Source organism: Triticum urartu, chromosome 3A (genome assembly GCF_056163025.1).
Source record: "Triticum urartu cultivar PI428250 chromosome 3A, HENAU_Tu73, whole genome shotgun sequence".
NCBI classification, from domain to species: Eukaryota; Viridiplantae; Streptophyta; class Magnoliopsida; order Poales; family Poaceae; genus Triticum; species Triticum urartu.
Genome location: NC_141875.1, coordinates 98,766,671 through 98,838,759, shown reverse-complemented (window position 1 = coordinate 98,838,759; position 72,089 = coordinate 98,766,671). Strand labels below are relative to the sequence as shown.

Here is a 72,089-nt window from a genome sequence, read left to right as displayed (position 1 = left end):
ACGGCCAAAATCAATTGTGATGCCGCTTTTGAAGCTGTAACTGGAGAGAACGCAGCTGGCGTGATTGCTAGGGACCACAGAGGACTGGTATTTCTTTCAGTCTGCAAAAAGCTGCCGGTCTGTAGCAGTGTAGAAGAGGCAGAAGCTAGAGCTGCCCTGGTCGGGCTCATGACAATGAGCAAATATTATAATGGGGAGGTGGTGCTCGAGATGGACATGAAGGAAATATGCCCTAGAGGCAATAATAAAGTTATTATTTATTTCCTTATATCATGGTAAAAGTTTATTATTCATGCTAGAATTGTATTAACCGGAAACATAATACATGTGTGAATACATAGACAAACAGAGTGTCACTAGTATGCCTCTACTTGACTAGCTCGTTAATCAAAGATGGTTATGTTTCCTAACCATGGACAAAGAGTTGTTATTTGATTAACGAGATCACATCATTAGTTGAATGATCTGATTGACATGACCCATTCCATTAGCTTAGCACCCGATCATTTAGTATGTTGCTATTGCTTTCTTCATGACTTATACATGTTCCTATGACTATGAGATTATGCAACTCCCGTTTTCCAGAGGAACACTTTGTGAGCTACCAAACGTCACAACGTAACTGAGTGATTATAAAGGAGCTCTACAGGTGTCTCCAAAGGTACATGTTGGGTTGGCGTATTTCGAGATTAGGATTTGTCACTCCGATTGTCGGAGAGGTATCTCTGGGCCCTCTCGGTAATGCACATCACTTAAGCCTTGCAAGCATTGCAACTAATGAGTTATTTGTGGGATGATGTATTACAGAACGAGTAAAGAGACTTGCTGGTAACGAGATTGAACTAGGTATAGGATACCGACGATTGAATCTCGGGCAAGTAACATACCGATGACAAAGGGAACAACGTATGTTGTTATGCGGTTTGACCGATAAAAGATCTTCGTAGAATATGTAGGAACCAATATGGGCATCCACGTCCCGCTATTGGTTATTGACCGGAGACGTGTCTCGGTCATGTCTACATTGTTCTCGAACCCGTAGGGTCCGCACGCTTAAGGTTTCGATGACAGTTATATTATGAGTTTATGCGTTTTGATGTACCGAAGGTTGTTCGGAGTCCCGGATGTGATCACGGACATGACGAGGAGTCTCGAAATGGTCGAGACATAAAGATTGATATATTGGAAGCCTATGTTTGGATATCGGAAGTGTTCCGGGTGAAATCGGGATTTTACCGGATTACCGGGAGGTTACCGGAACCCCCCCCCCCCCCCCGGGAGGTATATGGGCCTTAGTGGGCCTTAGTGGAAGAGAGGAGAGGTGGCCAGAGGTGGGCCGCGCGCCCCTCCCCCCTTGGTCCGAATAGGACAAGGAGAGGGGGCCGGCCCCCCTTCCTCCTCTCTCTCCTCTTCCCCCCCCCCTCCGCGAATCCTATTCCAACTAGGAAAGGGGGGAGTCCTACTCCCGAAGGGAGTAGGACTCCTCCTGGTGTGCCCTATGATGGCCGGCCTGCCCCCCTCCCTTGAGCCTTTATATACGGAGGCAGGGGCACCCCTAGACACACAAGTTGATCCACATGATCATATTCTTAGCCGTGTGCGGTGCCCCCTTCCACCATAGTCCTCGATAATATTGTAGCGGTGCTTAGGCGAAGCCCTGCGACAGTAGCCACGCCGTCGTGCTGACGGAACTCTTCCCCGACACTTTGCTGGATCAGAGTCCGGGGATCGTCATTGAGCTGAACGTGTGCTAGAACTCGGAGGTGCCGTAGTTTCGGTGCTTGATCGGTCGGGCCGTGAAGACGTACGACTACATCAACCAAATTAACGCTTCCGTTGTCGATCTACAAGGGTACATAGATCACACTCTCCCCCTCTCATTGCTATGCATCACCATGATCTTGCGTGTGCGTAGGAATTTTTTTGAAATTACTACGAAACCCAACAGTGGCATCCGAGCCTAGGTTTTATATGTTGATGTTATATGCACGAGTAGAACACAAGTGAGTTGTGGGCGATATAAGTCATACTGCTTACCAGCATGTCATACTTTGGTTCGACGGTATTGTTGGACGAAGCGGCCCAGACCGACATTACGCGTACGCTTACGCGAGACCGGTTCTCCCGACGTGCTTTGCACATAGGTGGCTTGCGGGTGACAGTTTCTCCAACTTTAGTTGAACCGAGTGTGGCTACGCCCGATCCATGTGAAGGTTAAAACAACACCAACTTGACAAACTATCGTTGTGGTTTTGATGCGTAGGTAAGATTGGTTCTTGCTTAAGCCCGTAGCAGCCACGTAAAACATGCAACAACAAAGTAGAGGACGTCTAACTTGTTTTTGCAGGGCATGTTGTGATGTGATATGGTCAAGACATGATGCTAAATTTTATTTTATGAGATGATCATGTTTTGTAACCGAGTTATCGGCAACTGGCAGGAGCCATATGGTTGTCGCTTTATTGTATGCAATGCAATCACACTGTAATGCTTTACTTTATCACTAAGCGGTAGCGATAGTCATGGAAGCATAAGATTGGCGAGACGACAACGATGCTACGATGGAGATCAAGGTGTCGCGCCGGTGACGATGGTGATCATGACGGTGCTTCGGAGATGGAGATCACAAGCACAAGATGATGATGGCCATATCATATCACTTATATTGATTGCATGTGATGTTTATCTTTTATGCATCTTATCTTACTTTGATTGACGGTAGCATTATAAGATGATCTCTCACTAAATTATCAAGAAGTGTTCTCCCTGAGTATGCACCGTTGCGAAAGTTCTACGTGCTGAGACACCACGTGACGATCGGGTGTGATAGGCTCTACGTTCAAATACAACGGGTGCAAAACAGTTGCACACGCGGAATACTCAGGTTATACTTGACGAGCCAAGCATATACAGATATGGCCTCGGAACACGGAGACCAAAAGGTCGAGCGTGAATCATATAGTAGATATAATCAACATAGTGATGTTCACCAATGAAACTACTCCATCTCACGTGATGATCGGACATGGTTTAGTTGATTTGGATCACGTAATCACTTAGAGAATTAGAGGGATGTCTATCTAAGTGCGAGTTCTTTAAGTAATATGATTAATTGAACCTAAATTTATCATGAACTTAGCACCTCATAGTATCTTGCTTGTTTATGTATGATTGTAGATAAATGGCCGTGCTGTTGTTCCGTTGAATTTTAATGTGTTCCTTGAGAAAGCAAAGTTGAAAGATGATGGTAGCAATTACACGGACTGGGTCCATAACTTGAGGATATCCTCATTGCTGCACAGAAGAATTACGTCCTGGAAGCACCGCTGGGTGCCAGGCCTGCTGCTGGAGCAACACCAGATGTTGTGAACGTCTGGCAGAGCAAAGCTGATGACTACTCGATAGTTCAGTGTGCCATGCATTACGGCTTAGAACCGGGACTTCAACGACGTTTTGAACGTCATGGAGCATATGAGATGTTCCAGGAGTTGAAGTTAATATTTCAAGAAAATGCCCGGATTGAGAGATATGAAGTCTCCAATAAGTTATATAGCTGCAAGATGGAGGAGAACAGTTCTGTCAGTGAGCATATACTCAAAATGCCTGGGTATAATAATCACTTGATTCAATTGGGAGTTAATCTTCCAGATGATTGCGTCATTGACAGAATTCTTCAATCACTGCCACCTAGCTACAAGAGCTTCGTGATGAACTATAATATGCAAGGGATGAATAAGACTATTCCCGAGCTCTTCGCAATGCTGAAAGCTGCGGAGGTAGAAATCAAGAAGGAGCATCAAGTGTTGATGTTCAACAAGAAAACTAGTTTCAAGAAAAAGGGCAAAGGGAAGAAGAAGGGGAACTTCAAAAAGAACATCAAGCAAGTTGCTGCTCAAGAGAAGAAACCCAAACCTGGACCTAAGCCTGAAACTGAGTGCTTCTACTGCAAGCAGACTGGTCACCGGAAGCGGAACTGCCCCGAGTATTTGGCGGATAAAAATACCGTGCCTTCTGGGTAAGATGACAAAAACACCGTTCTCCGATACTATGGAGAGAGCAACAGATTTGTTGGAAATCATACATACAGATGTATGTGGTCCAATGAATGTTGAGGCTCGTGGCGGATATCGTTATTTTCTCACCTTCACAGATGACTTAAGCAGATATGGGTATATCTACTTAATGAAACATAAGTCTGAAACGTTTGAAAAGTTCAGAGAATTTCAGAGTGAAGTTGAAAATCATCGTAACAAGAAAATAAAGTTTCTACGATCTGATCGTGGAGGAGAATATTTGAGTTATGAGTTTGGTGTACATTTGAAACAATGCGGAATAGTTTCGCAACTCACGCCACCCGGAACACCATAGCGTAATGGTGTGTCCGAACGTCGTAATCGTACTTTACTAGATATGGTGCGATCTATAATGTCTCTTACTAATTTACCGCTATCATTTTGGGGATACGCTCTAGAGACGGCCGCATTCACGTTAAATAGGGCACCATCAAAATCCGTTGAGACGACGCCTTATGAACTGTGGTTTGGCAAGAAACCAAAGTTGTCGTTTCTGAAAGTTTGGGGCTGCGATGCTTATGTGAAAAAGCTTCAACCTGATAAGCTCGAACCCAAATCAGAGAAATGTGTCTTCATAGGATATCCAAAGGAGACTATTGGATACACCTTCTATCACAGATCCGAAGGCAAGACTTTTGTTGCTAAGTTCGGAAACTTTCTGGAGAAGGAGTTTCTCTCGAAAGAAGTGAGTGGGAGGAAAGTAGAACTTGACGAGGTAACTGTACCTGCTCCCTTATTGGAAAGTAGTACATCACAGAAACCTGTTTCTGAGACACCTACACCAATTAGTGAGGAAGCTAATGATAATGATCATGAAACTTCAGAACAAGATACTACTGAACCTCGTAGATCAACCAGAGTGAGATCTGCGCCAGAGTGGTACGGTAATCCAGTTCTGGAAGTCATGCTACTAGATCATGATGAACCTACGAACTATGAAGAAGCGATGGTGAGCCCAGATTCCGCAAAATGGTTTGAAGCCATGAAATCTGAGATGGGATCCATGTATGAGAACAAAGTGTGGACTTTGGTTGACTTGCCCAAAGATCGGCAAGCAATTGAGAATAAATGGATCTTCAAGAAGAAGACTGACGCCGACGGTAATATTACTGTCTACAAAGCTTGACTTGTCGCAAAAGGGCTTCGGCAAGTTCAAGGGGTTGACTACGATGAGACCTTCTCACCCGTAGCGATGCTTAAGTCTGTCCGAATCATGTTAGCAATTGCCGCATTTTATGATTATGAAATTTGGCAGATGGATGTCAAAACTGCATTCCTGAATGGATTGCTGGAAGAAGAGTTGTATATGATGCAACCAGAAGGTTTGGTCGATCCAAAGGGAGCTAACAAAGTGTGCAAGCTCCAATGATCCATTTATGGACTGGTGCAAGCCTCTCGGAGTTGGAATAAACGCTTTGATGGTGTGATCAAAGCATTTGGTTTTATACAGACTTTTGGAGAAGCCTGTATTTACGGTACCTGAAAAGGTCAAGAACATCCTGAAGTACCTGAAGAGGACTAAGGATATGTTTCTCGAATATGGAGGTGACAAAGAGCTCATCGTAAACGGTTACGTTGATGCAAGCTTTGACACTGATCTGGACGATTCTAAAACGCAAACCGGATACGTGTTTACATTAAACGGTGGAGCTGTCAGTTGGTGCAGTTCTAAACAGAGCGTCGTGGCAGGATCTACGTGTGAAGTGGAATACATAGCTGCTTCGGAAGCAGCGAATGAAGGAGTCTGGATGAACGAGTTCATATCTGATCTAGGTGTCATACCTAGTGCATCGGGTCCAATGAAAATCTTTTGTGACAATACTGGTGCAATTGCCTTGGCGAAGGAATCCAGATTTCACAAGAGAACCAAGCACATCAAGAGACGCTTCAATTCCATCCGGGATCTAGTCCAGGTGGGAGACATAGAAATTTGCAAGATACATACGGATCTGAATGTTGCAGACCCGTTGACTAAGCCTCTTCCACGAGCAAAACATGATCAGCACCAAGGCTTCTAGATTATTGACTCTAGTGCAAGTGGGAGACTGAAGGAAATATGCCCTAGAGGCAATAATAAAGTTATTATTTATTTCCTTATATCATGATAAAAGTTTATTATTCATGCTAGAATTGTATTAACCGGAAACATAATACATGTGTGAATACATAGACAAACAGAGTGTCACTAGAATGCCTCTACTTGACTAGCTCGTTAATCAAAGATGGTTATGTTTCCTAACCATGGACAAAGAGTTGTTATTTGATTAACGAGATCACATCATTAGTTGAATGATCTGATTGACATGACCCATTCCATTAGCTTAGCACCCGATCGTTTAGTATGTTGCTATTGCTTTCTTCATGACTTATACATGTTCCTATGACTATGAGATTATGCAACTCCCGTTTGCCAGAGGAAGACTTTGTGTGCTACCAAATGTCACAACGTAACTTGGTGATTATAAAGGAGCTCTACAGGTGTCTCCAAAGGTACATGTTGGGTTGGCGTATTTCGAGAATAGGATTTGTCACTCCGATTCTCGGAGAGGTATCTCTGGGCCCTCTCGGTAATGCACATCACTTAAGCCTTGCAAGCATTGCAACTAATGAGTTATTTGCGGGATGATGTATTACAGAACGAGTAAAGAGACTTGCTGGTAACGAGATTGAACTAGGTATAGGATACCGACGATCGAATCTCGGGCAAGTAACATACCGATGACAAAGGGAACAACGTATGTTGTTATGCGGTCTGACCGATAAAAGATCTTCGTAGAATATGTAGGAACCAATATGGGCATCCAGGTCCCGCTATTGGTTATTGACCGGAGACGTGTCTCGGTCATGTCTACATTGTTCTCGAACCCGTAGGGTCTGCACGCTTAAGGTTTCGATGACAGTTTTATTATGAGTTTATGCGTTTTGATGTACCGAAGGTTGTTCGAAGTCCCGGATGTGATCACGGACATGACGAGGAGTCTCGAAATGGTCGAGACATAAAGATTGATATATTGGAAGCCTATGTTTGGATATCGGAAGTGTTCCGGGTGAAATCGGGATTTTACCGGATTACCGGGAGGTTACCGGAACCCCCCCGGGAGGTATATGGGCCTTAGTGGGCCTTAGTGGAAGAGAGGAGAGGTGGACAGAGGTGGGCCGCGCGCCCCTCCCCCCTTGGTCCGAATAGGACAAGGAGAGGGGGCCGGCCCCCCTTCCTCCTCTCTCTCCTCTTCCCCCCTCCCCCCCATCCGCGAATCCTATTCCAACTAGGAAAGGGGGGAGTCCTACTCCCGGAGGGAGTAGGACTCCTCCTGGCGCGCCCTATGATGGCCGGCCGGCCCCCCTCCCTTGAGCCTTTATATACGGAGGCAGGGGCACCCCTAGACACACAAGTTGATCCACGTGATCATATTCTTAGCCGTGTGCGGTGCCCCCTTCCACCATAGTCCTCGATAATATTGTAGCGGTGCTTAGGCGGTGCCCCCTTCCGGGGATTGTCATCGAGCTGAACGTGTGCTAGAACTCGGAGGTGCCGTAGTTTCGGTGCTTGATCGGTCGGGCCGTGAAGACGTACGACTACATCAACCAAATTAACGCTTCCGTTGTCGATCTACAAGGGTACGTAGATCACACTCTCCCCCTCTCGTTGCTATGCATCACCATGATCTTGCGTGTGCGTAGGAAATTGTTTGAAATTACTACGAAACCCAACAGGACAATCAAAATGTCATTGCTGAATTAAACTCAAAGCTTCCGCCCCGCTCGGACCGCTATGGACTCATCATGGACATAAAAGATGTGTTGAAGAGATTTGCCACTTACAGAATCCAGTATGTGAAGAGGAAGTGTAATGATCTGGCGCATGGTTTGGCGGCTCTAACCAGGAGTACAGGCGACCAACTGGTGATTGCAGATGTTCCGCAGAGTCTTCGATCCCTGATGTTGGCCGAATTAAGTGCTCCTTCTGAGTAGTCTGTACTACTCTGATCTCAAAAAAAAGCCTGTGTGTCTGAATTTGACTCAAACTTGTGCACCTACGGGGAAAGATGGTGGTCTGAGGAAAAACCCTTGTGTGGTTATGTCTGAAAGTGTGTTACAAAACCCGTTACCTGATATTGGCGGGGGAGTTGATGCTACCAAAATGAAACTCGTCGAGGCTGCTGCTACAGTTTAAAAGGCCAAGGACAAAGCTGCTTCTGACGAGGCAGCAAGAAGAAGGAGCGACAGGAACAAGAAAAAAGATGAAGGACAAACTATGGATAAAGCTACGGAGATGGCTAGAAAGAAAAACCTCGAGATAACCCCAGGTGATACCACGGTACCTACTGTTTTAAATACTGTACCTAGCTTTATTTCCCATATTACTAGTTCTATTGATGTTAGCTTAGGTAGGAGTCCTGAGGAAATAGAGCGATCTATTTCTATGATTAAGGAATTAGAAAAGTCTAGAAGTGATCTATTTACTGCCAAATTAAGGAAAGAGGATAGAAAAGATAATGATACTGAGTCAAAACTGGATAGTTTTGACCCTGATGCTATTAAGAATTTAGCTTCTGATTCTGATTCTGGTTCTGATTCCGAAGAGGATGAGGATCTAAGAGAGGAAATATTGATGTTATCTTCTCTGTTTAAACCTAAAAGAAAGGTTTGCACTGGTGCGTTCAGTGTTAAACCAAAGGTTCGCTGTAGTGTTGGTAATGATACCTGATTATATATACAGTTTTTTATGGCTGGTATTTTTTGGAATGCTAGAGGATTAGGGGAACCTGAAAAGAGAAGATTTCTTGCAGAAACTATCTCGAAGCATAAGCTAGAATTTGTTTGTATTCAAGAAACAAAAAAGCGCGCATTCGCTGACCCGTGGCTGGCTGGGGTTAGCGGTCGTTTCACCTTTATTTGGCTTTGGCAGCCATCTGTTGGTGCTTCGGGTGGCTTGCTTATGGGGGTTAGAGAAGATTTATTTGAAGTAGATACTTGTGTAGCTAGTAAATACTTGACTAGGATGACTCTTATGGATAAGAGGACGGGTTTCAAATGGAATCTGGTCAATGTCTATGGAGCTGCTCACTCCAGAGACAAAGAAGATTTCTTGATTGATTTTGTGCATATGCTTGGGTGTAATGATCATCCTTTTTTTGTTGGCGGTGATTTTAATATCATTAGGAGGAGCAAGGATAGGAACAAGGCCAAGAAGCTTCCTAAATGGTCTTTTTTTAATTCTATTATTGAGCATTGGGGCCTGAAGGAGCTTGAGCTTTCTGGGCGAAATTTTACTTGGTCGAATAACCAGATTGATCCCCTTTTTGTTAAGTTGGATAGGATCTTAGTTAGCCCCGCTTGGGAGTTAAAATTTCCACTAGTTACTGTCAGGACACTGGTTAGAGGTGTCTCTGACCATGCAGCCTTGCTTATGCATAACGGGGTTAAAACCCTTACAGCTAGTAAACCTTTTTGTTTTGAATTATGTTGGTTTACCAGAGATGATCTTGCTACTGTAGTTAATAAATTTTGGCATTCTAATGTGAATGGAAAGGATAATTTGGCCATTTGGATGCAGAAAATGAGGAATTTGAGAAGATGCCTGAAAGGATGGAATCTCAATGTGGAGGGGGCTTATAGGAAAAAGAGAAACACTCTAAGTTCTCAACTAGATGATCTTGATAGGAGATGTGAGCTAACTGGGTTATCAGTAGCTAACTATGAACTTAGAAAAGACCTTCAGTGTAGTCTGAATAAGATTTTGAGAGAGGAGGAAATCAAATGGTATCAACGCTCTAAAGAGAGAGATCTCAGGGAAGGGAATAACATCACTAGATATTTTATGATTAAGGCGAGCGGTAGGAAAAGAAAGAACAAGATCTTTCGTTTTGTGCAAGATGGGGTTATTATCCAGGACGATAAGGAGCTATTGGACTATGCTACCAAGTTCTATAAAGAGCCTTTTGGTCATGTAGACCTTTTACCTATCTCTCTAAATATTCTCGTTCCTACTTGTTTAGATATTAAAGATAAGAAAATGTTGACTGCTAGATTCTCCTTGGAAGAGATCAAGCTTGATGCCTTCTCTATGAAACGTAATCGAGCGGCTCGCCCCGATGGAATGCCCGTTAAATTTTACCAAGTATTTTGGGATTTAATTTGTTCCGATATACTTCAGCTGTTTAATGATTTTTTTGATGGCAAATTGGACCTCTCTAGGCTAAATTATGGTGTTGTTACATTGATTGCCAAAGGCCAGGGGGGCTGATAAGATTCAGATGTATAGACCTATCTGTATGCTTAATGTTCCTTTTAAGATTTTTACCAAGGTTTTGAACACTAGAGCTATGTTAGTTGCTGACAAGATAGTGTCTAAGATCCAAACAGCGTTTATTAAAGGGCGTTATTTGTTGGATAATGTAGTAATGTTGCATGAGACCATGCACTATCTTCATAGAAACAAGCTCTGTGGTGTGCTTTTTAAAGTCGATTTTGAGAAAGCTTACGATAAAATTAATTGGGACTTTATGCTTTCTGTGTTAGAAATGAAAGGGTTCCCTGAAAAGTTTATTCAGTGGACCAAGTCAACCATTGTTGATGGGAAAGTCGCTATTACTTTAAATGAGATGTTGGGTAACTATTTTACTACTAGAAAAGGTCTAAGGCAGGGGGATCCCTTCTCCCCCTTGCTGTTTAATATAGCTGCTGATGTCCTGGTGACCCTGGTTGGAAGGGCTCAGGAGCAAGGGTTTATAAAAGGTCTAGCCCCTCAGATTTATGAAGGTGGCCTTTCTGTTTTACAATATGCTGACGACACGATTTTTTGTTTTGAGGGCGACTTGGAAGGAGCTAGGAATCTTAAAATCATTCTTTGTGTCTTTGAGCACTTGATTGGTCTAAAAATTATTATTTTTTAAAAGCGAGGTTTACTGCTTCGGTGAGGCAGAAGTAAGACAGAAGAAATATGCTCAGATCTTTACTTGCACAATTGGAACCTTTCCTTTTCGCTACCTAGGTATGCCTCTACACTATAAGAAACTTAGTAATAGCGATTGGAAACCTGCTGAGGAGAAATGTGAGAAGAAAGCAGCTACCTGGCAAGGGAGCTTGCTTCCTTTGGGAGAGAGACTCATTCTTACTGAGACTTGCTTGAGTAGTGTTCCTAGTCACATGCTTTCCTTCTTTAGATTGCCTAAAGGTGTGCGTAAACGCTTTGATTTTTTCCAAGCTCGTTTGATTTGGCAAGAAAGGGAGGGAGTGCGGAAGTACCACCTGGTCAACTGGAATGATGTGTGCCAACCTAGGGACCAGGGAGGACTGGGGGTTACTAATCTAGATGTTAAAAATGTTGGTCTTCTTTGTAAGTGGCTCTGGAGACTAGAAAATGAGGAGGGGGACTGGCAGGAGTTGATTAGAGCAAAGTATCTGAAGAAGAAAACTTTGACTCAATGTGAATCATCTCCTAACAACCCCCACTTCTGGAATGGCTTAATAGAAGTTAAGAATATTTTCTATAGCTGTTGTCAGAGAATTGTGGGGGATGGACGTAAAACTAGATTTTGGGAAGATGCGTGGATAAAGGATACTCCTCTTTGTTTGATTTTTCCTCATCTTTATAATCTAACCTTTTGCAAACATGTTACTGTTGCGAAAATATTTACCTTGGAGTTTAATTGTATTAGGTTCAGAAGATGTTTACATGGGGAGACTCTTGATATGTGGAATAAGTTACTTGATATGTGTGGTCAGGTGATTTTGTCGGATAAGCCTGACAAAGTTAAATGGTTACTTACAAACTCCGATAGCTTTTCTGTTAAATCTCGGTATCACTATCTTATAGCTAGACAAGTTGTTTTCCCTTTTAAAAAACTATGGAGGATGAAGATGCCTCTTAAAGTTAAGGCATTCTCTTGGTTAGTAATCAAAAATAGGATTCTGACCAAGGACAATCTGAGTAAAAAAGGCTGGAAAGGTGCTAAGTTTTGTGAATTTTGTGACTGTGAAGAGTGTGAACCATTTATTTTTCACTTGTTCCTTAGCTAAGTTCCTGTGGAATATTGTGGGATGTGCTCTAGGGAGCCAGAGAGCTCCAATATGTTTTTTCGACCTATGCCAGAATTGGCTGTCTAGCTATACTGGCAAAGATAGGGTAGTTGTTTTATTGGGTACTGCTGCTCTCTTGTGGTCTATATGGAAAACAAGGAACAAATCCTGTTTTCAAAGTGTTATGCCTAGACATCCTACTGACATTATCTTTCTTGTTTGTTCCCTACTTGACTCATGGAAAAAATTGCAGAAAAGAGGGGTGCAAAGCATGCTTCATCAGGTGTCTAGGCGTATCGTGAGGGTGACTCATGATATCTTCAGAGGAGGGCATGGTTTGGTGCCGCATGTGAGAAGGATTTTGTGAAGCTAGCCGCTGGAAATGCTTGCTGGCTTCAAAGCATTTATGTTAATTTGGTTATCGTCCTTTAGTCTGTTGATACCTTTATAGCTAGCGTAGCACTAGGCCCTTCCATGGTTAGTTTTGGGCAGATTGAAGCATCCTGATGTGGTGATATATATCAGTGGTGTGATGATTAGGCTGGATAGGCTGGAGCATCCTGGTGTGGCTTCTAGATCAATGATGTAATGTTGGTTTGATGCCTTGTAAACAACTCCATTTTCATAATGAAAATGGGGGCCGTGTGGCCCCTTCGATCGAAAAAAACTACCTCATGGATCTTCCGACATTCAACTTATCTTTACCATTATAATTGTTGTTTTGATATTAGACCATTCAATGTATATAGTAGTAGTTAATTTAATTTCTCATGCAACCAACCACTTCTTGTTTGGTCTGTTTCATTACATATTCTTGTTTGGATATAGACAATTAATATAGTTTTTCATACATTAGGCAACCTTTATGCTCAAATCATGGCACTGCATCCTACATGTTCTAGCGATGACTATGAGCTTCTGGTCAGAATCAATGCTACTGAAAGGCTTTCCTCAATGAAACTTACTGCAAAGCCAGTGAGTGAATCATGTATGACATGTTAGTGGAAAATATATAAGCAGACCAGGCAATTCCTCTCGACTTAAAAATATAAGAATCGAGTCGTACCTCTCTCAAAATAATATTCTAGCTAAGAACACTCAGATGAGCAGAGAAAAACTTACTACTATCATGAACCATACAGGCTGCCTGCTAGCAGGGATCCCCAAATTGCAGAGCTGGGTCTCATCTCATGTGCATTTCAGATATTTTCTCCAATGCTTCTATTAGCTTCCCAGCTCCACCAAGGAGGTGGATTATGCATTTATGCATCCATGGTGGAAATTCTGCAGGCGTTGAGAAAGTAACCCTTTGTTAATCAAGCGAGCAGTGAAAACACCAGTGAATGACACTGGAGCATTCTGGAAAACATATGGATGGTCTCCTCACCGTGAGGACCAGAGAGCTTGCCACGTGGGCTGGTGGGCGTTGAGCTCCAGCCTGAACTTTGCACCTGCACATCGTCCCTGACAGCTCGCTCCACGGCGCCGCTTTGAGCAAGGGCAGGAACGTGTACACTGTTATAAGTCGAGTGGCCAACAAATTACACTCGGTTTACGACAAAACATAAGATGATGTATTTTTTCTGTAGTGATTTGTGTCGAGTGCCCGTGGAAATACACTCCTTGGCGTACAAAAAGTTCCATGTAGTGTTTCTTTCACGAGCAATGTTACACGCACGAAATATTTTTACAAGGTATTACAGAGTGGCTTACCTGGCTGATTTTGATTAGGTAGAAATAAACTGACGGGCCCATCCCCACTGAAAATCAAGGGGGGAGATTAGTTTGGAAACAACCTGTTATGTTCAGTAAAGAGGTAAATACACCGGTGGTGCTTTAACTTGCCATGGACGTTCACATTAGTGCCTGAACTTGAAAAATACGCCGAATTGGTTCTGAAACTTGGCATGAACGTGCAAATACGGTGATAATCCGGTCTATAGACATAAAGTGCGTCGACATGGCACAGTATATGAAGGAAATATGCCCTAGAGGCAATAATAAAGTTATTATTTATTTCCTTATATCATGATAAATGTTTATTATTCATGCTAGAATTGTATTAACCAAAAACATAATACATGTGTGAATACATAGACAAACTTAGTGTCACTAGTATGCCTCTACTTAACTAGCCCGTTAATCAAAGATGGTTATGTTTCCTAACCATGAACAAAGTGTTGTTATTTGATTAACGAGGTGACATCATTAGTTGAATGATCTGATTGACATGACCCATTCCATTAGCTTAGCACCCGATCGTTTAGTATGTTGCTATTGCTTTCTTCATGACTTATACATGTTCCTGTGACTATGAGATTATGCAACTCTCGTTTGCCGGAGGAACACTTTGGGTGCTACCAAACGTCACAACATAACTGGGTGATTATAAAGGAGCATTACAGGTGTCTCCAAAGGTAGATGTTGGGTTGGCGTATTTCGAGATTAGGATTTGTCACTCCGATTGTCGGGAGAGGTATCTCTGGGCCCTCTCGGTAATGCACATCACTTAAGCCTTGCAAGCATTGCAACTAAATGAGTTAGTTGCGGGATGATGTATTACAGAACGAGTAAAGAGACTTGCCGGTAACGAGATTGAACTAGGTATTGGAATACCGATGATCGAATCTCGGGCAAGTAACATACCGATGACAAAGGGAACAACGTATGCAGTTATGCGGTCTGACCGATAAAGATCTTCGTAGAATATGTAGGAGCCAATATGGGCATCCAGGTCCCGCTATTGGTTATTGACCGGAGACGTGTCTCGGTCATGTCTACATTGTTTTCGAACCCGTAGGGTCCGCACGCTTAAGGTTACGATGACAGTTATATTATGAGTTTATGCATTTTGATGTACCGAAGGTTGTTCGGAGTCCCGGATGTGATCACGGACATGACGAGGAGTCTCGAAATGGTCGAGACATAAAGATTGATATATTGGAAGCCTATGTTTGGATATCGGAAGTGTTCCGGGTGAAATCGGGATTTTACCGGAGTACCGGGAGGTTACCGGAACCCCCCGGGAGCTATATGGGCCTTAGTGGGCTTTAGTGGAAAGGAGAAAGGAGCAGCCCAAGGTGGCCGCGCGCCTCCCCCCTCCCCTAGTCCTAAGGTGGCCGGCCCCCCTCTCTCTCTTTCCCCCCACCAAGGAGTCCTATTCCAACTAGGATTGGGGGGGAATCCTACTCCCAGAGGGAGTAGGACTCTCCTGGCGCGCCACACCTTGGCCGGCCAGCCTCCCCCCCTCTAGTCCTTTATATACTGAGGCAGAGGCCCATAGAACATACAAGTTGATCCACGTGATCTATTCCTTAGCCGTATGCGGTGCCCCCAGCCACCATAGTCCTCGATAATACTGTAGCGGAGTTTAGGCGAAGCCCTGCTGATGTAGTACATCAAGATCGTCCCCACGCCGTCGTGCTGACGGAACTCTTCCCCGACACTTTGCTGGATCGGAGTCCGGGGATCGTCATCGAGCTGAACGTGTGCTGGAACTCGGAGGTGCCGTAGTTTCGGTGCTTGATCGGTTGGATCGCGAAGACGTATGACTACTTCCTCTACGTTGTGTCAACGCTTCCGCAGTCGGTCTGCGTGGGTACGTAGACAACACTCTCCCCTCTCGTTGCTATGCATCACATGATCTTGCGTGTGCGTAGGAAAATTTTGAAATTACTACGAAACCCAACAGTGGCATCCGAGCCTAGGTTATTTATGTTGATGTTATATGCACGAGTAGAACACAATTGAGTTGTGGGCGATATAAGTCATACTGCCTACCAGCATGTCATACTTTGGTTCGGCGGCATTGTTGGACGAGACGACCCGGACCAACCTTACGCGTACGCTTACGCGAGACCGGTTCCCCCGACGTGCTTTGCACATAGGTGGCTTGCGGGCGACTGTCTCTCCAACTTTAGTTGAACCGAGTATGGCTACGCCCGGTCCTTGTGAAGGTTAAAACAGAGTCTATTTGACAAACTATCGTTGTGGTTTTGATGCGTAGGTGAGATTGGTTCTTGCTTAAGCCCGTAGCAGCCACGTAAAACTTGCAACAACAAAGTAGAGGACGTCTAACTTGTTTTTGCAGGGCATGTTGTGATGTGATATGGTCAAGACATGATGCTGAATTTTATTGTATGAGATGATCATGTTTTGTAACCGAGTTATCGGCAACTGGCAGGAGCCATATGGTTGTCGCTTTATTGTATGCAATGAAATCGCGATGTAATGCTTTACTTTATTACTAAGCGGTAGTGATAGTCGTGGAAGCATAAGCTTGGCGAGACGACAACGATGCTACGATGGAGATCAAGGTGTCACGCCGGTGACGATGGTGATCACGACGGTGCTTCGGAGATGGAGATCACAAGCACAAGATGATGATGGCCATATCATATCACTTATATTGATTGCATGTGATGTTTATCCTTTTATGCATCTTATCTTGCTTTTATTGACGGTAGCATTATAAGATGATCTCTCACTAAATTATCAAGAAGTGTTCTCCCTGAGTATGCACCGTTGCGAAAGTTCTTCGTGCTGAGACACCACGTGATGATCGGGTGTGATAGGTTCTACGTTCAAATACAACGGGTGCAAAACAGTTGCACACGCGGAATACTCAGGTTATACTTGACGAGCCAAGCATATAAAGATATGGCCTCGGAACACGGAGACCGAAAGGTCGAGCGTGAATCATATAGAAGATATGATCAACATAACGATGTTCACCATTGAAAACAACTCCATCTCACGTGATGATCGGTTATGGTTTAGTTGATTTGGATCACGTGATCAATTAGAGGATTAGAGGGATGTCTATCTAAGTGGGAGTTCTTTAATTAATTTGATTAACTAAACTTAAATTTATCATGAAACTTAGTACCTGATTAGTATCTTGCTTGTTTGTGTTTGATTGTAGATAGATGGCTCGTGCTGTTGTTCCGTTGAATTTTAATGCGTTCCTTGAGAAAGCAAAGTTGAAAGATGATGGTAGCAATTACACGGACTGGGTCCGTAACTTGAGGATTATCCTCATTGCTGCATAGAAGAATTACGTCCTGGAAGCACCGCTGGGTGCCAGGCCTGCTGCAGGAGCAACGCCGGATGTTATGAACGTCTGGCAGAGCAAAGCTGATGACTACTCGATAGTTCAGTGTGCCATGCTTTACGGCTTAGAATCGGGACTCCAACGACGTTTTGAACGTCATGGAGCATATGAGATGTTCCAGGAGTTGAAGTTAATATTTCAAGCAAATGCCCGGATTGAGAGATATGAAGTCTCCAATAAGTTCTATAGCTGCAAGATGGAAGAGAACAGTTCTGTCAGTGAGCATATACTCAAAATTGTCTGGGTATAATAATCACTTGATTCAATTGGGAGTTAATCTTCCAGATGATTGCGTCATTGACAGAATTCTTCAATCACTGCCACCAAGCTACAAGAGCTTCGTGATGAACTATAATATGCAAGGGATGAACAAGACTATTCCCGAGCTCTTCGCGATGCTGAAAGCTGCGGAGGTAGAAATCAAGAAGGAGCATCAAGTGTTGATGGTCAACAAGACCACTAGTTTCAAGAAAAAGGGCAAAGGGAAGAAGAAGGGGAACTTCAAAAAGAACGGCAAGCAAGTTGCTGCTCAAGAGAAGAAACCCAAACCTGGACCTAAGCCTGAAACTGAGTGCTGCTATTGTAAGCAGACTGGTCACTGGAAGCGGAACTGCCCCAAGTATTTGGCGGATAAGAAGGATGGCAAGGTGATCAAAGGTATATGTGATATACATGTTATTGATGTGTACCTTACTAATGCTCGCAGTAGCACCTGGGTATTTGATACTGGTTCTATTGCTAATATTTGCAACTCGAAACAGGGACTACAGAATAAGCGGGCACTGGCAAAGGACGAGGTGATGATGCGCGTGGGAAACGGTTCCAAAGTCGATGTGATCGCGGTCGGCACGCTACCTCTACATCTACCTTCGGGATTAATATTAGACCTAAATAATTGTTATTTGGTGCCAGCGTTGAGCATGAACATTATATCTGGATCTTGTTTAATGCGAGACGGTTATTCATTTAAATCAGAGAATAATGGTTGTTCTATTTATATGAGTAATATCTTTTATGGTCATGCACCCTTGAAGAGTGGTCTATTCTTATTGAATCTCGATAGTAGTAATACACATATTCATAATGTTGAAGCCAAAAGATGCAGAGTTGATAATGAAAGTGCAACTTATTTGTGGCACTGTCGTTTAGGTCATATCGGTATAAAGCGCATGAAGAAACTCCATACTGATGGACTTTTGGAACCACTTGATTATGAATCACTTGGTACTTGCGAACCGTGCCTCATGGGCAAGATGACTAAAACACCGTTCTCCGGTACTATGGAGAGAGCAACAGATTTGTTGGAAATCATACATACCGATGTATGTGGTCCGATGAATATTGAGGCTCGTGGCGGATATCGTTATTTTCTCACCTTCACAGATGATTTAAGCAGATATGGGTATATCTACTTAATGAAACATAAATCTGAAACATTTGAAAAGTTCAAAGAATTTCAGAGTGAAGTTGAAAATCATCGTAACAAGAAAATAAAGTTTCTACGATCTGATCGTGGAGGAGAATATTTGAGTTACGAGTTTGGTGTACAGTTGAAAAATTGTGGAATAGTTTCGCAACTCACGCCACCCGGAACACCACAGCGTAATGGTGTGTCCGAACGTCGTAATCGTACTTTACTAGATATGGTGCGATCTATAATGTCTCTTACTAATTTACCACTATCATTTTGGGGATACGCTCTAGAGACGGCCGCATTCACGTTAAATAGGGCACCATCAAAATCCGTTGAGACGACGCCTTATGAACTGTGGTTTGGCAAGAAACCAAAGTTGTCATTTCTGAAAGTTTGGGGCTGCGATGCTTATGTGAAAAAGCTTCAACCTGATAAGCTTGAGCCCAAATCGGAGAAATATGTCTTCATAGGATATCCAAAGGAAACTATTGGATACACCTTCTATCACAGATCCGAAGGCAAGACTTTTGTTGCTAAATTCGGAAACTTTCTGGAGAAGGAGTTTCTCTCGAAAGAAGTGAGTGGGAGGAAAGTAGAACTTGACGAGGTAAATGTACCTACTCCCTTACTGGAAAGTAGTACATCACAGAAAACTGTTTCTATGACACCTACACCAGTTAGTGAGGAAGCTAATGATGATGATCATGAAACTTCAGAACAAGATACTACTGAACCTCGTAGATCAACCAGAGTAAGATCCGCACCAGAGTGGTATGGTAATCCCGTTCTGGAAGTCATGCTACTAGATCATGATGAACCTACGAACTATGAAGAAGCGATGGTGAGCCCAGATTCCGCAAAGTGGCTTGAAGCCATGAAATCTGAGATGGGATCCATGTATGAGAACAAGGTATGGACTTTGGTTGACTTGCCCGATGATCGGCAAGCAATTGAGAATAAATGGATCTTCAAGAAGAAGACTGACGCTGACGGAAATATTACTGTCTACAAAGCTCGACTTGTGGCGAAAGGTTTTCGGCAAGTTCAAGGGATTGACTACGATGAGACCTTCTCACCCATAGCGATGCTTAAGTCTGTCCGAATCATGTTAGCAATTGCCGCATTTTATGATTATGAAATTTGGCAGATGGATGTCAAAACTGCATTCCTGAATGGATTTCTGGAAGAATAGTTGTATATGATGCAACCAGAAGGTTTTGTCGATCCAAAGGGAGCTAACAAAGTGTGCAAACTCCAGCGATCCGTTTATGGACTGGTGCAAGCCTCTCGGAGTTGGAATAAACGCTTTGATAGTGTGATCAAAGCATTTGGTTTTATACAGACTTTTGGAGAAGCCTGTATTTACAAAAAGGTGAGTGGGAGCTCTGTAGCATTTCTGATATTATATGTGGATGACATATTGTTGATTGGAAATGATATAGAATTTCTGGATAGCATAAAAGGATACTTGAATAAGAGTTTTTCAATGAAAGACCTCGGTGAAGCTGCTTACATATTAGGCATTAAGATCTATAGAGATAGATCAAGACGCTTAATTGGACTTTCACAAACAACATACCTTGACAAAATTTTGAAGAAGTTCAAAATGGATCAAGCAAAGAAAGGATTCTTGCCTGTGTTACAAGGTGTGAAATTGAGTAAGACTCAATGCCCGACCACTGCAGAAGATAGAGAGAATATGAAAGATGTTCCCTATGCATCAGCGATAGGATCTATCATGTATGCAATGCTGTGTACCAGACCTGATGTGTGCCTTGCTATAAGTCTAGCAGAGAGGTACCAAAGTAATCCAGGAGTGGATCACTGGACAGCGGTCAAGAACATCCTGAAATACCTGAAAAGGACTAAGGATATGCTTCTCGTATATGGAGGTGACAAAGAGCTCGTCGTAAAAGGTTACGTTGATGCAAGCTTTGACACTGATCCGGACGATTCTAAATCGCAAACCGGATACGTGTTTACATTAAACGGTGGAGATGTCAGTTGGTGCAGTTCTAAACAAAGCGTCGTAGCGGGATCTACATGTGAAACGGAGTACATAGCTGCTTCGGAAGCAGCAAATGAAGCAGTCTGGATGAAGGAGTTCATATCCGATCTAGGTGTCATACCTAGTGCATCGGGTCCAATGAAAATCTTTTGTGACAATACTGGTGCAATTGCCTTGGCAAAGGAATCCAGATTTCACAAGAGAACCAAGCACATCAAGAGACGCTTCAACTCCATCCGGGATCTAGTCCAGATGGGAGACATAGAGATTTGCAAGATACATACGGATCTGAATGTTGCAGACCAATTGACTAAGACTCCTCCACGAGCAAAACATGATCAGCACCAAGGCTCCATGGGTGTTAGAATCATTACAGTGTAATCTAGATTATTGACTCTAGTGCAAGTGGGAGACTAAAGGAAATATGCCCTAGAGGCAATAATAAAGTTATTATTTATTTCCTTATATCATGATAAATGTTTATTATTCATGCTAGAATTGTATTAACCGGAAACATAATACATGTGTGAATACATAGACAAACTTAGTGTCACTAGTATGCCTCTACTTAACTAGCCCGTTAATCAAAGATGGTTATGTTTCCTAACCATGAACAAAGTGTTGTTATTTGATTAACGAGGTCACATCATTAGTTGAATGATCTGATTGACATGACCCATTCCATTAGCTTAGCACCCGATCGTTTAGTATGTTGCTATTGCTTTCTTCATGACTTATACATGTTCCTATGACTATGAGATTATGCAACTCCCGTTTGCCGGAGGAACACTTTGGGTGCTACCAAACGTCACAACGTAACTGGGTGATTATAAAGGAGCATTACAGGTGTCTCCAAAGGTAGATGTTGGGTTGGCGTATTTCGAGATTAGGATTTGTCACTCCGATTGTCGGAGAGGTATCTCTGGGCCCTCTCGGTAATGCACATCACTTAAGCCTTGCAAGCATTGCAACTAAATGAGTTAGTTGCAGAATGATGTATTATAGAACGAGTAAAGAGACTTGCCGGCAACGAGATTGAACTAGGTATTGGAATACCGACGATCGAATCTCGAGCAAGTAACATACCGATGACAAAGGGAACGACGTATGTTGTTATGCGGTCTGACCGATAAAGATCTTCGTAGAATATGTAGGAGCCAATATGGGCATCCAGGTCCCGCTATTGGTTATTGACTGGAGACATGTCTCGGTCATGTCTACATTGTTCTCGAACCCGTAGGGTCCGCACGCTTAAGGTTTCGATGATAGTTATATTATGAGTTTATGAGTTTTGATGTACCGAAGGAGTTCGGAGTCCCGGATGAGATCGGGGACATGACGAGGAGTCTCGAAATGGTCGAGATGTAAAGATTGATATATTGGACGACTATATTCAGACATCGGAAAGGTTCCGAGTGATTCGGGTATTTTTCGGAGTACCAGGTAGTTACGGGAGAAGCAATGGGCCTTGATGGGCTTTAGTGGGAAGAGAAGAAAGGGCCAAGGGGCTGCTGCGCCCCCCCCTCCCCTCTAGTCCGAATTGGACTAGGGAAAAGGGGGCCGGAGGTTGTTCGGAGTCCCGGATGTGATCACGGACATGACGAGGAGTCTCGAAATGGTCGAGACATAAAGATTGATATATTGGAAGCCTATGTTTGGATATCGGAAGTGTTCCGGGTGAAATCGGGATTTTACCGGAGTACCGGGAGGTTACCGGAACCCCCCGGGAGCTATATGGGCCTTAGTGGGCTTTAGTGGAAAGGAGAAAGGAGCAGCCCAAGGTGGCCGCGCGCCTCCCCCCTCCCCTAGTCCTATTAGGACTAGGAGAGGTGGCCGGCCCCCCTCTCTCTCTCTTTCCCCCCACCAAGGAGTCCTATTCCAACTAGGATTGGGGGGAATCCTACTCCCAGAGGGAGCAGGACTCTCCTGGCGCGCCACACCTTGGCCGGCTAGCCTCCCCCCCTCTAGTCCTTTATATACTGAGGCAGAGGCACCCTAGAACATACAAATTGATCCACGTGATCTATTCCTTAGCCGTATGCGGTGCCCCAGCCACCATAGTCCTCGATAATACTGTAGCGGAGTTTAGGCGAAGCCCTGCTGCTGTAGTACATCAAGATCGTCACCACGCCGTCGTGCTGACGGAACTCTTCCCCGACACTTTGCTGGATCGGAGTCCGGGGATCGTCATCGAGCTAAACGTGTGCTCGAACTCGGAGGTGCCGTAGTTTCGGTGCTTGATCGGTTGGATCACGAAGACGTACGACTACTTCCTCTTCGTTGTGTCAACGCTTCCGCAGTCGGTCTGCGTGGGTACATAGACAACACTCTCCCCTCTCGTTGCTATGCATCACATGATCTTGCGTGTGCGTAGGAAATTTTTTAAAATTACTACGAAACCCAACAGTATATGGCTGAGGTGGCACCGAAATGGCATGGGCCCCACTTATATCTACAAAACACAATTACTTGAATACTATATGTCTCTATGATTAGTGGGCCTGCCTGTCAGTACGTTAGCAAAATTAATATGAAAAATGCGCCGGAAGGGACTTGAACTAGCAAACCTGCTGCTTGTGAGCTGGTCGCACTAGCCACAACATAGAATATGATTTGATAACTAAGACGGCCTCTCATTCTTAATGTATTTTAACTAAAACTCTTCTATCCATAAATGGACTGCAGCCAGTGGCTCATTTTACACACGTTATTTTTTTAAAAGTAAATAATAATCATAATAAGAAAAGTTAGATTCAGATATTCATGTGTTATTAATAATTACCTCATGCCACACAAATATTAGTGTGCACAAAATATAAATATCTAAAGGTATACAATAAAATAACTTATTAAAACTGTAATTTTTAGAAATATTAACTTATATATAGTTTAGAAATCTCTACTCCTATAAAAGATTCAGTTGGTGATGATGATGTGTCTGTCATCCGTCATTTTTGACTATTAGATCTACATCTAAAAACGATGAGGTAAGTTGTGACCTTTTTGTAAAAATAGCTCACTTCTCTGCTCCAATGTCCAGAAAACACCTTAATATCTTGAAACCAACCACACCTCTTCCTCACCTCATCAAAACAGCCCGAGAAATATTTTTAAGTGAAACATAATATATTTTTAATGATATATGTATATCAAAACTAGAGTATTTTTTTCAAGTTTGTGGACAAGTATTATTTTACTTTGGATCCGTTGCAATGCACGGGCACATTGCTAGTTAATATTTTAAGTATAACCCATGACTACTTAAAAATGTTTGCAAATACAAACATTTAAAATATGCATATAAATATTAAAATGTTTGAATAATTGAAAGAATATGTACAAAACTGCAATATAAAAGAAATATATTATTTATATTATACAAACATTGTTATTATTTATATATTATTTCATTACTATATATTTTAATTATTCATATAATTGTTAAATATAATCCATGACTGTGTATTTTAAATGTTTGTATTTACAACATTTTTTAATACCCATTGATTATTATGATTATTTTATTGCAAACCGCTTTATATTTATTTGTCTGCACACGGATATTTGTGTAGCATGAGGTAATTATTTATTACATGTGAATATTTGAATCTAACTTTAATTATTATGATTATTATTTACATAATTTTTACATTAGAAATAGCCTATGTAAAATGGGCCACTACCTGCAGCCGTTGATGTATACGACCGTTTTTGGTTCAACCACATTAAGCCAGAAAGGCCACCATTATCGTCAATACAATTCTGGTTTTGTTGGCTAGCGAAGCATGGACCAAGCGTCATGTTGCAGGTTCGATTCCCGTCTAGGGCATTTTTATGTTAATTTTCTTAATTATTGACAGGCGGGCCCACTAATCATAGAGTCATAGATTACTAAGTTAGTGGGCCCCTTGCAATGTCAGTGCCATGTCAACCACATACGAATCCATGTCGACGTACTTTATGTCTACGGACAGGATTAACACCGTATTTGCATGTTCGTGCCAAGTTTTAGAACCAGTTTAGCGTATTTTTCAAATTCAGGCACTAAAGTGACCATCCACAGCAAGTTCAAGCACCACGGATGTATTTACCTCTTTAGTAAACTGTCCGTGTGTCTAGGATTTTTGTTCTTGCACAATCCTATTAATTCTGGAGCCACCTCAGAGCTTACTACAGTCGGTGGGGACAAATGACAATTGCCCTACGGTGATGTCATAAAACATTTGTATGTTCTGTTGCTGGAAACTGCCCAGCACCGAACTCGAAGCCGACGTCGTCCCAGCAATGCTTAAGCAGGATGAGGAGTCCTCTTCGTTAAAGGACATGTAGTTGCCCCCAAGGTTTTGGATCCCGAGCGAACCTTTTTTCTCGTGGGGCACCGGAATTTGTGGTTACCACGGTAACCACAAAATTCCGGAAAAATTTCGCACGAAATTTCAAATTAAATTTTGAATTCAAATTTTTTTAAAGTAGATATAGATAGGTTTATCAGTCCTGAATATCACTAACGCTTCTCTGGCCTAGTGGCTATTCGGCAGCAGCTACCACCTGTGTAGAAGTCCCGAGTTCGAACCCTGGTCGCCCCACAATTTAGCAGTGTTTTTTAACTTTTGCATCCTCAAAAAGAAAAATAAAAAGCGTATGGCCAGATTCGAACCCGCGTCTAGCAGCTTACAAAAGGTTGGCTTTACCACTAGGCCGCGAGTAGCTCTGCGGTTGGATAAGAGATGGCCTGTATTTAACTATGCTGTGAGCGTTTAAATTCAAAATTTTCAAATTATTCGAGATTTTTTGCTCGGTATGCGTAGTTCTCGAGGAGGGGCGGTAAACGCGGTAACCGCGCGAGATCTCGGAATTTCGCTCGGTACCCAAAACAGTGGTTGCCCCCATGCAGCCTCATATCCGCACCGTCGGCGAAGTGCAGCACCATGTCTGGCATGGCCGGGAGCTGCCGCACACCGGCAGGAGCCGGGAAGCAAAGGCTCTCCAGGCTCGTCGTGTTGAGCGCCGGCTGGCCCAGCACCTCGGCCACGTGGTCGGCAACCACCCTGAAAGCACTTTCCACGAGGACAGTGAAGATGGTGCCGGAGTCCACAATCATCCCACCCATGTCGTTGGCGTGCAGCACGAAGGATTGGTTCGGGATCGGCAGGCGAGCGTCGCCGAGCGATATGCCCTCGAGAGAGACATAGTACCGTGATGGACTCTGCGGGCTCTGCACAAGCGGCGTCGACTGCACGGCGGCGGGGCCAGCTCGGCGAGGGAGCCGAACAAGACATGGCTACCCAGGCTGGTATTGTACAAGTCGGTGAGGCAGTAGGAAAACTTCTCGAACCCTAGCTGCGCCACGAGAGACAGGCTCCCGCGACCGAGGCCGACCAGCCCGGTGGAGTTGTACCAGTCGCCCCCGTTGTCTCTCCCGCAGCCGAACGCGACAGCTCCGGCAAAGGGGGCCGGGACTTGGCCGGGGCCAGAGCCGAACGTGAGCGTCTCCGTGCCCAGGACGCCGGCCGAGTGGGAGTCGTCGCCATAGGCATAGCGGTAGCCGCAGAGGGAGCTAGGGGCGCATCCAAGGCTCCACACGGGCAGGCACGCGTCGCTGGAGCAGGTCAGAGGGGAGAAGCTGGACGAGGCGGTGGGGACGGGCGTGTCCTGCGGGAAGCAGAGCTTGCAAGGCTGACACTGCGTCCAGGTGAGGTCGCTGCCGGTGTCGAAGAGGGTGACGAACGGCACCGGCGGCGTCCCGATGGCGAGCTCCATGAGGTACTCGGCTTGGCCCGAGCGGAGCCTTGGCCCGGCCTCCAAGCTGGAAAACCCCGTGGCCGCTTGGAGGCGGCTTCTGTGTGCAGCCCGGCGCATCAGCTCTGCCTTGGTGAAGCCGCCTTTGGAGTCAATGTGGGTGAGCGTGAAGCGGTGGCCGGAGCCGGACGGTGGCGGCGCCGCTGAGCTGACCAGTGAGGCAAGCACAAGCAAGCTCAGAGCTTGTAAGTGATCCATGAAACTGAGCATGTGGATGATCAGTGCAAAGCTGGCTAGTGTAAACTTGAAAGAGCTCTGCGGTCCGGTGTCATTATCTAGCAGAGTTTTTGAGCAACTAAGTTTTTGCCATCTTCCTCTTCCAAGATTCTGCACCTTAATTATGACAATGTCAAGATCCACAAGGTAAATGACAACACTAAGTTATGTAGTAGTGGAACGTTAACAATGTTTGGAACGGAATGGGCATACATTATTTAGCATCCAGACGTATAGGGCGGAAGAACTGATAATAGGACGTTAGAGCATAGTTGGACAACCGGTTTTACCAAATTATAGAGGGTTAGAACTGATAGAACTCCTCCGGCCTCTAAATCTGGTGCCGCCATTTGCAGCCACTGGCGTCGCTCCCACTACAAAAAAAAGACATTCATAGCTGAGTGTTTATACTTACGCGGAGTGTTATTTATCGGGTACTCTCTTATAAACACCTAAGGCTGCGTTTGGACTTTAGAATCGATGTAATTGAATACAAGTGTAATTAATTTACAGGTGTAACTTACTGGCCAAGAGCTATTTTCGGCTGGATACAAAAACAACGGGGGAGGTCTGTAAGTTTTATACGGGGTATTTAAAATGGAAATGCCAATCCAAGCAGGGCTTAAGCCGAGTACTCTTAAAAAAGGACACAGTATAAAGCGGACTCTCAGCATATCACACGCTAAGCCAAATACCGCTAAAAATGTGTTCATCTTACGACAAATACTTACGCGTACCTATAGAAAATTACTCAGCTTACAGACAAGCCTCGGCATTATATGGCTGCCATTTGTCCATCCTCAACGCACTTAACGTCTGTGTGATGGCGGGCTATATAAGCCAAGTTCCCACTAATGTTGTGCTCGGCTTACAATTTCCTTTTAAAAAAAAAACTCCAGCCCCTTCGCCTTCATGTAAGCCAGGTGTAGGAACATAAACACTCAGCTTAATTTTGGGTCCGCTTGGCCCTCCGTCTCCCTACACTTGAACATGGTTACATACTTACATGGATCCCGCCGTGGCTCAGACCTATTCCGCCTCCGGCCGGCAAGCCCCTCCCCCGAACTGCACCGCCAGCAGCCACCGCGCTCGGTGCGCTGCAGCCGCCGTCGCTGGGGGGTTGCACCGTGAACCACCACCTCGACGCCGTCGCCGGTCTCCACTCGGGGGGGAAATACGGATGTCTCCTACGTTACCCATAATAAAGCTTTGCTACACTTACGTCAGTTACCTACGGAAAGTTACATATTGGATGACATGGTCTTATTTGATTGGATAATACTGGAGGACGACCCCACCCCCTGAAATTCCGGGGGGGGGGGGGGGGGGGGGTGTTAATTAGTTTAGGAAGGTTACGTTAGAATTTTCGTGGATGTAGCGTTCGATCTGAATGCTACATGAACTAACCCCCTAACAATGTGGTTATTATTTCTCATAGTTACTTCTTTTGTGATAGCAAAACTTTTTCTGTGACAATACATGATGAACTAGGGATTTTGTAGCCTACCTTGCAAGGGGATAAAACGTTCAACGCTCATCGGTTCTCACCTATTGGGATGGATGACTTAAGCGGCTCTTCAAAAACCCAATTTTAGTCACGTTTTTGTATGTTTGGTGTGCTGACAAATTTTTCTACTAAAGTTTTGAGAAATGTCAAGCTGCAAATTGTGGAGGTAGAGTTGAGGATTCAAAAGTCTTCAATGTACTAAACCCTCCGTCACATAATGTAATACGTTTTTTGACACGAGACGGAGGGAGTAACTTTTAGTTGTATCAAGGAAATCTTTTTCGTGTCTTTTGTGTCTATTATATTGTGCGTGTGATCATCGTTGTTGACAGAACTCCGGTCAATTTGCTAAACAATTTGTCGTTCCCACAGCCCTAATTTTTGAACAAAGTCGTTGCATCAGACATGTGTCCACTAAATCTTTTTTCTTTTCTTTTTGAACAGGAGGCATTGCCATTGTACCTCTTTGCGACATGAAGTCTATATGCTCTGTTGGTTAGCTTTGCGGGAGCGCAAGCTGCTCACCTCGGTTTGAGGCTTGGCTCTACCACGGGTCATTAGAGATTTTCTTCTATAAACATATGCCGCCAAGGGCTAGTTCTGACTGGTCTCGTTTTTTGTATATCAGTGTTGAATATGATGCATTGCCTCCACTGGCGTCGCTCCAAAAATGGACTCATATTTTCCAAATCGATGAAGTTATTTTTTCTGCAGAAGCTTCTCACTGGCAAACAGCCAAATTCAATGCATCGAATGGCGTCCTCTTAAAAAGATGCATGTCATTTTTCTTTTGTCCACGGTTTCACGTTTTTTCTTGTGTGACGTAAAAAAAAGCCGGTGAGGTCATCAACCAAATTACAGGAGTTCTAGAATCAAAACAAAACCTGGCAATAGGATGGGCCACGCTTCACTTCAGTCACCGGTGCGGCAGAGAGTTTGAGTGGACCTGCACTGTATGCCATCCAATAAAATCAGACAATAACAAACCTTGGTTCATTGCTAATCGCCGCAGGTTATCTGTTACAGTACTAAAACTAGGGAGTCCCTTTCAGATAGTGTTTCTTTGGTTTTGTGTGCGCTGAGTAGCGAGGACAGACAGTGAAACAAAACGGAGAAGGAGGAGGCGTTGCCGTCGTACCTCTTTGCGGAAGTTAAGTTTATATCAATGTTGAATAGGATGCACTGCCTCCAGTCCACCGGCGTCGCTCCAAAAATGGACTCGTATTTTCCAAATCGATGGAGTACTTTTCTCTGCAGAAGCTTCTCACTTCCAAAGGCCTGAGAGGATACAGACCATACCGAGTAATCTTTGACTAGACCAATATGGCTAAAAAACAGACAAGAAAATTCCACCCGCTGTCGCAGTACACTGAATCTCCACATGGAAAATAATGCACTCCTGCATATTATTGGCAGAACCAGCTGGCTCTGCCTTCCACAGGCCACAGGCTTGAGAGTTGAGCAGCACCATGCATATACGGCAAGTCAGCATCAGAGTTGAACATCATCCGGGCAGCCAAATTCAATGCAGTATCGAATGGCGTCCTCTTCTTTGACCATGAGCGGTGCCCGGGGTTAACCTGCGCCATCCGATGTCCCATCGGACCGCCTGGATGCCGCCTTTCCGGAGGTTCAGAACTTGAGAAGATTCATTCATCCACATGGCCGACTCCATGAGTCCATGGCTGACGTTAGAGCATGCGTCACTAGCAAGAGGTGCCCAAGTTGATACGCTGCACCCGTTCCAACGTCAGCTCGTCAACTCAACTTAGGAAGATATATAGCAGCAGGTGCATATAGACAGTACGGATGCCATTGCACAGAGTCCAAGTCTTCCCAGCTTGACAAACTCCACTAGCATTTTTGCTGCCACAGCCGATTAGCCATGACCCTCTCCGGCAGCGGCGATGGCCAGAGCGGCTCCGCGAGGGCGCACTTCGTGCTGGTGCCGATGATGGCTCAGGGCCATACCATCCCCATGACCGACATGGCACGCCTGCTGGCAGAGCATGGCGTGCAGGTCAGCTTCATCACCATGCCGGTAAACGCTGCTAGGTTGGAGGGCTTCGCCGCTGACGTGAAGGCGGCGGGCCTGGCGGTTCAGCTTGTGGAGCTCCACTTCCCGAGTGTAGAGTTCGGCCTACCAGATGGCTGTGAGAACCTCGACATGATCCAATCAAAGAATTTGTTCTTGAACTTCATGAAGGCCTGTGCCGTGCTGCAGGAGCCGCTCATGGCGTACCTCCGTCAGCAGCAGCGCTCGCCTCCTAGCTGCATCATATCTGACATGATGCACTGGTGGACCGGCGACATCGCAAGGGAGCTCGACATCCCGAGGCTCACCTTCAGTGGCTTTTGTGGCTTCTCGTCCCTTGTCAGGTACGTACAAACATAAGAGGCAAACCTTGTGAGTACTGGACATATTTTTGCTGCTATGATTAAGTATTTTACTTCAGTAGTAGAGGACATATTACAGTAAATTCCTTCCAGAAAAGAAGAAAGCATACATATATAATAGAGTACACAAGATAATAAAATCAACGTGTGTACTACCTTATGTAATGAAACATGTAATTCAAACTGCATAAGAAAGTATAGAAAATAAGCATTTTCATCAGATATTGTTACGCCAGTTGCAGCTGGTTGATGTGTCAACAATGTCTGCACTTCAACGTATTCTAAACAACTAATATCATATTGCAGGTACATCATTTTTCACAATAATTTATTGGAGCATGTCACAGATGACAATGAGCTCATCACGATCCCGGGGTTCCCTACACCGCTAGAGTTGACGAAGGCTAAGTTGCCTGGAACCCTTTGTGTTCCGGGTATGGAGCAAATCCGTGAGAAGATGTATGAGGAGGAGCTGAGATGCGATGGTGAGATCACTAATAGCTTCAAAGAGCTCGAGACATTGTACATTGAATCTTATGAGCAGATAGCAAGGAAGAAGGTCTGGACGATCGGGCCAATGTGCCTCTGCCACCGAAACAGCAACACAACGGCCGCAAGAGGAAACAAGGCACCAATGGATGAGGCACAGTGCTTGCAATGGCTTGATTCAAGGAAGCCAGGCTCAGTGATCTTTGTGAGTTTTGGAAGCCTTGCTTGCACTACACCACAACAACTTGTTGAGCTGGGACTGGGACTCGAAGCCTCCAAGAAACCGTTTATTTGGGTGATCAAAGCAGGACCTAAGTTTCCAGAAGTCGAGGAATGGCTCGCAGATGGGTTCGAGGAGCGTGTCAAAGACAGAGGCATGATCATAAGGGGCTGGGCGCCACAGGTGTTGATCCTGTGGCACCAAGCCATTGGAGGATTTGTGACACACTGTGGGTGGAACTCAACAATAGAGGGCATCTGTGCAGGTGTGCCCATGATCACATGGCCACACTTTGCAGAGCAGTTTCTGAATGAGAAGCTGGTCGTGGATGTGCTGAAACTTGGGGTAGAGGTTGGAGTGCAAGGAGTTACACAGTGGGGAAGTGAACAACAAGAGGTTATGGTTACCAGAGATGCTGTGGAGACAGCAGTGAACACCCTGATGGGTGAAGGGGAGGCTACAGAGGAGTTGAGAATGAGAGCAGAAGACTGCGCCATTAAGGCAAGGAGGGCTTTCAACGAGGAAGGTTCTTCTTACAACAACGTAAGGCTGTTAATTCAAGAAATGGGAAACAAGACGAATGCATGTGGTTGATAGAGATTACCTAAGCTCGCTTTTTCGGTGTAAACATGAAGTGAAAGATCCTAGAATACATATATCATCATATAGAATTCTGTACCAGGCCCACAGGTGATTATTTAGAGATTAGAGATGATCCAAATGAAGGCAATGTCAATTATCCTCTCTATTATGTATGCTCTTTCAAAAAAAAATACTCTTTCATGGCAGTCCACATAACAACTACACAGTCTGCTCTTTAGATGGTTATACGCTCTCCCTTGCATTTTGCTACCGGTTCGTGGAGGCGTAGGACAATGATTCCCATGACGGTGCCGCCGGCGCCAGGCACCGTTCCGTGGGAGCAATTAGGGAGGGGTGCTGCCGTGCACCGGACACTGCGCTGTTGCATTGCACCAGGCACTATACATGGCCTAATAACAGATCTTGTTTCATTGCTAATCGCTGCGGTCTTGTATTAATTTTTTTAGGGGTATTAAATTCTTGCGAGATATAGAGTTTATTTGATCTGTGTGCATGAAGCAAAATGAAAAACAAGGAGCCTCGGCCGTACCTCTTTGCGTCAGGAAGCCACTGCGTTGATTAGGATGCATTGCGTCGCTCCAGAAATGGACTCATATTTTCCATATCACTGGGAGATCCTTTTAGCTTCTCACTAACAAAACTCTGAAAGGATACAGACAAGAAAATTCCACCCACTGTCACAGTACACTGAATGACTGAATCTCCACATGGAAAATATCGGCTGGCTCGGCCTTCCACAGCCTTGAGAGTTAATTAAGTGTGCATATACGACAACTCAGCATCAGACATGGGGATCATCCAAATCCTGTAAAAATGTCTCCTCTTTGAGCGTGACAGGCGGTAGTGGTGGTTAATCTGAGCCCTCAATGTCTGATCAGATGGCCTGGATTCTGACGATTCAGAACCTGAAGATTCATCCACATGGCTGACTCCACGAGTCCATGATTGATGTGAGAGCATGCGTCACTGGCAAGAGGTGACCAATTTGACACGCTGTTGCATCGTCAGCTCGTCAACTTTCCTTGGGAAGGTATAGCACCAGGTGTTATATATATACACTATAGTTGCCATTGTGACCATCATCTGATTGTGCCCAGCAGATCGTGCTATCTTGCCAGTGTCACTGTTCTCCCAGTTTGACTGATTCCACCACCAGTACTTTTGCTCCAACAGCCGATCAGCCATGACCTTCACGGGCAGTGGCGATGGCCAGAGCGGCTCCATGAGGGCACACTTTGTGCTGGTACCGATGTTGGCTCAGGGGCACACCATCCCCATGACCGACATGGCGCGCCTGCTGGCAGAGCACGGGGCGCATGTCAGCTTCATCACCACGCCAGTGAACGCCACCAGGTTGGCAGGCTTTGCAGCCGATGTGGAGGCGGCGGGCCTGGCAGTTCGGCTCGTGGAGCTCCATTTCCCGAGCGCCGAGTTCGGCCTACCGGACGGGTGCGAGAACCTAGACATGATCCAATCCACAGATCTGCTCCCCGACTTCATGGATGCCAACGCTGCGCTTCAGGAGCCGGTCAAGGCATACCTCCATGAGCAGCAGCGCTCGCCTCCGAGCTGCATCATATCTGACCTGATTCACTGGTGGACTGGTGACATCGCGAGGGAGCTTGGTATCCCGAGGCTGACCTTTAGTGGCTTTTGTGGCTTCTCGTCCCTCATCAGGTACAACCAAAAGAGGCAAACCTTGTGAGTAATTAATTTTGTACTAGACATACTACAGTTAAGTGGTTTACTTCAACAGTGGATGGGAAACTAGTGTAAATTGCTTCCATAGAGAAGAAAGCAATGAACATACAAAATGCTACACCTGAAATGAAAAAAAAATGATCTGAGTACTGCTTTATGTAACGAAACATGTAATTTACACTGCATCACAGACACCAAAGGTTTTCATGAGCAAGTTTTTAGGCCAGCTATATCATCATATCTGGTTGACGTTTGTCGAAGAAGTCTGCACTCATATGTATTTGAAACAACTACGACCATCTTGCAGGTACATCACTTTTCACAATAATGTATTTGAAAATGTCAAAGACGAAAATGAGCTCATCACAATCACGGGTTTCCCTACACCACTAGAGCTGACGAAGGCTAAATGCCCGGGAAATCTTTCCATTCCTGGTATGGAGCAAATCCGTAAGAAGTTCCTTGAAGAGGAGCTGAGAAGTGATGGTGAGGTCATTAACAGCTTCCAAGAACTGGAGACATTGTACATTGAATCCTTTGAGCAGACCACAAAGAAGAAGGTCTGGGCAATTGGACCAATGTGCCTCTGCCACCGAGACAACAACACTATGGCCGCAAGAGGAAACAAGACGTCAATGGGTGAGGCCCAGTACTTGCAATGGCTTGATTCAATGAAGCCAGGCTCAGTGGTCTTTGTGAGCTTTGGCAGCCTCGCTTGCACTACACCTCAACAGCTTGTTGAGCTGGGACTGGGACTTGAAGCCTCCAGGAAACCGTTTATTTGGGTGATCAAAGCAGGAGCTAAGCTTCCAGAAGTTAAGGAATGGCTCGCAGACGAGTTCGAGGAGCGTGTCAAAAATAGAGGCATGGTCATAAGGGGTTGGGCACCACAGCTCATGATCCTGCGGCACCAAGCCGTCGGGGGATTCGTGACGCACTGCGGGTGGAACTCAACAATAGAGGGCATCTGTGCAGGTGTTCCCATGATCACATGGCCACACTTTGGGGAGCAGTTTTGGAATCAGAAGCTAATGGTGGATGTGCTGAAAATCGGGGTGGAGGTTGGAGTGAAAGGAGTTACACAGTGGGGAAGTGAAAAACAGGAGGTTATGGTTACAATTACAAGAGATGAGGTGGAGAAAGCTGTGAACACCCTAATGGATGAGGGGGGCGGCTGCAGAAGAGACGAGGGTGAGAGCAAAAGACTGAACCATTAAGGCAAGGAAGGCTTTTGATGAGGGAGGTCCTTCACATGACAACATAAGGCTATTAATTCAAGAAACGGGAAACAAGACAAATGCATGTGGTTGATACAGATGGTAGTAAGCTCTCTTTTTTGGTGTAAACATAAAATAAAAGAGCCTATAGTACAAATAACCTGTTGTCATTAGAAAGAGCCTTTATGTCATTGGAAATAATTTTATTTTACAAATAACCCGTTCCTTGTATTAGGCTCACTGGCGGGGGCGTGATTGTTTTGAGATTAAACGAGGGTCCAAATGACAGCAATATCAATTGTCTACGCTGCTGTGCGGTTTCATTGCTGTCAACATAATGATCACACAGTCTTCTTCTCCAGATGTTATGCTCTCCTTTTTATTATGCTACCACGTGCTCATCAGAGTTAAATAAGGGTTCGGAATGAGAAAAAAATGAAATAAACTGTATGCACATTATCAAACTGAAACTAAGAGTAAGAGATGCTTCGAGGTGAATAATCAACGGAAGAGAAGGAAATGGAACTCACATAACGCACATATGACATTAGAATCTTATATGTTTGACTTAGTAGTGTGGCAAACATGAAATTTCAAGGATCTCCCTAATCTTCATACTAAAAGAGGTTAGGATCACCTAAAACAAGGTTTTCTTGTACTGTTTATATGACAAGTAGCTAAAGGGTCAAGCTCAAGACCAGTGAGCAAACCTATTGTTTTGAACGTGCTGGTTGATACTCCTAGTTGCCAAAATCAATCTAAACCTGAACTTATTAAGTCTTCTAAACGGATAAAATCATGTATTTATCTGGCAACTGGGGGCACAAAGAGGCCTGGATAAGTTCAAAGAAACCATTACGTAATAAAAGCATATAAACAGATGACTTTCATAGGAAGTGCCAAGATTTACTGAGCAATTATGAACAGGCATGGTAACATATTCTATATTCAAATGGAGTACGAACTAGGCAAAGGGAAAGCTGTAGACTGGAGGAAACAGAACAAACCTGGTTTCGCTATGCACTGATGACTGCCCCTTCATCTGGAGCATTCTGTAAATCATATGGATAGCCTCCTCACCTTGAGGACCAGAGAGCTTTGGCAAGCGGGCGTTGAGCTCTAGCCCAAACTTAGCCAGGACTTCCGCGTGAACGGAGTCCGACAGCCAGCTCCACACCGCGCATTGAGCAATGGCATTATGGCAGGAGCGTGTACGCGTCGGGCCTGGCTCCGCGTGCCAGGATGCCCACGTACGCCCGCAAGAGCATCCTCAGCGCCGGAAGCCGAACCAGGCGCCCCGGCGGGGAATTCCGTCGAACAGGCCACGGGCGCACGAGGCTACGAGGGTCGAGGCGGCGGCTCGCGTCTGGTTCACGGCTGCAGCGGCAGCAGCCACCGGAGATTGGCCAAGGAAGGAGAGAGGGGAGATCTGTCGCGGAGTGCGGACGATGCCGGCGCGGTGGAGCGAGGGTGAAATCGGTCGCTGGAGGTGGACTCGTCGCAGGCTGCGCTGCGGCAGGTCGGCCGGCAACCGGCAGGCAGGGAGGCTTCGCTCGCATTCGTCCCGTGTTTTTCGTTTGGAAGGATCTCCCCTGTTTAGCTCGCCATATATTGAGCACGCCAATCGCATATCTATTGGACTTTTTTTTTCTTTAACGAACAATATCCATACATTGCAACGGGATATAAATGTTCTATAAAGGAAACGTTTGAGGCCGAGGCAGCATGAGATATAAATATCTATGGGACATATTTCCCTTAAAAAAATCTATTGGACATATTTTTTTCTTTAATACTGGTACAGACGGAGCCGCTTTATCAATCATAGTTCCTGTAAGAGCATCTCCTCCACACACCCCGTCCAAGAGCACCCCGGCACCTTTTTTAACTCGACTTCATGAGCCTAAAATTCATCGGTTTGGGTCGAAATTTGCGCCAAGACCCACACCGAAACTAGCGTGCTGGGGCCGGCCGGGGGCGCCAGCCGAAAGAAAAATGATGCCAAAACTGCCTGCCGGAGTCAGCGACTAGGCATCTCGTCCTCATCACCTCGCCTCGGCTCCCGCGTGAATCAATTCTAAGGCTGCCACCGCTTAGCCTTCCATTGATCACGGGCGGCGTAGTGATGCCCAGCCGCCACACGTCCCGCCCTTTCCCGCCACACGTCTACACTATTGACGCCCCCTCGCCGCTATAAAAGTCGGCATTTGTCGCCGCTCGCCGCACACTCATCACAGCCATCTCTCTCTTTCTCTCTCTCCTGCCTCCAGCGCCTACCACCTTCTCTCCTTCGCCGCCTTTTTTTCTCGAATACGCACGAGTGTGTGTATCATATATTAAAGAGGGAAGGGGAAAGATTCCCTCCACATTCGGAGAGTTACATGAGTATTTACAAGTGGATTTCATCCACTCCACTACATATTACACCTACTACTCGGCCCTAACCCACGCTTCGAGGCCGTCCAAAAACGCCTCGATTCCTCCCTTCAGTAGACCTGCTTGCTTCCATGCTCGGGCTTCTCTCTGTATGCTTCGTAGTACCTGGCTTGTAGCTGGCGCCGCTCCATCAAAAACTACGGTGTTGTGGTGCGTCCACAGCTCCTATAGGACCAGAATGCAAATTGGTCTTGCGAGTTTCTTGTGCTGCCCACATTCCTCTTGTCGAAGGCACCATTCAGGCAGCGTCTCGGTCGTCGTTGGTGTCCTGCCTGGCTGGCCCAAGGCAAGGCATACCTTTGCCCAAACATCCCGAGCAAAAACACATCCGATCATGATGTGAGTCACTGTTTCATCGTGCTGGCTGCAGAGAGGGCATGAGGTTTGGTGTGGGAGGCCTCGTCGTGCTAATCTGTCCGAGGTCCAGCACATGTCCTTGATGGCCAACCAAACGAAGAAGCGTTTACGCAGCGGCGCCTTGGACTTCCAGGTGAATTCAGCCGTAGGAGTAACTTGGAGGCCGGCGAACTTGGCCGCATACACCGATCGCGCCGAAAACTTGTCGTCTTTCTCCCATACCTAGTAGACGTTGTCACCTGTTGTCGGTTGGATGTTAAGCCTTTCCACTCGCTGCCATAGGTCAAGGAATTGTCGAAGCATGGTTGTAGATAGATTCGCCCCCACTTCCACTGCCCAAGTGTGATCCGCCAGAGCATCAGCCACCGTGCGAGTCGCCCTAGTTTGGCGTGGTACTTCTTTGTAAAGGAGTGGTGCCAGCTCCTCAACCCGATAGCCCTCAAGCCATCTATCTTCCCAGAAGAGCGTTGTCTCGCCATTGCCCACAGTTGTTGCAGTTGCCATGCGAAAGAGCGCCATAGATTCGGCCGGGACTGTAATCTTGAACTGAGCCCAAGGCCGGGACTGGTCAGTGCGTTGCAACCACGGCCATCTCGCCAATAGTGGAGTGTTCAACCTGAAGGAAATATGCCCTAGAGGCAATAATAAAGTTATTATTTATTTCCTTGTATCATGATAAATGTTTATTATTCATGCTAGAATTGTATTAACCGGAAACATAATACATGTGTGAATACATAGACAAACAGAGTGTCACTAGTATGCCTCTACTTGACTAGCTCGTTAATCAAAGATGGTTATGTTTCCTAACCATGAACAATGAGTTGTTATTTGATTAACGGGATCACATCATTAAGTGAATGATCTAATTGACATGACCCATTCCATTAGCTTAGCACCTGATCGTTTAGTATGTTGCTATTGCTTTCTTCATGACTTATACATGTTCCTATGACTATGAAATTATGCAACTCCCGTTTGCCGGAGAACACTTTGTGTGCTACCAAATGTCACAACGTAACTGGGTGATTATAAAGGAGCTCTACAGGTGTCTCCAAAGGTACATGTTGGGTTGGCGTATTTCGAGATTAGGATTTGTCACTCCAATTGTCGGAGAGGTATCTCTGGGCCCTCTCGGTAATGCACATCACTTAAGCCTTGCAAGCATTGCAACTAAATGAGTTAGTTGCGGAATGATGTATTACAGAACGAGTAAAGAGACTTGCCGGCAACGAGATTGAACTAGGTATTGGAATACCGACGATCGAATCTCGAGCAAGTAACATACCGATGACAAAGGGAACGACGTATGTTGTTATGCGGTCTGACCGATAAAGATCTTCGTAGAATATGTAGGAGCCAATATGGGCATCCAGGTCCCGCTATTGGTTATTGACGGGAGACATGTCTCGGTCATGTCTACATTGTTCTCGAACCCGTAGGGTCCGCACGCTTAAGGTTTCGATGACAGTTATATTATGAGTTTATGAGTTTTGATGTACCGAAGGAGTTCGGAGTCCCGGATGAGATCGGGGACATGACGAGGAGTCTCGAAATGGTCGAGATGTAAAGATTGATATATTGGACGACTATATTCGGACATCGGAAAGGTTCCGAGTGATTCGGGTATTTTTCGGAGTACCAGGTAGTTACGGGAGAAGCAATGGGCCTTGATGGGCTTTAGTGGGAAGAGGAGAAAGGGCCAAGGGGCTGCTGCGCCCCCCCTCCCCTCTAGTCCGAATTGGGCTAGGGAAAAGGGGGCCGGCCACCTCTCCTTCTCCTCCACTTCCTTCTCCCTTCCTCCCCTCTTGGTGGACTCCTACTAGGACTTGGAGTCCTAGTAGGACTCCACATCCTGGCCGCACCAACCTTGGTCGGCCTCCTCCTCCTCCATCCTTTATATACTGAGGCAAGGGGCACCCCAAAGACACAAGTTGATCCACGTGATCTATTCCTTAGCCGTGTGCGGCGCCCCAGCCACCATAGTCCTCGATAATACTGTAGCGGAGTTTAGGCGAAGCCCTGCTGCTGTAGTGCATCAAGATCGTCACCACGCCGTCGTGCTGACGGAACTCTTCCCCGACACTTTGCTGGATCGGAGTCCGGGGATCGTCATCGAGCTGAACGTGTGCTAGAACTCGGAGGTGCCGTAGTTTCGGTGCTTGATCGGTCGGATCGTGAAGACGTACGACTACATCAACCAAACGCTTCCGTTGTCGATCTACTAGGTATGTAGATCACACTCCCCCCCTCGTTGCTATGCATCACATGATCTTGCGTGTGCGTAGGAAAATTTTTGAAATTACTACGAAACCCAACAGTGGTATCCGAGCCTAGGTTTTATATGTTGATGTTATATGCACGAGTAGAACACAAGTGAGTTGTGGGCGATATAAGTCATACTGCCTACCAGCATGTCATACTTTGGTTCGGCGGTATTGTTGGATGAAGTGGCCCAGACCGACATTACGCGTACGCTTACGCGAGACCGGTTCTCCCGACGTGCTTTGCACAGAGGTGGCTTGTGGGTGACAGTTTCTCCAACTTTAGTTGAACCAAGTGTGGCTACGCCCGGTCCTTGCGAAGGTTAAAATGGAGTCAAATTGACAAATTATTGTTGTGGTTTTGATGCGTAGATGAGATTGGTTCTTGCTTAAGCCCGTAGCAGCCACGTAAAACTTGCAACAACAAAGTAGAGGACGTCTAACTTGTTTTTGCAGGGCATGTTGTGATGTGATATGGTCAAGACATGATGCTGAATTTTATTGTATGAGATGATCATGTTTTGTAACCGAGTTATCGGCAACTGGCAGGAGCCATATGGTTGTCACTTTATTGTATGCAATGCAATCGCGATGTAATGCTTTACTTTATCACTAAGCGGTAGCGATAGTCGTAGAAGCACAAGCTTGGCGAGACGACAACGATGCTACGATGGAGATCAAGGTGTCGCACCGGTGACGACGGTGATCACGACGGTGCTTCGGAGATGGAGATCACAAGCACAAGATGATGATGGCCATATCATATCACTTATATTGATTGCATGTGATGTTTATCTTTTATGCATCTTATCTTGCTTTGATTGACGGTAGCATTATAAGATGATCTCTCACTAAATTATCAAGAAGTGTTCTCCCTGAGTATGCACCGTTGCCAAAGTTCGTCGTGCCCAAACACCACGTGATGATCGGGTGTGATAAGCTCTACGTCCATCTACAACGGGTGCAAGCCAGTTTTGCACACGCAGAATACTCGGGTTAAACTTGACGAGCCTAGCATATGCAGATATGGCCTCGGAACACGGAGACCGAAAGGTCGAGCGTGAATCATATAGTAGATATGATCAACATAACGATGTTCACCATTGAAAACTACTCCATTTCACGTGATGATCGGTTATGGTTTAGTTGATTTGGATCACGTGATCACTTAGAGGATTAGAGGGATGTCTATCTAAGTGGGAGTTCTTTAGTAATATGATTAATTGAACTTAAATTTATCATGAACTTAGTCCTGATAGTATTTTGCAAATTATGTTGTAGATCAATAGCTCGCGTTATTGCTTTCATATGTTTATTTTGATATGTTCCTAGAGAAAAATTGTGTTGAAAGATGTTAGTAGCAATGATGCGGATTGGATCCGTGATCTGAGGTTTATCCTCATTGCTGCACAGAAGAATTATGTCCTTGATGCACCGCTAGGTGACGGGCCTATTGCAGGAGCAGATGCAGACGTTATGAACGTTTGGCTAGCTCAATATGATGACTACTTAATAGTTTAGTGCACCATGCTTAACAGCTTAGAATCGGGACTTCAAAGACGTTTTGAACGTCATGGACCATATGAGATGTTCCAGGAGTTGAAGTTTCAAGAAAATACCCGAGTTGAGAGATATGAAGTCTCCAACAAGTTCTATAGCTAAAAGATGGAGGAGAATCGCTCAACTAGTGAGCATGTGCTCAGATTGTCTGGGTACTACAATCACTTGAATCAAGTCGGAGTTAATCTTCTAGATAAGATAGTGATTGACAGAATTCTCTAGTCACCATCACCAAGTTAGTAGAACTTCATGATGAACTATGATATGCAAGGGATAACGGAAACGAATCCCGAGCTTTTCATGATGATGAAATCGATGAAGGTAGAAATCAAGAAAGAGCATCAAGTGTTGATGGTTGACAAGATCACTAGTTTCAAGAAAAGGGCAAAGGGAAGAAGGGGAACTTCAAGAAGAACGGCAAGCAAGTTGTTGCTCAAGTGAAGAAGCCCAAGTCTGGTCCTAAGCCTGAGACTAAGTGCTTCTACTGCAAAGGAACTGGTCACTGGAAGCGGAACTGCCCCAAGTATTTGGCGGATAAGAAGGATGGCAAAGTGAACATAAGTATATTTGATATACATGTTATTGATGTGTACTTTACTAGTGTTTATAGCAACCCCTCAGTATTTGATACTAGTTCAGTTGCTAAGATTAGTAACTCGAAACGGGAGTTGCAGAATAAACAGAGACTAGTTAAAGGTGAAGTGACGATGTGTGTTGGAAGTGGTTCCAAGATTGATATGATCATCATCGCATATTCCCTATACTTTCGGGATTAGTGTTGAACCTGAATAAGTGTTATTTGGTGTTTGCCTTGAGCATGAATATGATTTGATCATGTTTATTGTAATACGGTTATTCATTTAAGTAAGAGAATAAGTTGTTGTTCTGTTTACATGAATAAAACCTTATATGGTTACACACCCAATGAAAATAGTTCGTTGGATCTCGATCGTAGTGATACACATAATCATAATATTGAAACCAAAAGATGCAAAGTTAATAATGATAGTGCAACTTATTTGTGGCACTGCCGTTTAGGTCATATTGGTGTAAAGCACATGAAGAAACTCCATGCTGATGGGATTTTGAAATCACTTGATTATGAATCACTTGGTGCTTGCGAACCATGCCTTATGGGCAAGATGACTAAAGACTCCCTTCTCCGGAATAATGGAGCGAGCAACTGACTTATTGGAAATAATACATACTGATGTATGCGATCCGATGAGTGTTCAGGCTCGCGGCGGGTATCGTTATTTTCTGACCTTCACATATGATTTGAGCAGATATGGGTATATCTGCTTGATGAAACATAAGTCTGAAACATTTGAAAAGTTCAAAGAATTTCAGAGTGAAGTGGAAAATCATCGTGACAAGAAAATAAAAGTTTCTACGATATGATCGCAGAGGTAAAACATTTGATTTACGAGTTTGGTCTTCAATTAAAACAATGTGAAATAGTTTCACTACTCACGCCACCTGGAACACCATAGTGTAATGGTGTGTCCGAACGTCATAACCGTACTTTATTAGATATAGTGCGATCTATGATGTCTCTTACCGATCTACCACTATCGTTTTGGGGTTATGCATTAGAGACAGCTGCATTCACGTTAAATAGGGCACCATCTAAGTCCGTTGAGATGACAACAATCTGAACTGTGGTTTGGCAAGAAACCAAAGTTGTCGTTTCTTAAAGTTTAGGGTTGTGATGCTTATATGAAAAAGTTTCATCCTAATAAGCTCAAACCCAAATCGGAGAAATATGTCTTCATAGGATACCCAAAGGAGACTGTTGGGTACACCTTCTATCACAAATCCGAAGGCAAGACTTTTGTTGCTAAATTCGGAGTTTTTCTAGAGAAGGAGTTTCTCTCGAAAGAAGTGAGTGGGAGGAAAGTAGAACTTGATGAGGTAACTGTACCTGCTCCCTTATTGGAAAGTAGTTCATCACAGAAATCTGTTCCTGTGACTACTACACCAATTAGTGAGGAAGCTAATGATGATGATCATGTAACTTCAGATCAAGTTACTACCAAATCTCGTAGGTAAACCAGAGTGAGATCCGCACCAGAGTGGTACGGTAATCCTGTTCTGGAAGTCATGTTACTAGACCATGACGAACTTGCGAACTATGAGGAAGCGATGATGAGCCCAGATTCCGCGAAATGGTTTGATGCCATGAAATCTGAGATATGATCCATGTATGAGAACAAAGTATGGATTTTGGTTGACTTTCCCGATGATCGGCAAGCCATAGAAAATAAATGGATCTTCAAGAGGAAGACGGACGCTGATAGTAGTGTTACTATCTACAAAGCTAGAATTGTCGCAAAAGGTTTTCGACAAAGTTCAATGTGTTGACTACGATGAGATTTTCTCACTCGTATCTATGCTTAAGTCTGTCTGAATCATGTTAGCAATTGCCACATTTTATGAAATCTGGCAAATGGATAAACAAAACTTCATTCCTTAATAGATTTATTAAAGAAGAGTTGTATATGATACAACCAGAAGGTTTTGTCAATCCTAAAGGTGCTAACAAAATATGCAAGCTCCAGCGATCCATCTATGGACTGGTGCAAGCATCTCGGAGTTGGAATATACGCTTTGATAAGTTGATCAAAGCATATAAGTTTTATACAGACTTGCGGTGAAGCCTGTATTTACAACAAAGTGAGTGGGAGCACTACAACATTTCTGATAAGTATATGTGAATGACATATTGTTGATCGGAAATAATGTAGAATTATTCTACAAAGCATAAAGGAGTGTTTGAAAGGAGTTTTTCAAAGAAAGACCTCGGTAAAGCTGCTTACATATTGAGTATCAAGATCTATAGAGATAGATCAAGACGCTTGATAAGATTTTCAATGAGTACATACCTTGACAAGATTTTGAAGTAGTTCAAAATGGAACAGTCAAAGAAAAAGTTTCTTGCCTGTGTTACAAGGTGTGAAGTTGAGTAAGACTCAAAGCCCGACCACGGCAGAAGATAGAAAGAGAATGAAAGTCATTCCCTATGCCTCAGCCATAGGTTCTATAAAGTATGCCATGCTGTGTACCAGATCTATTGTATACCCTACACTATGTTAAGCAAGGGAGTACAATAGTGATCTAAGAGTAGATCACTGGACAACGGTCAAAATTATCCTTAGTGGAATAAAGAAATATTTCTCAATTATGGAGGTGACAAAAAGGTTCGTCGTAAAAGCTTACGTCGATGCAAGTTTTGACACAGATCTGGATGACTCTAAGTCTCGATCTAGATACATATTGAAAGTGGGAGCAATAAGCTAGAGTAGCTCCGTGCAGAGCATTGTTGACATAGAAATTCGCAAAATACTTACGGATCTGAATGTGACAGACCCGTTGACTAAAATTATCTCACAAGCAAAACATGATCACACCTTAGTACTCTTTGGATGTTAATCACATAGCGATGTGAACTAGATTATTGACTCTAGTAAACCCTTTGGGTGTTTATCACATATCGATGTGAATTATGGGTGTTAATCACACGGTGATGTGAACTATTGCTGTTAAATCACATGGCGATGTGAACTAGATTATTGACTCTAGTGCAAGTGGGAGACTGAAGGAAATATGCCCTAGAGGCAATAATAAAGTTATTATTTATTTCCTTGTATCATGATAAATGTTTATTATTCATGCTAGAATTGTATTAACCGGAAACATAATACATGTGTGAATACATAGACAAACAGAGTGTCACTAGTATGCCTCTACTTGACTAGCTCGTTAATCAAAGATGGTTATGTTTCCTAACCATGAACAACGAGTTGTTATTTGATTAACGGGATCACATCATTAAGTGAATGATCTGATTGACATGACCCATTCCATTAGCTTAGCACCTGATCGTTTAGTATGTTGCTATTGCTTTCTTCATGACTTATACATGTTCCTATGACTGTGAGATTTTGCAACTCCCGTTTGCCGGAGGAACACTTTGTGTGCTACCAAACGTCACAACGTAACTGGGTGATTATAAAGGAGCTCTACAGGTGTCTCCAAAGGTACATGTTGGGTCGGCATATTTCGAGATTAGGATTTGTCACTCCGATTGTCGGAGAGGTATCTCTAGGCCCTCTCGGTAATGCACATCACTTAAGCCTTGCAAGCATTGCAACTAAATGAGTTAGTTGCAGAATGATGTATTATAGAACGAGTAAAGAGACTTGCCGGCAACGAGATTGAACTAGGTATTGGAATACCGACGATCGAATCTCGAGCAAGTAACATACCGATGACAAAGGGAACGACGTATGTTGTTATGCGGTCTGACCGATAAAGATCTTCGTAGAATATGTAGGAGCCAATATGGTCATCCAGGTCCCGCTATTGGTTATTGACTGGAGACATGTCTCGGTCATGTCTACATTGTTCTCGAACCCGTAGGGTCCGCACGCTTAAGGTTTCGATGATAGTTATATTATGAGTTTATGAGTTTTGATGTACCGAAGGAGTTCGGAGTCCCGGATGAGATCGGGGACATGACGAGGAGTCTCGAAATGGTCGAGATGTAAAGATTGATATATTGGACGACTATATTCGGACATCGGAAAGGTTCCGAGTGATTCGGGTATTTTTCGGAGTACCAGGTAGTTACGGGAGAAGCAATGGGCCTTGATGGGCTTTAGTGGGAAGAGAAGAAAGGGCCAAGGGGCTGCTGCGCCCCCCCTCCCCTCTAGTCCGAATTGGACTAGGGAAAAGGGGGCCGGCCACCTCTCCTTCTCCTCCACTTCCTTCTCCCTTCCTCCCCTCTTGGTGGACTCCTACTAGGACTTGGAGTCCTAGTAGGACTCCACATCCTGGCCGCACCAACCTTGGCCGGCCTCCTCCTCCTCCATCCTTTATATACTGAGGCAAGGGGCACCCCAAAGACACAAGTTGATCCACGTGATCTATTCCTTAGCCGTGTGCGGCGCCCCAGCCACCATAGTCCTCGATAATACTGTAGCGGAGTTTAGGCGAAGCCCTGCTGCTGTAGTGCATCAAGATCATCACCACGTCGTCGTGCTGACGGAACTCTTCCCCGACACTTTGCTGGATCGGAGTCCGGGGATCGTCATCGAGCTGAACGTGTGCTAGAACTCGGAGGTGCCGTAGTTTCGGTGCTTGATCGGTCAGATCGTGAAGACGTACGACTACATCAACCAAACGCTTCCGTTGTCGATCTACTAGGTATGTAGATCACACTCCCCCCCTCGTTGCTATGCATCACATGATCTTGCGTGTGCGTAGGAATTTTTTTGAAATTACTACGAAACCCAACACAACCATCTCAGGTTCGGTATGCCAAGCCCACCCGCCCATCTGGGGCGGCAAACTGAGTCCCATGCCACTGCACAGTTCCCTTCCCGAGCCTCCATCTTGCCACACCACAGGAAACCGCGACATATCTTCGTCAAAGCCGTGAGAGTTTTGGGAGGTATCTAAAGTGCCATCATCGCATGTATCGGAATCGCGCACAACACTGAGAGTATGAGAATGAGCCGGCCACTTTTGGGTAGGGCAGCCGCTTTCCAGTTGGGTAGACGACCAGCAAATTGCTCCACCAAGTACTGAAATTGTGCAGCAGTGGCCTTCCTGATTGTAAGTGGTAGGCCGAGGTATTTGCATGGAAAGGCCGCACTTGTGCATTCTAGTGCTTGGCAAACCAAATCCAACTCCACGGGAGAGCACCGAATGGGAAGTGTCGCGCTCTTGACAAGGTTGATTCTGAGGCCCAAGGCTGCTCCGAATAGTGCAAGGATCTCCTTCGCCGCCCTTGCTCTCGCCCTCTATCCTTCACTCATTCACCCATGATGGAGAGGTTCACCAACGGCGGAGCGGCGGCCAACAGCTTCGGCCGCCGCTGGCTACACGTCTGGGAGGCGCGCCTTCTGCAGCAGGTCAACTACCCAACGGTGCCCGACATGCGCGTGGCCGGTGCATGGCAGCTGAGCACGGGCGGTGTCCCATGCCTCCACTGCCCTCCGGCGCGGAGCGCGCCGCCGAGATCGCGGTGATCCGGGCGGACATGCCGGAGCAGGCGCGCCAGCAGCCGCGGTACGCGGCGGACAACCAGCCGCTCTAGACCGCGTACTTCGAGTGGCGCTGCGTCGAGCAGCTGGCGTCCACCAACGGTGCCCCAGCGCCGGGGGGCGCCACAACGCGGAGGGCCGCCATCTATGGCGGGGCGCACTGGGGAGGGCCCTCTCCGCCGTGCTCGCGCACATCGAGAGTGGCAATGAGCCGTCGCTCGAGTACCCGGCGCCCTCCTTCTCTCGCCGCCGGGGAAGCTCCTGGACGCCGAGGCGCATAGACATGACATCCTCGTCGCCCTCGGGCTACCGCTCCTCCGGGTAGACGGCACTCCTCCCCGTCAAGCTCGAGCCGCAGGAGACGCCGCTCCGTCGGCGCACCCACGGCGGCGCCCTCGTCATCAATGATGGCAGCCGCGCCCCTTCCCCTCTCCCCTCCCACCTGGTCAAGCCGAAGAAGGAGCTAGCGAAGCTCCTCCCCGTGAAGAAGGAGCACGAGGCCATGGTCCCAGACCTGGAGAGCGGCCTCCTATGGTCGCGTCAGGACTACGTGTAGGATGAGATGGAGCGCCAGCGCCGCGCTCTGGAGGAGATCGCCACGCAGCGCCGCGGCCGCGACAAGGCCAGCGTCGACGTGCTCTCTGACAACGACGACGAGGTTGTTGCGCCGAGCCAGCCGGTCCGCTGCGGCGACCCAGGGCAGGGCTGCAGCAAGGACGGCGCCCCTAAGGACGGGCCGCCGAGCGACCGTGACGATGACGACGGCGACGACTACACCGCCTTCTACAAACTCCTCGTCATGAACTTGGAGTAGTTTTTTATGTTTATTATCTATGTAAAAATTTGCCAAATATTAATGAAATCGCCTATATTTTGTCCAAATGTTACTGAACTTCGTTGAATTTGTGGTTTTAGAAAAAGATTTCGTCCATGCTGGTGCGGTCTCGGCTGGGAATCGATTCGCCCCCACACCCAAATTATCATCGGCAGGCCCCAAAGAGGCGCTATTTTTTCGCCTAAAAGCGTCCTTTGGGGGCCGAATGGCTGGAGATGCTCTAATTGAGTGTTTCTCAAACTTTGCTTGGTGTACGGTGGTGTCAGACAAGGGTCCTTCGTTTTCCTTGTGTTAGGGTTGCCCTCGACTTACGCTCTTGTAAGTCAAATGGCCAATAAATTACACTCAGATTACGACGAAACACAAGTCAATATTTTCTTTTTCTGAAATGCTTTGTGCCGAGCGCCCTAGGAAATACTAGTACACTCCTCGGCATACAAATTTTTTCATGTAGTGTTTCTTTTACAATCCTATTAATTCCAGAGCCACCTCTTTATTCATGGAAGTGTTTTGATTGGATATCATCTGATCTCATGCTGCCATGCATGAAAAAATAGTGCATCGTTTAATAAAGTATAGGTAGACCTCAGAGCTTACTACAATCGGTGGGGACAAATGACAATTGCCCTACGATGATGTCAAACAACATCTGTATGTTGTGTTGCTGGAAATTACCCAGCACCAAACTCGAAGCCGACATGGCCCCAACAATGTTTAAGCAGAATGAGGAGTCCTCTTCGTTAAAGGACATGTAGGGCCTGTTTGGTTTGCAGCCTAAGCTTGCCATGCCTAATCTTAGTCGTGCCATAATAGCTTAGGCATGTGTTTAGTTTATTGCCACATTTGTGGTTTGCCATACTTTTCTAGCCACTTGGTGTACATGTCATAGGCTCAACTTTTTGTCAAATCTTACCATACTTGTGGTGGCCATTTTGTGAGACACACTTTTTGTGGCAGCCACACTTTGCCTAAGCTTAGTTGTGGCAAAGTTAGCCATGAACCAAACAGGCCCGTAGTTGCCCCCATGCAGCCTCATATCCGCACCGCCGGCGAAGTGTAGCACCATGTCCGGCATGGCCGGGAGCTGCCGCTCATCGGCAGGAGCCGGGAAGCAAGGTCTCTCCAGGCTCGTTGTGTTGAGCGGCGGCTGGTCGAGCACCTGGGCCACGTGGTTGGCGACCACCCTGAAAGCACTCTCCACGAGGATCGTGAAGATGGCGCTGTAGTCCACAATCATCCCACCCATGTCGTCGGCGTGCAGCTCGAAGGTTTGGTTCGGGATCACTTGGTAGATTGGGACAATTAGCAGCACCTTATTCTCTTGCATCTTCACCATTGTGTTGTGTGGTTTTCTCATCAATGACACGAAGAATATGTCAACTTATCTTTACAATTATAATTCTTATTTGGACATTAGGCAAAGTAGAGTTGAGAGTGGCCAAAAGGGACAATCCTTAAAATGTTAGCTTAACAACTAATGATATTTCACGTAATTTCTCTACGGTAGGGGGGGCACGACCCCCCTTGGCCCTGGTGAATTAATTCTAACTAGGGATGAACATCACTTGATAGACCGGGAAAATCAGCACCTTATTCGCTTGCATCTCCACTGTCATGTTGTGCGGTTTTTTGGTGGATGAGATAAAGAAGATGATGAAGAAGTATAGCCGCGACGAGTACGTTTGTGTTGCGATACCAATGTACATGGATAGCTTCAACGTTATCGGCGTCTTGGCGAGGGTCTTCTAAAATAAGGCGATACGCGAGTCGATTGTGGAAAACTACCTCGTGGATGTTCATCTCCGAGGTTGACATGAACTACCTTGTGGATGTTCATCTCCGACTATGGAGAACTACCTCCGAGAAACATTGCCGCGAATGCTAGTGTTGCTGAAAAAAGACCTAGAGATAAGGCAAATGGAGATGATGCTGGATGCAGTAAATCTCCGAGGAATCAACTACATGTAGATACAAGTGCAGCTTATGATGAAGATACACACAGGGAAGAAGTTATTTCTAGCCAGTATGAAGTTGACATGAACTTGATTGCTGAGAGAGAGACTAGGAAAAAACTGCTTGAGAAAAAATGTCAAATGAGAAACTACTCTCCGGAGTGGAACAAGTTAATGCTAAATTCGCCAAAGACTCAGCTGTGCTGGAGGACTTTACTGATGATGTAGATTATCAGAAAGAAGATGAATGTGATTGTACACAGGACCCTGATGACTTTGCAAGGCGACTTGGCATTGGTACACAAAAAAATGGTGAGATCAATGAGGCAGTTGACAGAGAGATGCTTAGTGATGATCCTGATGAAGTACAAAATGACGTTGATAAAGAGAATGAAAAGCTTGTGTGTCTGAATTTGACTCAAACTGCTGCACCTACGGGGAAAGATGGTGGTCTGAGGAAAAACCCTTGTGTGGTTATGTGTGAAAGTGCGTTACAAAACCCGTTATCTGATATTGGCGGGGGAGTTGATGCTACCAAAATGAAACTCGTCGAGGCTGCTGCTAGAGTTCAAAAGGCCAAGGATAAAGCTGCTTCTGACGAGGCAGCAAGAAGAAGGAGCGACAGGAACAAGAAAAAAGATGAAGGACAAACTATGGATAAAGCTACGAAGATGGCTAGAAAGAAAAACCTCGAGATAACCCCAGGTGATACCACGGTACCTACTGTTTTAAATACTGTACCTAGCTTTATTTCCCATATTACTAGTTCTATTGGTGTTAGCTTAGGTACGAGTCCTGAGGAAATAGAGCGATCTATTTCTATGATTAAGGAATTAGAAAAGTCTAGAAGTGATCTATTTACTGCCAAATTAAGGAAAGAGGATAGAAAAGATAATGATACTGAGTCAAAACTGGATAGTTTTGACCCTGATGCTATTAAGAATTTAGCTTCTGATTCTGATTCTGGTTCTGATTCCGAAGAGGATGAGGATCTAAGAGAGGAAATATTGATGTTATCTTCTCTGTTTAAACCTAAAAGAAAGGTTTGCATTGGTGCGTTCAGTGTTAAACCAAAGGTTCGCTGTAGTGTTGGTAATGATACCTGATTATATATAAAGTTTTTTTATGGTTGGTATTTTTTGGAATGCTAGAGGATCAGGGGAACCTGAAAAGAGAAGATTTCTTGCAGAAACTATCTTGGAGCATAAGCTAGAATTTGTTTGTATTCAAGAAACAAAAAAGTGCGCGTTCGCTGACCCGTGGCTGGCTGGGGTTAGCGGCCGTTTCACCTTTATTTGGCTTTGGCAGCCATCTGTTAGTGCTTCGGGTGGCTTGCTTATGGGGGTTAGAGAAGATTTATTTGAAGTAGATACTTGTGTAGCTAGTAAATACTTGACTAGGATGACTCTTATGGATAAGAGGACGGGTTTCAAATGGAATCTGGTCAATGTCTATGGAGCTGCTCACTCCAGAGACAAAGAAGTTTTCTTGATTGATTTTGTGCATATGCTTGGGTGTAATGATCATCCTTTTGTTGTTGGTGGTGATTTTAATATCATTAGGAGGAGCAAGGATAGGAACAAGGCCAAGAAGCTTCCTAAATGGTCTTTTTTTTCAATTCTATTATTGAGCATTGGGGCCTGAAGGAGCTTGAGCTTTCTGGGTGAAATTTTACTTGGTCGAATAACCAGATTGATCCCCTTTTTGTTAAGTTGGATAGGATCTTAGTTAGCCCCGCTTGGGAGTTAAAATTTCCACTAGTTACTGTCAGGACACTGGTTAGAGGTGTCTCTGACCATGCAGCCTTGCTTATGCATAACGGGGTTAAAACCCTTGCAGCTAATAAACCTTTTCGTTTTGAATTATGTTGGTTTACCAGAGATGATCTTGCTGCTGTAGTTAATAAATTTTGGCATTCTAATGTGAATGGCAAGGATAATTTGGCCATTTGGATGCAGAAAATGAGGAATTTGAGAAGATGCCTGAAAGGCTGGAATCTCAATGTGGAGGGGGCTTATAGGAAAAAGAGGAACACTCTAAGTTCTCAACTAGATGATCTTGATAGGAGATGTGAGCTAACTGGGTTATCAGTAGCTGACTATGAACTTAGAAAAGACCTTCAGTGTAGTCTGAATAAGATTTTGAGAGAGGAGGAAATCAAATGGTATCAACGCTCTAAAGAGAGAGATCTCAGGGAAGGGAATAACATCACTAGATATTTTATGATTAAGGCGAGTGGTAGGAAAAGAAAGAACAAGATCTTTCGTTTTGTGCAAGATGGGGTTATTATCCAGGGCGATAAGGAGCTATTGGACTATGCTACCAAGTTCTATAAAGAGCTTTTTGGTCATGTAGACCTTTTACCTATCTCTCTAAATATTCCCGTTCCTGCTTGTTTAGATATTAAAGATAAGAAAATGTTGACTACTAGATTCTCCTTGGAAGAGATCAAGCTTGCTGCCTTCTCTATGAAACGTAATCGAGCGGCTGGCCCCGATGGAATGCCCGTTGAATTTTACCAAGTATTTTGGGATTTAATTTGTTTCGATCTACTTCAGTTGTATAATGATTTTTTTGATGGCAAATTGGACCTCTCTAGGCTAAATTATGGTGTTGTTACATTGATTGCCAAAGGCCAGGGGCCTGATAAGATTCAGATGTATAGACCTATCTGTATGCTTAATGTTCCTTTTAAGATATTTACCAAGGTTTTGAACACTAGAGCTATGTTAGTTGATGACAAGATAGTGTCTAAGATCCAAACAGCGTCTATTAAAGGGCGTTATTTGTTGGATAATGTAGTAATGTTGCATGAGACCATGCACTATCTTCATAGAAACAAGCTCTCTGGTGTGCTTTTTAAAGTCGATTTTGAGAAAGCTTGCGATAAAATTAATTGGTACTTTATGCTTTCTGTGTTAGAAATGAAAGGGTTCCCTGAAAAGTTTATTCAGTGGACCAAGTCAGACATTGTTGATGGGAAAGTCGCTATTACTTTAAATGAGATGTTGGGTAATTATTTTACTACAAGAAAAGGTCTAAGGCAGGGGGATCCCTTCTCCCCCTTGCTGTTTAATATAGCTGCTGATGTCCTGGTGACCCTGGTTGGAAGGGCTCAGGAGCAAGGGTTTATAAAAGGTCTAGCCCCTCAGATTTATGAAGGTGGCCTTTCTGTTTTACAATATGCTGACGACACGATTTTTTGTTTTGAGGACGACTTGGAAGGAGCTAGGAATCTTAAAATCATTCTTTGTGTCTTTGAGCACTTGACTGGTCTAATTTTTTTTTTAAAAGCGAGGTTTACTGCTTCGGTGAGGCGGAAGTAAGACAGAAGAAATATGCTCAGATCTTTACTTGCACAATTGGAACCTTTCCTTTTCGCTACCTAGGTATGCCTCTACACTATAAGAAACTTAGTAATAGCGATTGGAAACCTGCTGAGGAGAAATGTGAGAAGAAAGCAGCTACCTGGCAAGGGAGCTTGCTTCCTATGGGAGAGAGACTCATTCTTACTGAGACTTGCTTGAGTAGTGTTCCTAGTCACATGCTTTCCTTCTTTAGATTGCCTAAAGGTGTGCGTAAACGCTTTGATTTTTTCCAAGCTCGTTTGATTTGGCAAGAAAGGGAGGGAGTGCGGAAGTACCACCTGGTCAACTGGAATGATGTGTGCCAACCTAGGGACCAGGGAGGACTGGGGGTTACTAATCTAGATGTTAAAAATGTTGGTCTTCTTTGTAAGTGGCTCTGGAGACTAGAAAATGAGGAGGGGGACTGGCAGGAGTTGATTAGAGCAAAGTATCTGAAGAAGAAAACTTTGACTCAATGTGAATCATCTCCTAACAACTCCCACTTCTGGAATGGCTTAATAGAAGTTAAGAATATTTTCTATAGCTGTTGTCAGAGAATTGTGGGGGATGGACGTAAAACTAGATTTTGGGAAGATGCGTGGATAAAGGATACTCCTCTTTGTTTGATTTTTCCTCATCTTTATAATCTAACCTTTTGCAAACATGTTACTGTTGCGAAAATATTTACCTTGGAGTTTAATTGTATTAGGTTCAGAAGATGTTTACATGGGGAGACTCTTGATATGTGGAATAAGTTACTTGATATGTGTGGTCAGGTGATTTTGTCGGATAAGCCTGACAAAGTTAAATGGTTACTTACAAACTCCGATAGCTTTTCCGTTAAATCTCGGTATCACTATCTTATAGCTAGACAAGTTGTTTTCCCTTTTAAAAAACTATGGAGAATGAAGATGCCTCTTAAAGTTAAGGCATTCTCTTGGTTAGTAATCAAAAATAGGATTCTGACCAAGGACAATCTGAGTAAAAAAGGCTGGAAAGGTGCTAAGTTTTGTGAATTTTGTGACTGTGAAGAGTGTGAACCATTTATTTTTCACTTGTTCCTTAGCAAAGTTCCTGTGGAATATTGTGGGATGTGCTCTAGGGAGCCAGAGAGCTCCAATATGTTTTTTCGACCTATGCCAGAATTGGCTGTCTAGCTATACTGGCAAAGATAGGGTAGTTGTTTTATTGGGTACTGCTGCTCTCTTGTGGTCTATATGGAAAATAAGGAACAAATCCTGTTTTCAAAGTGTTATGCCTAGACATCCTACTGACATTATCTTTCTTGTTTGTTCCCTACTTGACTCATGGAAAAAATTGCAGAAAAGAGGGGTGCAAAGCATGCTTCATCAGGTGTCTAGGCGTATCATGAGGGTGACTCATGATATCTTCAGAGGAGGGCATGGTTTGGTGCCGCATGTGAGAAGGATTTTGTGAAGCTAGCCGCTGGAAATGCTTGCTGGCTTCAAAGCATTTATGTTAATTTGGTTATCGTCCTTTAGTCTGTTGATACCTTTATAGCTAGCGTAGCACTAGGCCCTTCCATGGTTAGTTTTGGGCAGATTGAAGCATCCTGATGTGGTGATATATATCAATGGTGTGATGATTAGGCTAGATAGGCTGGAGCATCCTGGTGTGGCTTCTAGATCAATGATGTAATGTTGGTTTGATGCCTTGTAAACAACTCCATTTTCATAATGAAAATGGGGGCCGTGTTGCCCCTTCGATCGAAAAAAACTACCTCGTGGATCTTTCGACATTCAACTTATCTTTACCATTATAATTGTTGTTTTGATATTAGACCATTCAATGTATATAGTAGTAGTTAATTTAATTTCTCATGCAACCAACCACTTCTTGTTTGGTCTGTTTCATTACATATTCTTGTTTGGATATAGAAAATTAATATAGTTTTTCATACATTAGGCAACCTTTATGCTCAAATCATGGCTCTGCATCCTACATGTTCTAGCGATGACTATGAGCTTCTGGTCAGAATCAATGCTACTGAAAGGCTTTCCTCAATGAAACTTACTGCAAAGCCAGTGAGTGAATCATGTATAACATGTTAGTGGAAAATATATAAGAAGACCAGGCAATTCCTCTCGACTTAAAAATATAAGAATTGAGTCGTACCTCTCTCAAAATAATATTCTAGCTAAGAACACTCAGATGAGCAGAGAAAAACTTACTACTATCATGAACCATACAGGCTGCCTGCTAGCAGGGATCCCCAAATTGCAGAGCTGGGTCTCATCTCATGTGCATTTCAGATATTTTCTCCAATGCTTCTATTAGCTTCCCAGCTCCACCAAGGAGGTGGATTATGCATTTATGCATCCATGGTGGAAATTCTGCAGGCGTTGAGAAAGTAACCCTTTGTTAATCAAGCGAGCAGTGAAAACACCAGTGAATGACACTGGAGCATTCTGGAAAACATATGGATGGTCTCCTCACCGTGAGGACCAGAGAGCTTGCCACGTGGGCCGGTGGGCGTTGAGCTCCAGCCTGAACTTTGCACCTGCACATCGTCCCTGACAGCTCGCTCCACGGCGCCGCTTTGAGCAAGGGCAGGAACGTGTACACTGTTATAAGTCGAGTGGCCAACAAATTACACTCGGTTTACGACAAAACATAAGATGATGTATTTTTTCTGTAGTGATTTGTGTCGAGTGCCCGTGGAAATACACTCCTTGGCGTACAAAAAGTTCCATGTAGTGTTTCTTTCACGAGCAATGTTACACGCACGAAATATTTTTACAAGGTATTACAGAGTGGCTTACCTGGCTGATTTTGATTAGGTAGAAATAAACTGACGGGCCCATCCCCACTGAAAATCAAGGGGGGGAGATTAGTTTGGAAACAACCTGTTATGTTCAGTAAAGAGGTAAATACACCGGTGGTGCTTTAACTTGCCATGGACGTTCACATTAGTGCCTGAACTTGAAAAATACGCCGAATTGGTTCTGAAACTTGGCATGAACGTGCAAATACGGTGATAATCCTATAGACATAAAGTGCGTCGACATGGCACAGTATATGAAGGAAATATGCCCTAGAGGCAATAATAAAGTTATTATTTATTTCCTTATATCATGATAAATGTTTATTATTCATGCTAGAATTGTATTAACGGAAAACATAATACATGTGTGAATACATAGACAAACTTAGTGTCACTAGTATGCCTCTACTTAACTAGCCCGTTAATCAAAGATGGTTATGTTTCCTAACCATGAACAAAGTGTTGTTATTTGATTAACGAGGTGACATCATTAGTTGAATGATCTGATTGACATGACCCATTCCATTAGCTTAGCACCCGATCGTTTAGTATGTTGCTATTGCTTTCTTCATGACTTATACATGTTCCTGTGACTATGAGATTATGCAACTCCCGTTTGCCGGAGGAACACTTTGGGTGCTACCAAACGTCACAACATAACTGGGTGATTATAAAGGAGCATTACAGGTGTCTCCAAAGGTAGATGTTGGGTTGGCGTATTTCGAGATTAGGATTTGTCACTCCGATTGTCGGGAGAGGTATCTTTGGGCCCTCTCGGTAATGCACATCACTTAAGCCTTGCAAGCATTGCAACTAAATGAGTTAGTTGCGGGATGATGTATTACAGAATGAGTAAAGAGACTTGCCGGTAACGAGATTGAACTAGGTATTGGAATACCGATGATCGAATCTCGGGCAAGTAACATACCGATGACAAAGGGAACAACGTATGCAGTTATGCGGTCTGACCGATAAAGATCTTCGTAGAATATGTAGGAGCCAATATGGGCATCCAGGTCCCGCTATTGGTTATTGACCGGAGACGTGTCTCGGTCATGTCTACATTGTTCTCGAACCCGTAGGGTCCGCACGCTTAAGGTTACGATGACAGTTATATTATGAGTTTATGCATTTTGATGTACCGAAGGTTGTTCGGAGTCCCGGATGTGATCACGGACATGACGAGGAGTCTCGAAATGGCCGAGACATAAAGATTGATATATTGGAAGCCTATGTTTGGATATCGGAAGTGTTCCGGGTGAAATCGGGATTTTACCGGAGTACCGGGAGGTTACCGGAACCCCCCGGGAGCTATATGGGCCTTAGTGGGCTTTAGTGGAAAGGAGAAAGGAGCAGCCCAAGGTGGCCGCGCGCCTCCCCCCTCCCCTAGTCCTAAGGTGGCCGGCCCCCCTCTCTCTCTTTCCCCCCACCAAGGAGTCCTACTCCAACTAGGATTGGGGGGGAATCCTACTCCCAGAGGGAGTAGGACTCTCCTAGCGCGCCACACCTTGGCCGGCCAGCCTCCCCCCCTCTAGTCCTTTATATACTGAGGCAGAGGCCCCCTAGAACATACAAGTTGATCCACGTGATCTATTCCTTAGCCGTATGCGGTGCCCCCAGCCACCATAGTCCTCGATAATACTGTAGCGGAGTTTAGGCGAAGCCCTGCTGATGTAGTACATCAAGATCGTCACCACGCCGTCGTGCTGACGGAACTCTTCCCCGACACTTTGCTGGATCGGAGTCCGGGGATCGTCATCGAGCTGAACGTGTGCTCGAACTCGGAGGTGCCGTAGTTTCGGTGCTTGATCGGTTGGATCGCGAAGACGTATGACTACTTCCTCTACGTTGTGTCAACGCTTCCGCAGTTGGTCTGCGTGGGTACTTAGACAACACTCTCCCCTCTCGTTGCTATGCATCACATGATCTTGCGTGTGCGTAGAAAAATTTTGAAATTACTACGAAACCCAACAATGGCATCCGAGCCTAGGTTATTTATGTTGATGTTATATGCACGAGTAGAACACAATTGAGTTGTGGGCGATATAAGTCATACTGCCTACCAGCATGTCATACTTTGGTTCGGCGGCATTGTTGGACGAGACGACCCGGACCAACCTTACGCGTACGCTTACACGAGACCGGTTCCCCCGACGTGCTTTGCACATAGGTGGCTTGCGGGCGACTGTCTCTCCAACTTTAGTTGAACCGAGTATGGCTACGCCCGGTCCTTGTGAAGGTTAAAATAGAGTCTATTTGACAAACTATCGTTGTGGTTTTGATGCGTAGGTGAGATTGGTTCTTGCTTAAGCCCGTAGCAGCCACGTAAAACTTGCAACAACAAAGTAGAGGACGTCTAACTTGTTTTTGCAGGGCATGTTGTGATGTGATATGGTCAAGACATGATGCTGAATTTTATTGTATGAGATGATCATGTTTTGTAACCGAGTTATCGGCAACTGGCAGGAGCCATATGGTTGTCGCTTTATTGTATGCAATGAAATCACGATGTAATGCTTTACTTTATTACTAAGCGGTAGTGATAGTCGTGGAAGCATAAGCTTGGCGAGACGACAACGATGCTACGATGGAGATCAAGGTGTCACACTGGTGACGATGGTGATCACGACGGTGCTTCGGAGATGGAGATCACAAGCACAAGATGATGGTGGCCATATCATATCACTTATATTTATTGCATGTGATGTTTATCCTTTTATGCATCTTATCTTGCTTTTATTGACGGTAGCATTATAAGATGATCTCTCACTAAATTATCAAGAAGTGTTCTCCCTGAGTATGCACCGTTGCGAAAGTTCTTCGTGCTGAGACACCACGTGATGATCGGGTGTGATAGGTTCTACGTTCAAATACAACGGGTGCAAAACAGTTGCACACGCGGAATACTCAGGTTATACTTGACGAGCCAAGCATATAAAGATATGGCCTTGGAACACGGAGACCGAAAGGTCGAGCGTGAATCATATAGAAGATATGATCAACATAACGATGTTCACCATTGAAAACTACTCCATCTCACGTGATGATCGGTTATGGTTTAGTTGATTTGGATCACGTGATCAATTAGAGGATTAGAGGGATGTCTATCTAAGTGGGAGTTCTTTAATTAATTTGATTAACTAAACTTAAATTTATCATGAAACTTAGTACCTGATTAGTATCTTGCTTGTTTGTGTTTGATTGTAGATAGATGGCTCGTGCTGTTGTTCCGTTGAATTTTAATGCGTTCCTTGAGAAAGCAAAGTTGAAAGATGATGGTAGCAATTACACGGACTGGGTCCGTAACTTGAGGATTATGCTCATTGCTGCACAGAAGAATTACGTCCTGGAAGCACCGCTGGGTGCCAGGCCTGCTGCAGGAGCAACGCCGGATGTTATGAACGTCTGGCAGAGCAAAGCTGATGACTACTCGATAGTTCAGTGTGCCATGCTTTACGGCTTAGAATCGGGACTTCAACGACGTTTTGAACGTCATGGAGCATATGAGATGTTCCAGGAGTTGAAGTTAATATTTCAAGCAAATGCCCGGATTGAGAGATATGAAGTCTCCAATAAGTTCTATAGCTGCAAGATGGAAGAGAACAGTTCTGTCAGTGAGCATATACTCAAAATTGTCTGGGTATAATAATCACTTGATTCAATTGGGAGTTAATCTTCCAGATGATTGCGTCATTGACAGAATTCTTCAATCACTGCCACCAAGCTACAAGAGCTTCGTGATGAACTATAATATGCAAGGGATGAACAAGACTATTCCCGAGCTCTTCGCGATGCTGAAAGCTGCGGAGGTAGAAATCAAGAAGGAGCATCAAGTGTTGATGGTCAACAAGACCACTAGTTTCAAGAAAAAGGGCAAAGGGAAGAAGAAGGGGAACTTCAAAAAGAACGGCAAGCAAGTTGCTGCTCAAGAGAAGAAACCCAAACCTGGACCTAAGCCTGAAACTGAGTGCTGCTATTGTAAGCAGACTGGTCACTGGAAGCGGAACTGCCCCAAGTATTTGGCGGATAAGAAGGATGGCAAGGTGATCAAAGGTATATGTGATATACATGTTATTGATGTGTACCTTACTAATGCTCGCAGTAGCACCTGGGTATTTGATACTGGTTCTATTGCTAATATTTGCAACTCGAAACAGGGACTACGGATCAGGCGAAGATTGGTTAAGGACGAGGTGACGATGCGCGTGGGAAACGGTTCCAAAGTCGATGTGATCGCAGTCGGCACGCTACCTCTACATCTACCTTCGGGATTAGTATTAGACCTAAATAATTGTTATTTGGTGCCAGCGTTAAGCATGAACATTATATCTGGATCTTGTTTGATGCGAGACGGTTATTCATTTAAATCAGAGAATAATGGTTGTTCTATTTATATGAGTAATATCTTTTATGGTCATGCACCCTTGAAGAGTGGTCTATTCTTGTTGAATCTCGATAGTAGTAACACACATATTCATAATGTTGAAGCCAAAAGATGCAGAGTTGATAATGAAAGTGCAACTTATTTGTGGCACTGCCGTTTAGGTCATATCGGTGTAAAGCGCATGAAGAAACTCCATTCTGATGGACTTTTGGAACCACTTGATTATGAATCACTTGGTACTTGCGAACCGTGCCTCATGGGCAAGATGATCAAAACGCCGTTCTCCGGTACTATGGAGAGAGCAACAGATTTGTTGGAAATCATACATACAGATGTATGTGGTCCGATGAATATTGAGGCTCGTGGCGGATATCGTTATTTTCTCACCTTCACAGATGATTTAAGCAGATATGGGTATATCTACTTAATGAAACATAAGTCTGAAACATTTGAAAAGTTCAAAGAATTTCAGAGTGAAGTTGAAAATCATCGTAACAAGAAAATAAAGTTTCTACGATCTGATCGTGGAGGAGAATATTTGAGTTACGAGTTTGGTGTACATTTGAAAAATTGTGGAATAGTTTCGCAACTCACGCCACCCGGAACACCTCAGCGTAATGGTGTGTCCGAACGTCGTAATCGTACTTTACTGGATATGGTGCGATCTATGATGTCTCTTACTGATTTACCGCTATCATTTTGGGGATACGCTCTAGAGACGGCCGCATTCACGTTAAATAGGGCACCATGAAAATCCGTTGAGACGACGCCTTATGAACTGTGGTTTGGCAAGAAACCAAAGTTGTCATTTCTGAAAGTTTGGGGCTGCGATGCTTATGTGAAAAAGCTTCAACTTGATAAGCTTGAGCCCAAATCGGAGAAATATGTCTTCATAGGATATCCAAAGGAAACTATTGGATACACCTTCTATCACAGATCCGAAGGCAAGACTTTTGTTGCTAAATTCGGAAACTTTCTAGAGAAGGAGTTTCTCTCGAAAGAAGTGAGTGGGAGGAAAGTAGAACTTGACGAGGTAAATGTACCTACTCCCTTACTGGAAAGTAGTACATCACAGAAAACTGTTTCTATGACACCTACACCAGTTAGTGAGGAAGCTAATGATGATGATCATGAAACTTCAGAACAATATACTACTGAACCTCGTAGATCAACCAGAGTAAGATCCGCACCAGAGTGGTATGGTAATCCCGTTCTGGAAGTCATGCTACTAGATCATGATGAACCTACGAACTATGAAGAAGCGATGGTGAGCCCAGATTCCGCAAAGTGGCTTGAAGCCATGAAATCTGAGATGGGATCCATGTATGAGAACAAAGTATGGACTTTGGTTGACTTGCCCGATGATCGGCAAGCAATTGAGAATAAATGGATCTTCAAGAAGAAGACTGACGCTGACGGAAATATTACTGTCTACAAAGCTCGACTTGTCGCGAAAGGTTTTCGGCAAGTTCAAGGGATTGACTACGATGAGACCTTCTCACCCATAGCGATGCTTAAGTCTGTCCGAATCATGTTAGCAATTGCCGCATTTTATGATTATGAAATTTGGCAGATGGATGTCAAAACTGCATTCCTGAATGGATTTCTGGAAGAATAGTTGTATATGATGCAACCAGAAGGTTTTGTCGATCCAAAGGGAGCTAACAAAGTGTGCAAACTCCAGCGATCCGTTTATGGACTGGTGCAAGCCTCTCGGAGTTGGAATAAACGCTTTGATAGTGTGATCAAAGCATTTGGTTTTATACAGACTTTTGGAGAAGCCTGTATTTACAAAAAGGTGAGTGGGAGCTCTGTAGCATTTCTGATATTATATGTGGATGACATATTGTTGATTGGAAATGATATAGAATTTCTGGATAGCATAAAAGGATACTTGAATAAGAGTTTTTGAATGAAAGACCTCGGTGAAGCTGCTTACATATTAGGCATTAAGATCTATAGAGATAGATCAAGACGCTTAATTGGACTTTCACAAACAACATACCTTGACAAAATTTTGAAGAAGTTCAAAATGGATCAAGCAAAGAAAGGATTCTTGCCTGTGTTACAAGGTGTGAAATTGAGTAAGACTCAATGCCCGACCACTGCAGAAGATAGAGAGAATATGAAAGATGTTCCCTATGCATCAGCGATAGGATCTATCATGTATGCAATGCTGTGTACCAGACCTGATGTGTGCCTTGCTATAAGTCTAGCAGAGAGGTACCAAAGTAATCCAGGAGTGGATCACTGGACAGCGGTCAAGAACATCCTGAAATACCTGAAAAGGACTAAGGATATGCTTCTCGTATATGGAGGTGACAAAGAGCTCGTCGTAAAAGGTTACGTTGATGCAAGCTTTGACACTGATCCGGACGATTCTAAATCGCAAACCGGATACGTGTTTACATTAAACGGTGGAGATGTCAGTTGGTGCAGTTCTAAACAAAGCGTCGTAGCGGGATCTACATGTGAAACGGAGTACATAGCTGCTTCGGAAGCAGCAAATGAAGCAGTCTGGATGAAGGAGTTCATATCCGATCTAGGTGTCATACCTAGTGCATCGGGTCCAATGAAAATCTTTTGTGACAATACTGGTGCAATTGCCTTGGCAAAGGAATCCAGATTTCACAAGAGAACCAAGCACATCAAGAGACGCTTCAACTCCATCCGGGATCTAGTCCAGATGGGAGACATAGAGATTTGCAAGATACATACGGATCTGAATGTTGCAGACCCATTGACTAAGACTCCTCCACGAGCAAAACATGATCAGCACCAAGGCTCCATGGGTGTTAGAATCATTACAGTGTAATCTAGATTATTGACTCTAGTGCAAGTGGGAGACTGAAGGAAATATGCCCTAGAGGCAATAATAAAGTTATTATTTATTTCCTTATATCATGATAAATGTTTATTATTCATGCTAGAATTGTATTAACCGGAAACATAATACATGTGTGAATACATAGACAAACTTAGTGTCACTAGTATGCCTCTACTTAACTAGCCCGTTAATCAAAGATGGTTATGTTTCCTAACCATGAACAAAGTGTTGTTATTTGATTAACGAGGTCACATCATTAGTTGAATGATCTGATTGACATGACCCATTCCATTAGCTTAGCACCCGATCGTTTAGTATGTTGCTATTGCTTTCTTCATGACTTATACATGTTCCTATGACTATGAGATTATGCAACTCCCGTTTGCCGGAGGAACACTTTGGGTGCTACCAAACGTCACAACGTAACTGGGTGATTATAAAGGAGCATTACAGGTGTCTCCAAAGGTAGATGTTGGGTTGGCGTATTTCGAGATTAGGATTTGTCACTCCGATTGTCGGAGAGGTATCTCTGGGCCCTCTCGGTAATGCACATCACTTAAGCCTTGCAAGCATTGCAACTAAATGAGTTAGTTGCGGGATGATGTATTACAGAACGAGTAAAGAGACTTGCCAGTAACGAGATTGAACTAGGTATTGGAATACCGACGATCGAATCTCGGGCAAGTAACATACTGATGACAAAGGGAACAACGTATGCAGTTATGCGGTCTGACCGATAAAGATCTTCGTAGAATATGTAGGAGCCAATATGGGCATCCAGGTCCCGCTATTGGTTATTGACCGGAGACGTGTCTCGGTCATGTCTACATTGTTCTCGAACCCGTAGGGTCCGCACACTTAAGGTTACGATGATAGTATATTATGAGTTTATGCATTTTGATGTACCGAATGTTGTTCGGAGTCCCGGATGTGATCACGGACATGACAAGGAGTCTCGAAATGGTCGAGACATAAAGATTGATATATTGGAAGCCTATGTTTGGATATCGGAAGTGTTCCGGGTGAAATCGGGATTTTACCGGAGTACCGGGAGGTTACCGGAACCCCCCGGGAGCTATATGGGCCTTAGTGGGCTTTAGTGGAAAGGAGAAAGGAGCAGCCCAAGGTGGCCGCGCGCCTCCCCCCTCCCCTAGTCCTATTAGGACTAGGAGAGGTGGCCGGCCCCCCTCTCTCTCTCTTTCCCCCCACCAAGGAGTCCTATTCCAACTAGGATTGGGGGGAATCCTACTCCCAGAGGGAGTAGGACTCTCCTGGCGCGCCACACCTTGGCCGGCCAGCCTCCCCCCTCTAGTCCTTTATATTCTGAGGCAGAGGCACCCTAGAACATACAAGTTGATCCACGTGATCTATTCCTTAGCCGTATGCGGTGCCCCAGCCACCATAGTCCTCGATAATACTGTAGCGGAGTTTAGGCGAAGCCCTGCTGATGTAGTACATCAAGATCGTCACCACGCCGTCGTGCTGACGGAACTCTTCCCCGACACTTTGCTGGATCGGAGTCCGGGGATCGCCATCGAGCTAAACGTGTGCTCGAACTCGGAAGTGCCGTAGTTTCGGTGCTTGATCGGTTGGATCACGAAGACGTACGACTACTTCCTCTTCGTTGTGTCAACGCTTCCGCAGTCGGTCTGCGTGGGTACGTAGACAACACTCTCCCCTCTCGTTGCTATGCATCACATGATCTTGCGTGTGCGTAGGAAATTTTTTAAAATTACTACGAAACCCAACAGTATATGGCTGAGGTGGCACCGAAATGGCATGGGCCCCACTTATATCTACAAAACACAATTACTTGAATACTATCTGTCTCTATGATTAGTGGGCCTGCCTGTCAGTACGTTAGCAAAATTAATATGAAAAATGCGCCGGAAGGGACTTGAACTAGCAAACCTGCTGCTTGTGAGCTGGTCGCACTAGCCACAACATAGAATATGATTTGATAACTAAGACGGCCTCTCATTCTTAATGTATTTTAACTAAAACTCTTCTATCCATAAATGGACTGCAGCCAGTGGCTCATTTTACACACGTTATTTTTTTAAAAGTAAATAATAATCATAATAAGAAAAGTTAGATTCAGATATTCATGTGTTATTAATAATTACCTCATGCCACACAAATATTAGTGTGCACAAAATATAAATATCTAAAGGTATACAATAAAATAACTTATTAAAACTGTAATTTTTAGAAATATTAACTTATATATAGTTTAGAAATCTCTACTCCTATAAAAGATTCAGTTGGTGATGATGGTGTGTCTGTCATCCGTCATTTTTGACTATTAGATCTACATCTAAAAACGATGAGGTAAGTTGTGACCTTTTTGTAAAAATAGCTCACTTCTCTGCTCCAATGTCCAGAAAACACCTTAATATCTTGAAACCAACCACATCTCTTCCTCACCTCATCAAAACAGCCCGAGAAATATTTTTGAGTGGCTCTGGAGACTAGAAAATGAGGAGGGGGACTGGCAGGAGTTGATTAGAGCAAAGTATCTGAAGAAGAAAACTTTGACTCAATGTGAATCATCTCCTAACAACTCCCACTTCTGGAATGGCTTAATAGAAGTTAAGAATATTTTCTATAGCTGTTGTCAGAGAATTGTGGGGGATGGACGTAAAACTAGATTTTGGGAAGATGCGTGGATAAAGGATACTCCTCTTTGTTTGATTTTTCCTCGTCTTCATAATCTAACCTTTTGCAAACATGTTACTGTTGCGAAAGTATTTACCTTGGAGTTTAATTGTATTAGGTTCAGAAGATGTTTACATGGGGAGACTCTTGATATGTGGAATAAGTTACTTGATATGTGTGGTCAGGTGATTTTGTCGGATAAGCCTGACAAAGTTAAATGGTTACTTACAAATTCCGATAGCTTTTCCATTAAATCTCTGTATCACTATCTTATAGCTAGACAAGTTGTTTTCCCTTTTAAAAAACTATGGAGGATGAAGATGCCTCTTAAAGTTAAGGCATTCTCTTGGTTAGTAATCAAAAATAGGATTCTGACCAAGGACAATCTGAGTAAAAAAGGCTGGAAAGGTGCTAAGTTTTGTGAATTTTGTGACTGTGAAGAGAGTGTGAACCATTTATTTTTCACTTGTTCCTTAGCTAAGTTCCTGTGAAATATTGTGGGATGTGCTCTAGGGAGCCAGAGAGCTCCAATGTGTTTTTTCGACCTATGCCAGAACTGGCTGTCTAGCTATACTGGCAAAGATAGAGTAGTTGTTTTATTGGGTACTGCTGCTCTCTTGTGGTCTATATGGAAAACAAGGAACAAATCCTGTTTTCAAAGTGTTATGCCTAGAGATCCTACTGACATTATCTTTCTTGTTTATTCCCTAATTGACTCATGGAAAAATTTGCAGAAAAGAGGGATGCAAAGCATGCTTCATCAGGTGTCTAGGCGTATCGTGAGGGTGACTCGTGATATCTTCAGAGGAGGTCATGGTTTGGCGCCGCATGTGAGAAGGATTTTGTGAAGCTAGCTGCTGGAAATGATTGCTGGCTTCAAAGCATTTATGTTAATTTGGTTATCGTTCTTTAGTCTGTTGATACCTTTATAGCTAGCGTAGCACTAGGCCCTTCCATGGTTAGTTTTGGGCAGATTGAAGCATCCTGGTGTGGTGATATATATCAATGGTGTGATGATTAGGCTGGATAGGCTGGAGCATCCTAGTGTGGCTTCTATATCAATGATGTAATGTTGGTTTGATGCCTTGTAAACAACTCCATTTTCATAATGAAAATGGGGGCCGTGTGGCCCCTTCGATCAAAAAAAAACTACCTCGTGGATCTTCCGACATTCAACTTATCTTTACCATTATAATTCTTGTTTTGATATTAGACCATTCAATGTATATAGTAGTAGTTAATATAATTTCTCATACAACCAACCACTTCTTGTTTGGTCTGTTTCATTACATATTCTTGTTTGGATATAGACAATTAATATAGTTTTTCATACATTAGGCAACCTTTATGCTCAAATCATGGCTCTGCATCCTACATGTTCTAGCAATGACTATGAGCTTCTGGTCAGAATCAATGTTACTGAAAGGCTTTCCTCAATGAAACTTACTGCAAAGCCAGTGAGTGAATCATGTATGACATGTTAGTGGAAACTATATAAGAAGACCAGGCAATTCCTCTCGACTTAAAAATATAAGAATCGAGTCATACCTTTTTTTTAGAACATAGACGTCAGGGACGTCCGGCTTTAAATTAATAAAGCCCTCCACATAGGCAGCGTGCACAAACAGAACAGACCAAACAGACGGAACCGAAGCTAGTCACCCAAGATCTAAGGCATGCCACAAAAGGCAACGACGGCGAAATAAAGTGCATTACATGGCATAGCCAGCCAAACTAACGAGCGCGCGGGCTCGGGGGAACCCAAGACCAAAAGGACTGCCCATCCCTATGAGGCGGCAAACGGAGGTGACGGGGCTCGAGACGCCGAGTAGACGGAGTGAAGACGTGCGATAGCTTGGCGATGAAGATCAGATTCCTGTTGCCTTCCCAACGGTGCCCACTGCTGCAAGAATAAGATGCATTTGAAGATTACATCAGCGGGGTGAGAGGGAAACACTCCCTCAATAGTAAACTTGTTACGAATATGCCATAAGGCCCATAACATGGCCGAAGCACACGTCCACATGATCCGGCGCAGAGGGCCCTGGATCGACGATAGGTATGACACAAGCTCAGAGCGTGAGCGTGGATCCCAATCCACCCCAGCGGCCTCACGGACCGCGCTCCAAGCAAAGCGCGCCAAAGGACACCGGAAGAACACGTGGTCAGCATCTTCCGCGTCATCACACAAAGCGCAAGGACCGGAAGCAGGGCCATTGCGCTTGGCTATATTGATAGAGGTAGGAAGGCGATCTTGGCATAGTTGCCATAGGAAGACCTTAATCTTAAGCGGGATTCGCACCTTCCAAAGCCCCGTGGCTGCCATAGGGGCATGGCCGTGGCACAACTCTCTATATAGGGACTTGACAGTGAACTTGCCAGAGCCCGAAAGTCTCCAAGAGACCATGTCTGCGGAGCCCGACAGCCGCACATTCGCTATCAGAGCCCGCAGGCGCTCCCAATCTTCTAGCTCCGGCCCCAAAAGCTCCCTTCTGAAGTAGATAGGGGGCGGAATGGCACTAAGAGCCGAAGCAACCAGTTGGTTGGGCTCAACCGCGATGGAATAGAGATGGGTAAACTCCGACCAAAGAGGATGCTGGCCTATCCAAATGTCGTGCCAAAAACGTGTGGAGCGGCCGTTATTGACAATGAACCTCGCACCCCTGGCGAAGTATGGTTTGAGGGATTGGATAGAGGTCCAGAAAGGGGACCCATGAGGTGTTGCCTCAAAGAAATTCCCATGCGGGAAATACTTGGCACGAAGGAGGTCAACCCAGAGGCCGGTCCCTTCCTGGGACGGCTTCCAGATCCACTTGCACATAAGCGCAATGTTCATCAGCTTAGAGTTGATGATCCCAAGGCTCCCCTGGGCTTTAGGTATACAGACGGCTTGCCACTTAACCATGTGGTATTTCCGTTTAGGGCCCGCTCCTTCCCAAAAGAAACGTGCCCGCGGGGTGTCCATTTTCGTGTGGACCCCATCAGCCATCAAGAACATACCCATGGCAAACATGGGTAGGGACGAGAGGCTGGAGTTAGTAAGGATTAGTCTTGCCCCTGAAGACATAAATCGACCTCTCCACGGACAAACCCGGTCCGCCACCTTAGTGTTGAGAGGTTCCCAATCAGCAATCGAGCATTTCTTCTCTGCGATCGGGAGGCCGAGATAGGTAAACGGAAACTTCCCAAGTTTGCAATTAAGCAAGTTGGCCACCCGCTCACTTTCGGCCGCGTCCATCCCTATGGACACCACTTCACATTTGTGGAAGTTAATTTTTAGTCCGGACATGAGTTCAAAACACAGTAAGATGGCCTTAACCGTTGCGATACTGTGTTCGTCCGGCTCAAAAAGGAGAAGAGTGTCATCCGCATACTGCAGGTGTGACACACCTCCTGGGATCAGATTACCGACCACTCCCCTGATGTGGCCAGCAGGTCGAGCTTTGTCTAGCATGGTGCCCAAGGCATCCGCCACAAAGTTGAAGAGCAATGGTGAGGCTGGGTCCCCTTGATGTAGCCCACGCTTGTTGCGGAAGAAGTTCCCTACTTCTCCATTTACCGCAATCGCCGTTTGGCCTCCCGAGACCAATTGCATCATACGGTGAACCCAAACCGACGAAAATCCTCGATCCAGAAGGATTTGTCGGAGAAACTCCCAGTTCACTCGATCGTACGCCTTCTCAAAATCTAATTTCAAAAGAATTGCCGGTTGGCCCTTGTCGAGGTTGAGGCCGAGGGACATGTTGGAGCCATATTGATTGAAGCCCGTCTCGTTGCTGCCCACGACCACTTGGCGCTCCTCCAGATCCTTCGCGGCCCCGCAGCCGGGGCCACGGCCTCGGAAGCCTTGTCCTTGAGGCCCAGCTTGTCCCAAGTCGCGGTGTCGATGGAGTCATCACCCATGCTCGCGTCCTTGTCCTTGTCCTTGTCCATGTCATCTGGCCCCTTGTCCGTGCTTGCAGGGGGAGGGGGAGGGGGCACCACCCTGCATGCCACCCGCCTCGGCCTCCAGCCGAAAGGTGAAACCCTCGCTGTTGAACCACACTTGGACGTACCCTTTGAGCTTGGTCGGGGAGCGACACACAAAGCGCATCCGCACAGGTCCCGGCCCCGCCAACGACGCCTTGTCCACCTCCATCGGGTGTCCAATCATCACGGTCCCTGCCATGAGACGATCCACGTGGCGGTGCTTGGGCGGCACACCCCAGAGCTTGACCCACACATCCGGCATGATTTCGGCCTTGGGCTCCTCCTGCAGCGCTTCCTTGATCTCCGCCATGATGTCGTTGAGGGAAAGGTAGAGTTTTCCGCTTCGCGTCGACATTCGCAGCATGGCCTTGTTGGGGAAGACGACGGAGAACATGTCGTCCCCGACGGCCGTCACCTGCCAATCCCATTCCCCCTCGAAGAGGTGAGGGAGCTCCGCCTCCAAGATGGGAATGGACAGCTTGCCGGGCGCCGCTGAGATGAACGCCGCGTCCGCCACCACCGGGGCACGGACCTCCTCGCCCTCCGTCTCCACGTAGGGAAGGCAGAAGAAGCCCTCGCCGGGGATGGCGTTGCCCATGATCTGCAGCAACAAAGGCCCCCCGCGCGTGGGGCAGTGCGCCGACGCGTGCCCCTCCTTATGGCAGACGACGCACAGGGGTTTGAAGTGGCACATGTTCTGGTAGTGGCCCACTCGATCACATTTGAAGCACTCCGGCCCGTCGGACTCCTCCACTGGGATCGGGGCATCGGCCGAACCCTTCGACGCCGACGGCCCAGCCGCCAGCGGCGACAGCGCCGAGCTGACCCCCTTCTGCTTTTGTTTCTTGGCGAGTGGATCCCCAGCCCTCTCGCCGCTCGGAGGAAGGAGGGATTCCTTCCTCTTGAGCTCTTTCTTCTGCTCTAGGCCACGGCGCCGGTATTCCTCTTTCTTCTTCCTTTTGCGCTCGCGCTCCTCCATATTTTTCCTCTCTTGCTCCGCGAGCCACCAGGGAGGCGGCGGGCCCCAGCCCGCCTCCTCCGCCGGAGGCGCCGGCATCTTGGAGAGCGCCTTTGCCCTCAGATCTTGCTCACGCTGGCGCTCGGCCGCCGGGATCGGAGGCGACATGGGTGGCTTCTCCACGCGGCGGGATCCCATCCTCACCGCGGTTGCGAACGAGCAGGTGAGTGGGGGGGAGGGACGGAGCGGAGCAGAGGACGAGCGAGATGCCCGAATCGCCGCACCTGCGAGTGGGATGCGGGAAACCCTAGCGACAGATCTAGGGCACCCTTTGGCAGCCACAGCCACCTATTAATAGGCGGAAGCGGCCGCGCAGCCACCATCGCGTTGGGCCCGGGCCTCAACTCTTGCGGGCGTAAGGCCACCGGGCCAGGCTGTCTAGGCCCAAGCGCTGAGGAGCGCCCCTGCGCCCCCACTGGCGAAGACGCGAATGGGTCGGCCAATGTGCCCCCTAGCCCACGCGCTGGCAAACTGGGCCAGTCCAATAGGCCCAGCAAGGGAACCGGCCCGGGCAACGACGGCGCCGAAACCCTAGCCAGGGTCCGCTCCTCCCTGGCAGGAGCAGCCCCGCCGCCGACGCCAACCCCTGTCGACGCAGGCGAGCTCACCGAGCCTGAAGGCGGCGCAGCCAACACCAGATCAAGGCGCCCCTCCTCCGGCAGGACACGCGAACGGCCCTTTGGGCCCGCATCCACGCCCCTTGGCGGTCGCCAGATCCGCGGCGCTAGGCGGCGCCCGCCATGCCCACCAGGGGCGAACGCGCGCCGGCGACCGGCCATGAGAGAGCCCCCCAGCTCCTCCGCACGGGCGACAAAGTCACCCATCGAGCACGCCGTCGGCGGCCTCGGCGCAACACCATCACTCACCT

The 72,089-nt window shown here is 45.2% G+C and overlaps 1 protein-coding gene, 1 long non-coding RNA gene and 2 pseudogenes across 3 annotated transcripts; 2 read left to right on the top strand and 2 right to left on the bottom strand.

Annotated features, from left to right (window-relative positions):
- Window positions 1–24,790: 24,790 nt before the first annotated feature.
- Window positions 24,791–26,639, bottom strand: LOC125543078 (aspartic proteinase nepenthesin-1-like; annotated as a pseudogene).
- A 2,277-nt stretch (window positions 26,640–28,916) lies between these two features.
- On the bottom strand, window positions 28,917–36,409 carry LOC147978749 (uncharacterized). Of its 2 annotated transcripts, XR_015618278.1 has the most exons (4): window positions 35,787–36,409; window positions 32,391–33,520; window positions 29,291–30,523; window positions 28,917–29,103 (listed from the first exon to the last, which is right to left on the bottom strand). It is a non-coding gene; the product is annotated as an uncharacterized LOC147978749 (long non-coding RNA). The 2 variants fall into 2 exon arrangements; XR_015618277.1 differs by lacking the exon at window positions 35,787–36,409 and having other exon boundaries at window positions 32,391–33,539.
- LOC125543075 (UDP-glycosyltransferase 73C10) lies at window positions 30,038–31,852 on the top strand. Its single transcript, XM_048706326.2, has 2 exons — window positions 30,038–30,531; window positions 30,856–31,852. Exons 1-2 carry the CDS (start codon window positions 30,038–30,040, stop codon window positions 31,850–31,852), a joined length of 1,491 nt encoding a protein of 496 aa, XP_048562283.2.
- On the top strand, window positions 33,045–35,071 carry LOC125543074 (UDP-glycosyltransferase 1-like; annotated as a pseudogene).
- Window positions 36,410–72,089: the final 35,680 nt, after the last annotated feature.

Excerpts from the sequence above, each read along its gene's own strand:
- LOC125543075 (XM_048706326.2), top strand. The coding sequence starts at position 30,038 with ATGACCCTCTCCGGCAGCGGCGATGGCCAGAGCGGCTCCGCGAGGGCG. Across the intron at positions 30,532-30,855 it reads GGCTTCTCGTCCCTTGTCAG|GTACATCATTTTTCACAATA; the intron begins GTACGTACAAAC and ends ATCATATTGCAG.